Source organism: Rhopalosiphum padi, chromosome 3 (assembly GCF_020882245.1).
Source record: "Rhopalosiphum padi isolate XX-2018 chromosome 3, ASM2088224v1, whole genome shotgun sequence".
Taxonomy (NCBI): Eukaryota; Metazoa; Arthropoda; class Insecta; order Hemiptera; family Aphididae; genus Rhopalosiphum; species Rhopalosiphum padi.
Window position 1 is genome coordinate 65,857,981 of NC_083599.1, and position 72,089 is coordinate 65,930,069.

General features: G+C 29.6%; 4 protein-coding genes and 2 pseudogenes across 4 annotated transcripts in view; 2 read left to right on the forward strand and 4 right to left on the reverse strand.

The window, feature by feature from the left end:
- Positions 1 to 11,830: 11,830 nt before the first annotated feature.
- Positions 11,831 to 14,137, reverse strand: LOC132925386 (uncharacterized). The gene has a single exon (XM_060989787.1). The coding sequence runs from the start codon at positions 14,135 to 14,137 to the stop codon at positions 12,080 to 12,082; it is 2,058 nt and encodes a 685-aa protein (XP_060845770.1). The 3' UTR covers positions 11,831 to 12,079.
- A 342-nt stretch (positions 14,138 to 14,479) lies between these two features.
- Positions 14,480 to 14,986, forward strand: LOC132924324 (zinc finger BED domain-containing protein 5-like; annotated as a pseudogene).
- A 21,635-nt stretch (positions 14,987 to 36,621) lies between these two features.
- LOC132925387 (uncharacterized) lies at positions 36,622 to 40,369 on the forward strand. Its single transcript, XM_060989788.1, is given in 4 exon segments — positions 36,622 to 37,158; positions 39,801 to 39,868; positions 39,870 to 40,202; positions 40,348 to 40,369. Coding segments are annotated over 4 exon segments (960 nt in total).
- Positions 40,370 to 41,265: 896 nt separating this feature from the next.
- LOC132925388 (piggyBac transposable element-derived protein 4-like) lies at positions 41,266 to 42,459 on the reverse strand. Its single transcript, XM_060989789.1, has one exon. It carries the CDS (start codon positions 42,457 to 42,459, stop codon positions 41,266 to 41,268), a length of 1,194 nt encoding a protein of 397 aa, XP_060845772.1.
- A 6,290-nt stretch (positions 42,460 to 48,749) lies between these two features.
- LOC132925389 (uncharacterized) lies at positions 48,750 to 56,681 on the reverse strand (annotated as a pseudogene).
- A 14,365-nt stretch (positions 56,682 to 71,046) lies between these two features.
- Positions 71,047 to 72,089, reverse strand: part of LOC132925390 (general transcription factor II-I repeat domain-containing protein 2A-like) — a 1,284-nt gene continuing 241 nt past the window's right edge. Inside the window, exons 1-2 of the mRNA XM_060989790.1 lie at positions 71,620 to 72,089; positions 71,047 to 71,520 (exon numbers count right to left, since the gene is read on the reverse strand). The exon at positions 71,620 to 72,089 is cut by the window's right edge and continues 241 nt beyond it. Of these exons, the coding sequence (XP_060845773.1) occupies positions 71,047 to 71,520; positions 71,620 to 72,089 (944 nt within the window). The remainder of the gene's footprint in view (positions 71,521 to 71,619) is intronic.

Consider the following 72,089-nt stretch of genomic DNA (forward strand, 5'->3'; position numbering starts at 1 on the left):
ATAATGTTAACTGCTCTTTTGTAGCAATATCTGTTGTTTCGTCAGCTAAAACTGCAAACCCTTCAACTGCATTTACTTTCCCAACTATTTCTTTTAAAATCAATTGATCACAGATACAAACAATTTCATTTTGTATCTTTGGTGAAATGTATTTATAACCACTTCCTTCTTGAAGAATATTATTTAAGAAAGTATCACCATGGGATCTATATTTTAATATTGCCCGGAAGTTACCTTGGTTTTCAAATTCTACAATAATAAAAATCATGTAAAATTAATAAAAATTAATATTCATTAATAATGAAAAATATAAATAACTCAACCACTTAACATTATCATAATAGGTAATACATAGTAACAAGTCTCAATAGTTACCATTGATTTTTCCAGAATCTGGATGTCCTCGGAGGGCTATTTCTTGTCGTCCACATAACACTACACATTCAATTATTGGAATTAAACGACTTCTATTTAATTTAATTTGTTCCGTCCTATTTGTTTCTATTTTATCGACTATGGAAACTTATTTATGGTCAAGTATAGACAAAAAATGGTCAGCATCTAGTTTAGATGATAAATGATACTTTAATTGGGAATGATTTCGAAAATTCTAAAATTAAAAAGAATGTATAATTTTACTATTAAATACAGAAAATATAATAATTTTTTTTTTTTTTGTTAGACTTGACAAGTAGGATAACAAATAATTAATTTTTTAATTTTTTTAATAATATTAATTTAATTTAAAAAAATAAATTATTTGTAGTCCTAATCTCTAAGAGTCTAATAAAAAAAGCAACATTATGATATCTAATATCTATTAAAAACCTCTTTTGCTTTTTTCCAATTAGTAAAAGCATTTGAAACAAGTTGCCCCAGAGGCTGGCTACCAACTTCACCATATTTAACAAAAAGCAAACAGTACTTGCAAGAAACTCCTTGTTTTATCTCCGAGTAAGCAAGCCAATTGAATTCTGCAAACCATTTATGTTGATATTTCAAACCTCTTATTTTATATTTTTCTAACAATGGAAACTCATAATTTACATTTGGTATCCATAAATTTCTAAGCACCTATAATATATTAAGCATTTAGCATAAAGCAAATAATCAAATGATAGTAGTAAGTATAATATTTAATAAAGATATAGGACTGCATAAGCATAAAAAAATGATGATATATTATTTTGTTAATTGCTACTGAAATAAATAAGATAATAGATTTGATATGCAAAATAGTTTATTACAGTGCTATTACTATTTGACTTACAATTTTTTTTATCAGCGTCAGTAAGTGTACGATTAACAAAAAGCCCTATATCATTTGATCTACAATTAGTTTCCAATCCATTATCAATAATTTCAACCTGAGAAAAAATAACAAAAATCAAAATTTAAAGTACAGGTTCTAAAATATATTAACATTTATTATTTAAGCCTTATAATAAGTAAAAGTATAATATAATCAATTATTTAATATTCAATATTCCATTATATAAATGGAAGTAAGCTACTAAGGCAATTAATTATTGATTTTTTTAGTTTTTGTATGCATTTTTTAAACAAACCATGTTTGATTAATTTAAATAGATTGTAATAATAATAATACATGATTATCTTGTTATAAGCACTAGTTTAAAACAAAATATTTAAAACATCTCAACTACTAAGTTATACTAAGTTCTAGATATTATTTATTATTACTTCTTTTGATGTTGAACATGAAGGCTGTTCTCCTGACAATACATTAATCTGTGTTTCTGGTGTTTTTGCCGTAGTGCCATCTCTGGGACCTGGGTCATTTATCACATTTTGATTTAGATGAGCCTTTACAATTTACAAAATAAATAAAAATTTTAATAAAAAAAAATATAATATAATATACAACAGTTTCTGTGGTAATTTCAATTACATGTTCCTCAGATGGGTACTTAAAATTAAAATCAATTTCAGTAATATCATCTTTAACTTTATCAAACACATTGTAATCGTAACAGTATAATGTAGTATGTATTTGTATGTTCTGAGCACTTTTGGGCAGGGAGATTTTTAAAAATCAAGGGGGACTTTCTCGCTTAAACCATTGTATATCATACATACAACCCTGTATATCATACATATTGGTTACACTGTATTTTTTTTAAAAAAGTTATAAATTGTTTATTTAATCCACTTTAGTTCAGTTAGTAAATAAACCTTCGTTTGTGATCAAGTTCTGTTATTTTTTGTTACATTTTTTTTTTCTAGTAAGTGAATATTTTCAGTTTAAAAAATGAATTTTCAAAAATTTAGCAACAATTTTTGCTCACTGGTTACTTTAGTACGAAACAATGTATATCCTGCACATCCACAATATACTACATTTTCATCAAGATTGAAAACATTCAATTTATTTCCACTAACTTCATCTCAAGATAAATACTCATTAGCTGAATGCGGTTTTATATATTCAGGAAAAAAAGATATCGTTGAATGTTTTTGCTGTGGACTTATATTACATAATTGGGAAAAAGATGATAATCCATGGATCGAACACTCAAGATGGAATCCGAAATGTATATATGTTCTATTATCAAAAGGAAATTAGTTTATTGAAAATGTGATAAAAAAATACAGTAATATTAACAACATTTGCGAATGTAATTGTGAATCTAGGTCATATGATACTGTTTGCTGACAAATTGTATGATTCTAACTAAAAATTACTAGTTTAAGCTAAGCTTCCTACTGATCATATTCATACTTCAAAACAATAGCTGTTTACTACATTTTTTTTTTTTTTATAATATTTTAGAAAATTATTGTTGTTCAAAAAATGTTCACCATTGGTAGAACTCATCATCATATAATATGAATCCATCACTCGTTGTATCAAAATCAGTGTTCGATATCCGTCCTTTTAGCAAGAAAAGTGTGACGGTTGGACTTCTAGTTAATAAACAGATTTCAATTATTATATTATTAGAATGTAAATTAACTAAAAAAGTTGTAACGCTTGATCTAGAACAGTGGTGCAAATTAATGTGTGAAAACAATTTTAATACAATTATTAATAATTTACATACTCGATGTAAACGTGTTAGAATTTCAGACAACTTTTTCTACTCTGTTAACGTAAACCAATCAACTATTGTTTTATATTCTAATGATAATTACATAACATTATCTCATGTTGATCTTCATCGTTTAAAACAATTACAACATTGTATAGACTTGTATATAGTTGAAAAACAGAAAAAGTTGGAATCATACCAAAAAACATTCGATACAGCGTTAATCAAGGCTGACGTAAACGGGTTACCATTGTCTTGTCAACGAAACGAGTTTACAAACCAATATATTCAAAATTATGATTTCAGCTATAGCAATATACAAAGTGATGATATTTCATTCATGTACGAGCTATTACAATTTCATTTTAATTCATTATCAAACATGATTTTGCAAGATTTAATAATATTGTAATAAAATATATATATACATTTTCAGTTATCAGTTGCACTCCGTCCTAGTGATGGGAGTTTTCGTTCCATTTTGTGAATCGTTCCTATCGTTCCAGGTCCGGAAAAGGAACGAGTTCAAATGATTCGTTCCTTCGGTCCTTTCGTTCACAAAATATATTATAGTTCACAGTGTACGGGCCCGGTTATTACCGGGCGGCGGAACCGGTATTCCGTTAACTGAAATAATTATAACTCAATTGTAACATATTGACCGCCGTAAACACATTATCACAAATATTAATAATCGATATTTTGGATTGTATTCATGTTTCATAATTAGGATTAGGAATAGGTATTTATAAATTATAAAATAAAAAACCCAACAGTGTTTTTTGCAGTCTTTACATTTATATTTCAATAACAAAAAATTCAATAAATTACTATTTAAAATAATAATAGTACAAAAAATGATTAGGAAAATATGTATTATAGATTGCCATTTAAAAACATTAATGTTTCCATATTTTTTATGGAAAGTCTATTACGCCAGTCTGTTTGTGTGTATCCGGCTTTAGAAAACGTTCGTTCGCATGGAACTGGTGTTGATGGCACTCCCAATCTTTCTAACATCAAATGGTATATATTTGGATATATACGTTTCATTTCCTTCCACCATACAAGAGGATCTGATGTCCTTGGGATTAAAGGCTCATTAAGAAATTTATCTAATTCCACAATTGCATCGGAAGTGTCAGTTCTCACTGTTGTAACTTCTTTTACCTAAAAAAATATAATATGTAATAGGCTATTTATTATCATAAATTATCGTTATTTGATAAATTTTTTAAAAATGTAAATTAAAATTCATACCTGTGAATCAAATTCTTTCCATATCTCAAAGGTTTCTTTTTTTTCAGTTGACATAGTGATTTGTTCGTTATCTGTAACTATATTTTCTTCTTGATTAATAGATTGTCTTTTGCGTTTAATTATACATGAAATCTTGCCCACGACGTTTTGATAAGTACGGATATAATATGTTTCGCTACTAAATCCTTTTTTTTTTAAACGTGGATCAATTAAAGTTGCTTCAGCAAAAGTAGAATTGTCTTCCATACCGGAAAATCTGTTTTCGGCTTTTTTTTCCATCTTTAAAATCATAGAATAAATACCAAGTGGTAAGTTTTTCTCAGTTCTCATTGTTTTTATGTGAGATAACAATGCATTTGTGAGAACTATAACTTTGGAAATTGATACCCCTTTTTCCGAACTTAACTCAATTGTAACTTCTTTAAAAGGCTTAAAAAGTTTGCAATAATAATCCATTAAATTAAAATCTGACGCCGTCAACATTTCAGTATTACCAATCATAGCCAAAGTGGATACTAATGGATCTTTTGTCTCTAAACACCTATTAAACATATCATAAGTCGAGTTCCATCTCGTTATCACATCTTGTTTCAGTTTTAGTACTGGATAATTCATCTGAATTTGTGTGTTTTTTAATTTTGCTGCTGCTTGAGAACTACGCTTAAAATGCTCTACTATTTTTTTTAACTTTTTATGTATTTCTTTAATTTCTTCTAACCCACATTGGGCTATCAAATTTATGCTATGCGCTAAACAAGGAATGTGTTTCCAATTTTTATTTGAACTTATTGCAGCTGTAATATTACTAGCGTTATCGCTAATAGCTATTTTAACTTTATTTACAATACTCCACTCTTCAAAACAATTGTTTAAAAATGTCGATAAATTGATTGCTGTATGTGATAATTCAAAATAATAGCATCCTAGTAAATGAGATTTTAAAACGCATAGTTCAATATCAATAAAATGTACTGTAACAGCGACGTAACTTTCGTTATTAACAGATGTCCAACCGTCCGTACTCATTGCTATATATGATGCATTATCTAAACTCCTTTTAACCTTTTCCCTAGTGTTTTCTAATAATTGAGGTAAAATATTATAAGTAATTGTTTTTCTACTTGGCAAAGAATAGCTTGGATTTAATAATGATACAAATTTTTTAAACTCTTTATTTTCGACCAAACTAAACGGTTGGTATTCTTTAGCCATCATTATACCTAACTGCTCATCAATTTTTTTAGATTTCGAAATAGGCATCGGCCTTGATGTATACGCATCTATGGATACTTGTGTTTTTGTAACGTTAGCTGTTTTATTTTTAATTATAGGTGTATTAGTAGTTAAATTAGAATGGGAAGGTTCGGATACGGAAACATTATCAGGTTCATCGATGTTTTTTTCGAGAATTTCTATAGATCTTTTTTTCCTGGCTTCGTATTGAACTATGTGTTTTCGTTTTAAATGTCTCGTTAAATTAGCCGTAGAACCCCCTTTATAAGAAATAGTATTAGAACAAAAATTGCATTTTGCTTTTTCACCATCAACCACTTCAAAATTATTCCACGTTTCACACTTTTTTTTATCCATTATACCAAGAATAATATTACTAAATTACTTATTAATTTAATTTATAGAAAATATAAATGAAATGTAACTTACTATTTTGTCGTTTAATCAACTAACATTGACAAAATGTCTTATAAATGTAATATTAATAATTTTATGCACATAGACACCGCCATTGAAAAATAAGCTGTACAACTGTAGAAGTGTAGAGTGTAGGGCAGTGCTTCTCAATCTTTTTAGTGCTACTTCTGGAAAAGTTGTTTTGAATAAAATTGTTTGGAAGGTACCACATATCACTGTTGATGATGAAGAAAGGTTGAAATTATTAAAACTTATAGAAAAAGAAAAAAGTTTGTTTATCCCGTTCAGATCTTTTGAAACCTTTGAATATCCTGAACTCGGGACCACTAAAAAAGTTGTATGGAACCTGAAAACTGCTTCGAAATTAGAAAAACCTCGTTTCATTATAATTGGGTTACAAAAGGGACGTAAAAATTCAATAGAAAAAGATTGTAGTGTATTTGATCATTGTAATCTAACAAATGTAAAAGTTTTATTAAACTCAATAGCTTATCCGTATGATAACTTAAATTTAGATTTTTCTAAAAATAATTTTACCTTATTATATGATATGTATACATCATTTCAAGAATCATACTACGAAAAAAATATTCGGAACCCAATATTAAGTCCTTCTACTTTTCTAACAAACGCCCCAATTGTAGTTATCGATACTTCGAAACAGAATGATTCAGCAACAGCTTCATCAGTAGATGTTCAACTAGAAATTGAATCATCAGAACCTCTTACAGGTGTAACTGCTTATTGTTTATTAATTCATGATCGTATTGTAGAATATGTACCTTTCACTAGAGAAGTAAGAAAACTAGTATAAATAATTTAGAATTAAGGTTGTATAATATTTGATGAAACAACATATTAATAAATTATTTTTTTTTATTTTAATTAAACAGTGTTCTTATTCAATAAAAAAAAACAATTATTTTTTTAAAAAAAAGTGTGTAAAAATCAATTTTAGATGTGTTACAGGGGAAAAAAATGGCTTGAGCGGGAAAGTGCCACTTGATTTTTAAAAATCTCCCTGTCCAAAAGTGCTCAGAACATACATTATGGTTTTTGAACAAACAGTGTTTTTCGTGTTACAGGGAAAAAAAAATGGTTTAAGCGAGAAAGTCCCACTTGATTTTTAAAAATCTCCCTGCCCAAAAGTGCTCAGAACATACATTATAGTTTTTGAACAAACAGTGTTTTTCGTGTTACAGGGAAAAAAATGTCTTGAGGGGGAAAGTCCCACTTGATTTTTAAAAATCTCCCTGCCCAAAAGTGCTCAGAACATACAAATACATACTACTGTATAAGGAAAAAGAATGTTCAACTTTGCTTAATAGTTCATATAAATGAGTATTAGGGTAAACTAATTGTCCTCTAGACTTTAGCGTAATAAGTTCAGCAGCAGGATGATGAGCATCATTATTTTTAAAAAAGCTTATGCACTTTGGACATTTTTTAAAGCGTAAAAATTTTGTTGTGACGTACCCACACACATAATAAACTATACAATCTCTCATACTACACTCTTCATTTTAATTGCAATTTGGAAGGATGTCTGACGGCTCCCATAGCCAATCTTGAATTAGTTTATCCAATTTATTTTTTAGTTTATTAATTTTCTTTACTCTTTGATTGTGTTTGTCATGGAATATTTCACGCAAATCAGCTAAAGACAAAGAGGGAGCATCTGAGTTAGTAACAGAACAATTGCCATATTTTGGTGGTTTTAAGACTGAATATACACAGAGTATTTTATATAAGTGTAGAAACGTTGGTGTAGTTGGGTGATCGTTGGGACCTGAAGCTTGTCTGGTTATACCAAAACATTTCTGAAACAAGAACATTATACAACAATGTGTTTATTATATAAACTATAATTACTTATTGATAAAACATTTAAGTATTTTATAATGTTTTACTACATAGTATGAGGATTCATATTGGGATTTTATTTAGGTATACTTACTTCTAGAGGATCTTGACACATTTTCCCAGTAAGAACATAGTCATACTTCTCTAACAAATACTTTGACAAATCAATTGTAGAGTTTAATGTAACACTAAATCCTTCGGCAGTTTGGTTTGTCAAAAACTCTTCTTTGTTAATATTACTTGCTAGCATTTCATTTTCCCAACAATTTAAATAATTTAATCTATCTTGGAAACTCTGAGTAAATATATTTAAATCATTATATTAATAGGTTAATTTTTATAAAATTAAGAAATGAAAATATTAAGTATCACTTGAAATGCTTCATTGTCATCTGATTTAATCCCTTGCCAAGGCAGGTTTCTATTAAAATTACCAAAAAGATTATTCCAAAATTCAGTTAATTTGGCGGTTTCATCTGATCCCTTTAACATTAAACACTCTTTACTTGAATAGTACTTCATCGCTTTAGCCATACTCATGCTAAATACCTGAATAAATTATCATAAAATAAAAAAGTAATTAAAAAAATGTTTTTATTTACCTGTGTGCATAGCCGGACTCTCATCTTTGCCATTGATGTAAGTTCCAAATGTTGTGTTGTTATTCTTGAAACAATTCTTAGGTTAGCTGGGTGTTTGACATCTTCTAGATATACCTCTTTAAAGTATCCCCAAGCAATGTTATCAGAATCTGGATAAAGCTACAGTAAAGTTAATATAGTAAAATCAAAACTTTGAAATTTTAAAAATAGTGACAAGTTATAATCATTTATTGTAAATTAAAACAATTAAATACATAACTATAAAAATATCTTACTCTTAAATTTTTATTATTATAAAGGCGATTGCGGACACATTTAAACAGGTGAATAAAATCAGAAAATGCATAAACTTTTTTGTTTGGCATTGAAGGGTGTTCAAAATAGTTTTTCATTTCATGTTGAGAACCATTAATGCCAAGTTCAGACCACATCTTCCGGTTTAAGGTAGCTCCATCGCACACAATTCCTTCTACTGAAATACCAATGTTATGCGGAAGTGATATAACACTAGTTGTGCTATAATGATACCTATAAATAGAATGTTACAATTACATTTTATGATAAAGTTATAGTAAGGTTTGAGAAAATAATTAATAAATTAACCTTTACCTTCACTTTTAGATGCGAAACATCCAATTGTTTAGTATAAATTTGAGCCTAAAGACTGGAACATAAAAACCAATGCATGATCTGCATATTCTTTATGGTTACTTTCAGGTACATCCTCACCATAGTCCTCTAAACCAGAATATGTTAAATTTGATGTATTTACATGTAAACTTTTTCTGAGATCTACAGCATCAAAAAAAGTACACCATGTTTTTCTTGCTCTGTCATAAGTTCAACCTTTTTTGCTAATAATCTTAGAAAATCTTGGTCAAATCCACAAGTAGTTTTCACTAATGACAGATAATTTCTCACAGTTTTTGGATGTGGTAAAGGTAGGAGTGAACTATTGCGTAGATATTTATAAACCTCTGGAGACCTTATTTTAAATAGTAAGCACAGCATCATCCAATCCTCAGAATATCGACAGCTTTTTGCATTTTTTACTCTACTGGCGGCAAAGCACTACCTCAAAAGTATTTTTTGTGATTCATTCATATTTTTACACTGGTTTATTTTATTTTCAATACATTCATCACTCATTTTTGCCATATTAATTTTAATTTTACTTAATTTTAATTTCAAATCAGTAATTTTTGTTTTGGCTCTATTATATCTTTTTTGCAAGTTAAATTTGGTCCTTCGAAGTTTGTCGACAATAATTTTCTTTCTAGGTGAAAAATGATATAATTGATTTCCTGTTTCCTGTCTTTGTTTTTGTTTAATTAACACATTTATTAGTTTTCTACATCTTCCACAGTTTAAACAATTACTACTTATAATATGAAAACATTAAATATACTTAAATTGTCCAGTTGAAGATACACTACACAAATTTCTATTAAAGTTGGTAAATTCTAGTGCACTCGGTCCACCATGACACACTTTTAACTGTGCAAATTTGTTAATGTTATTAGCTAATTCATAAATATCATTACTTGGAGTAATACCTAACATAGTACTATTAATTTCTTGCCCGAAAATTCCAAAATAAATTGCTCCAAATTCACTTACTTTTACAGATTTTTCAACTATAGGAAAAGAAAGGCCAGAACAAAATGATACAAAACAAATACATTTTTCACCCAAAACATTTTTGCATGCTGGTGAAGTTTGGGGCCACTGTACTGATGATAAATTTTTAAAACTAGTCAGTTGGTTAAATAAATTATTTTTTATTGAGGAGTGTGAAGTAATGTGATTATCGGTGTTTATAATAATTTTTAGTTTAACAATTATTTTTTTTTGTTAAATTATTATTTTCCCTAGAAAATGGTAATTTCTTTTTTGTTTTTGTGTTTGATAAATAAGCAGGACCTGGGAAAATCGATGGAATGGCACTGTCTGTACCAACGAGTCTATTACCTAGATTGTCATCGGACACACGGTCCTCCGGAACCTTGTGAGGGATAGGTAACACTTTTTGTAGAAATGAATATAGCTAACGATATAAATAATACGATATATATATTTAACGTATAAATAATAATCGCACGCGACTACGAGCGTGTAGCGAAGTAAGGGGGGCGGGGAACACCGCTCTGAGGGAACACTCGTTGCTGGGCGGAACTGCCTGGGACTTGCTGAACTGCGGTCGATCTTGCTTGAAGGCGGAACTGCTACGTCTCGGAACTGAGGACTACAGGAACACGTGGCTGGGAGAGCACCGGAACGTCGCGCACGCGAATCAATGTCGAATCAACACGTTAAATGACGTTTTCGATCGAGAGCTCGATGCGATCGTATCGTGAAATCGAACAGATTTATAATATGCTGACAGAGCGATATCAGCAGAGCAAACTTGTGATGAGAGCACACCTTTCACAACAATATGGCCGTCAACACGGGAGCACGTGAATATACGCAACGGCGAACAGAATACAACACACGCAAAACGACGACTACGCATTCGATCGGGAGCGCGATGGTTTCATGCGGTTAAGCAAATCAGATTATAATATGCTAATAACAGCGACAAAAGAACAATCTTGTGGTGTGAGCACACTTTTCGCAACAAGATGGCCGCTAACGTGGGAGCACACGGGTTTGACGTAACGGCGAACGGAACAGAACGAACGTAAAAAGACGACAGCGACCGTTGGCGGCGGCGTATGCGTCGTTGCCCGAACCAGGGCGACGTACACGTCAGGGGTGCCAACTTCGCGGGTGACCGAGCGCGGTCACTTATCAGACCCCTGTCCAAGACCGGCGGTAATCAGTCTTGGACAAAAGGATCGAACATACTCCCCCTTGCAAGGACCCGTTTTCTTGCAAAGCGAGTTCGATTTTTCGGAGCTGAAAGGTGGGCTATTGAGCCGGTGTACGGAGCAGTAAGGGCGGAGCAGCTTGGGCAGGTGAACGGAGCAGTTGAGCAGGTGAACGGAGCAGTTGAGCGGAGCAGCTTGAGCAGGTGGACAGAGCAGTCGAGCAGGTGAACGGAGCAGTTGAGCGGAGCAGCTTGAGCAGGTGGACAGAGCAGTCGCGCTTATGAACGGAGCAGTTACCAACAGAGCGATGAACGGGATTTAACAAAGGGACAACATTGGTCGTTGACCATCACAATATTAATAGAACAATTAATATAACAATCAATAAATATTAAATATTAAATTAACATAAACTAATAGATATGTTTGAGCATGAGCATAGGAACGAACGTTAATTATCACAAGTTCAATAGGAACTATAACATTATTTTATTTTAAATATAAATACATATTATAATACAATATATAAAAACAACCATTGCTCATTAAACAATCTTAATACCTAAAAAACTAACATCTACCACTACGGATCAGTAGGCAAAGGCACCAGCTTAACTACTGGTCTAGTAAATACCCCTTGACTAGTGAGTACTTTAGCTACACGTACTATTTGGTCTGGTCCCGGGTACACTTCAACAATTCTACCTAAGGGCCAGGAGAGTGGCGGAGCGTCGCCAGTTTTCACTACAACCATAGTACCTACTTTCAGGTTGTCACCTGACTTGACCCACTTTTCACGAGCTTGAAGAGTGTTCAAGTATTCTTGCGACCAACGACGCTAGAACGAACGGAACGACTGCTGGATGAGCTTCCAGCGAGTCTGGACTGATCTTTGCGCATCAGGAACATCTGATTCTGGTATCGCAAGCAACGGTCTACCAATCAGGAAGTGGCCCGGAGTCAAACATTCCAGGTCATTCGGATCAGAAGAAACGGGAACGAGCGGACGAGAATTCAAGGCGGCTTCTACCCTACAAAGCACAGTAGAAAACTCTTCTAACGTCCAAATCTGAGACGTCATCGTACGTAAAAGCAACGACTTAGCCGACTTCACGGCGGCTTCCCAAATCCCACCAAAATGGGGAGCACCAGGGGGATTGAAATGCCACTCGCACGGCAAATGACCTGAGATCCTATCTCTTTGGTCTGGGTGGTTGATCAACCGACGCAACTGCTTAGCTGCACCAACAAAATTAGTGCCACAGTCTGAATAAATAGACGAAGGTAGGCCACGACGAGCAACGAACCTATCCAACGTCAACAAAAACGCATCTGTCGACAGAGCAGTAACCGACTCCAAATGTACCGCTTTGGTAGTCATGCAAACAAAAACAGCTATATATACTTTGCAGACACGAGCCTTACGGAGACTTAGCTCTTTCATCTGCAGAGGTCCCGCATAGTCAACGCCGACAACAGAGAACGGATGAGCTTCCTGAACTCGGAACCCTGGCAGATCTGCCATCTGAGGTTGAGGGTTGACTGTTGCTACTCGCACGCAGACAGTACATTTTCGGATCACGCGATGAACAATCAAACGAATGTTAACGATCCAGAATCGTCTCGATATTATTGCTGTAAGTAACCGAGGACTAGCATGACAGGCATAACGATGCCAGTGTCCAGCAATGAGCATTGCAAGATGCGATTCTTTGGGAATTAACATAGGATGAACTCTACGCTGAGACAAACTCGAATTGTTAAGCCGACCTCCTACACGGACTACTCCGACAGAGTCTATGAAAGGGGAAAGACGAGCCAGCGACCTATGTTTAATCTCTTCACCCTTGGTTAAGCACTCAACCAATTCACGCAAGAAGCACACCTGTGCACATTTGACAACAGCAATCAAGGCAGCATCTAACTCCGACTGCTGCAGAAAACCAGATTGGACCTCCTTCCCTTGACACCTGAACACGAAACGACGTAGTCGAGCTACTACTCGGATCATGTTGTCAAACGAAGAAAATCGAGCAAACCATTCCGACGGAGATTGAACTTGTGTCAGCAAACACACCGGCTTGACTTCCGGTAGCTGATCTAATGCTAGACTCACGACTCCCTTAGGCCAACTTTCTACTGATGTTGCCAAATACGCAGGTCCTTTCCAGTAAATAGCTGACTTTACAATATCTGAAGGACGGAGACCCCTAGAACAACAATCAGCTGGATTTTCGTCTGAGCTGACATGAGACCACTGACAATCGGGAACGGTTGACTTGATCTGGTGAACTCTGTTTGACACGAATGTCATGAACGAAGAATGAGGGTTACTCAACCATGCGAGCACAATGGTTGAATCCGACCACGCAAACACTTCATTAATCACCAACTGGTTCTCTAAAATCCGTTTCAATCTGCACAGCCACAGCGCCAACAGCACTGCTCCACAAAGTTCTAATCTCGGGATCGTCACGGCCTTCATTGGGGCTAACTTGGTCTTGGACCCAATAAGATACACGTGCGTACCTCCTGACGGATCAGTCACACGAAGGTAAACAACAGCAGCATATCCTTTTTCTGAAGCGTCACAGAAACCACACAACTCATAACTGCATCCGGCTGAGCAACCGATGTAGCGAGGGATCTTGATCCCCGTGAGCCATCCCAGCGAGTGATAAAAATCAGTCCACTCTTCAGCTAAATCTGACGGAAGCTGATCATCCCATCCGATATGTGCGAGCCACACACGCTGCATAATCGCCTTAGCATAAAAGATCGACGGGGCGAGCAAGCCTAGTGGATCGAAGATCCTAGCGATCATGGATAGTACACCGCGCTTTGTCAAAATCATCTTAAAGTTGTTTGGTACTGAATGAGAAGTAGTCCTTTCCATGATTCCACCGCATACCTAGCACCTGTGATGCGTCGTCCTGGTCGAAAGTCAAGGGAGCTCTTGAACAATCTTCGCTGGTAGATGAGACAGTAAATCGGGATTATTGCTGGCCCACTTCTTTACCACAACGTTACATTGGGTGAAATCATGAATGATGTAACACGGCTTTGTCAATTTTCATACTTGGCTGATATTTTTAGCAAAATGAACGAGCTCAGCCTTTCCTTACAAGGAAGGACTATGACAATTTTTGATGCCAGCCACAAAGTAAGTGCATTTAAAAGAAAAATTGATTATTGGGCAGAGTGTACTACTGAAGGAAAATTTGAGTGTTTTCCAATAATGTAAGCCTTTTTGGAAGAAAATGATGAGCAGGCTTCTACTAATATTGTCAACGAGATTATTGAGCATCTCAAACAGCTAAAAAATTCTTTTGAGCAATATTTCCCTGCAGATTGGGAAGTATTGTTGAAAGACCATGAATGGGTACTGAATCCATTCTCAGTTTGTATGAAACCTTCAAGCTTATCTTCAAGTGATTACGAAAGGTTGATCGATTTAACTTCTGACTTAACATTAAAATCTTCCTTCAACAGCAATTCGTATGCCGAAATTTGGTTAAGTTTGAAAGACAAAAGTTATGAAGGTCTAAGCGAGAAAGCGAAAACACTATTTTTACCCTTTGCCACTACTTACTTATGCGAATCAGGATTTTCGTCATACGCTGCAACTAAAACCAAATACCGCAACCGCCTCAACGTTGAACCTGACCTCCGACTCCAATTATCAAAATTAAAACCTGACATTGCAAAACTGTGCCAAAATAAGCAACCACATACATCACATTAATTAAAATTAAATTGTAAATATTTTTCATTTGTAATATTTTTATGTAATAATTATAATCATAATAACAATAATTTTTATTTATTTCTTTTTAAAAATATGTATTTAAAATGATGATTTAATTGATGATTTGCTTAGATTGTATTATGTTTAATAAAATTAATAAAATTGGTTCTCAATGAGTACTTTTTTTGTTCTATCTTTCATGTTATATACAGCAGGGCACCGTGGCTAGCTTGGTGCCCTTAAAAGGGCACCGCGGAAAAAAAAGTTTAGGAACCGCTGATATAGTATATGCTATATAGTTAGTTTTAATTCATATTAACTTTGTAATTTAACTAGTTGAATTTAATGTGTAAAATAATCTAATCTAACTCGTTAAAAATAATAAGTAACTAGTTAATTTTGTATTTTTTTTAAATTTATTTGAATGTTTCAATTTCTTATTTTGTTGTATTCTAATGACCGATATTCCAAGAAATTAAGGGTATTACCTACCTATTTGTTACATTTGATATAATTATCAGTTGACAGTTCAATTTATTTTTTCATTCATCACCAATAATTCAAGTTAGTTACCTACCCACCTACTAAGTAATTAATTTATATTATACATTACATTTGATAAAGTGGTTATTTTAATTTATATTTTAAACTAAAAAAAAAAAAAACTAACTTCTATCTGACTAAGTTAGAAATTTAGTACCTAAATTTCAGAAACTAACTTATATTCTAACTTGGTTACTTTTTATATTAAATTAACTTAACTTTAACTAGTTGAAAAAAGTGACTAACTTGCCCAGCTTTGCAAATTGTAAAACTAAAAAACTAAAGTAATATGTTATAGTTACTATAATACTATAATATAGTATATGATATTAAGTGTTTTTAAATTAATTGTTCTACAATTTATTAATTTTCACTTATTTTAGGTGAAAAGTATTGTATTTGAATACATCATTCAAGAAATGAGACCCCTCATTTGCTGTGAAAAGACTGCTTTTCGAAGACTAGTCATGGAATTATCTGGAATAACTGATTCATCATTACTTCCAAATCGAAGACAGTTGGCTAATGATTTGAAAATAAGGTATTCAATATATATAAATATGATGACCGATTTAATACAAAAACAGAGTTATATTTGTATAACAGCAGACATCTGGAGTACAAATAATAAAAGTTATATGAGCGTGACTTGTCACTATATTGATGAAATCACATATAAACGTCATTCATATGTTCTTGGTTGCCGAAGGATAATAGGGACTCATAATTTTCTAGCCATCGGCAAGGTCATAACAGAAGTAATGGATACATACTGTATAATCAACTCAAAAGTCACTCATATAATTACAGACAACGCAAGTAACTTTGGTAAATGTTTTCGCACCTTCTCAAGTTTGATTACTTCTTCAGATCATTCAACAACAAATTATGACATTGGAAATTCAAATTCTGATGAATTTGGTAGTGATACTATAGTTGATAATTCAGACTCTGAATCTGCAAACGGAGACGAGAATATCGAAAGAATTGATGTTGGTTCAATTTTTTATAATCAAGAAGTCCAAGAGCAAGAACATGATAATAGTTATTGTTTACCCAAACATATTACTTGTGTAGCTCATTCGTTGAACTTAATTGCTACTACTGATATTTCTAAAATTTCAGATGAAACCTATATCAGATTATCTACAAAAACTTTTAACAAACTACAAGCATTCTGGAACTTATTAAGTAGAAGTACCATGGCATCTGATAAAGTAGTAGAACATTGCAATTGTAAATTTCCTATTCCTGTTGTGACAAGGTGGAACTCAAAATACAATGCTATTAAAAAAAATTTGGAATATAAGAAAAAAATAGTTACATTATTTGATATTTTAAAGTTGAATACACTTAAAGGTAATGAATGGGTATTTTTAGAGGAGTATTGCTTATTGTTAGAGCCATTAGCAAATTCTCTTGACAAGCTACGAGGCGAAAAACATAATTATTTAGGGTATGTTGCGCCCACATTAATAGTACTAAGAAAACTATTGATTCAATCAACAAATTTAAAGCACTGTCGACCATTATGTTTATCATTAATAAATTCCTTAGAAAAAAGATTTAATTATGTATTTGATCTTAGTGATTCAAAAAGTAAGCCATATATTATTGCATCTATAAGTCACCCCAAGTTTAAGCTATCTTGGGTTCCAGTTAGGTACCTATACAAAGTTGTGTAAAAACATTTTTTTAAGTGAATGCGAGACAATGCGATAGTGATGGATTCTTCAATAGTTTATCTGAACGTTCAACAATAAACATTTGTAAAAAGACACAGTCTCAAGACTATGATTCAACTGATGATAATACAAGAGTATCAAATGCTGCTAGTGTTCAAGCATTTACATTTTTGAATTCAAAGACAAAAGAGCTGGTGTTGCTTGATAAATTTAACACTGTCAAACATGCTCTTATGTTGCAGATCTCAAAAATGAAATTTTTTTTTTACATTTATTATGTTTTTATTTTGTTACAAATTATAATACGCCAAGATGGCCTAATTTCTTTTCCTGACTTATGAGTCAGATAGGTAGGTACCTATAATTTTATATTTATTTGAGTTATTAATAAACAAGTATTGTAAACTGGAACATTTCAAATGTTATTTACTTTACACATATCAATATTAATTAATATGCTAATTAATGACTACCAAATGTTCGTTCACTAGTTTCAATAATGTGCCTTTAGTTTTGATATTAGAGTGAATTGACCTATTATAAAATTTAAAGGTAAGATTATTATCTAGGGCCTCACAAAGGCATTTATCGATATTATTATTTTTAAGTAAATTATGACCTATTTGACACTGTACATTTAAAAATGATCATAATTTACTTAAAAATATTAATAAAGAAAAGGCTTCGTGGGGCCCTAGATAATAATCTCACATTTAAATTTTATAATAGAGGTAAATTTACTCTAATATTAAGATTAATAGCACACTATTGAAACTGGAAAACGAACATTTTCTATGTCGTATAGCGACATAAGTAAGCACTCGTAAGCGTGGTGTAAAATGGATTAGTATATTTTTCTAGAAATTTACGAAAAGTTGGTTGCGATAACTTATTCAGTGGTATATTCGAACTTAAAAAATCTTTACAAAGTTCACTATTAAAACTTGAGTTTGATGAAGTTGTGATCAAAGTTTGAAGACATGAAGTTTCTTTATCGTTTTTTTTTTTTGGACACCTACAATATGCTTCTTACTTGCTACGTATTGTTGTATCGTAAATTTTTTTCCGCCGAAACTCTAATTTCACAAACTTTGCAGTATAATATTGTACCATCCGTACTAAAAATATCAGCGCCAAATTCATTGACGCACTTTCGTAATGTTGACGAGAAAAGTGATTTTGATTTCGGCATTTTACTGTTGGCACACTTCACTGTACACTCGCGAACGCCGAACAGGGGGTATTACTAAAACCACAGAATAAAACCCGGTACGGGACAGGACCGATTCCATTCCAACTGTGATAACAAAAACAGTGTTACCTGGACATGCCCGACGAAAAAAAATACTTTCTACAATAATATTATATTTTAAACTATTTTATATTTTGATATATTTAAATATATAACTATTGTCTATTATATTAATTAATTATTTTTTCAAATATAAAATATATATAGCATTAACCAAAAATATAATATTACCAAAGAATAAGAATTATTGTGAAAACAGTATATACTCGTATTACTTAATTTAATAACATAACATATATCACGGGCTACGGCAGCATAGTTGCCCAGCTTAAGTGACGATCTGCAGTGAACTCCCAAACATATAGGCGTGCGGAAAGGGCGTGCTGAGCGTGCTCAGTCACGCCCTGTGATTGTTCATAGGCCGAAGTGCCTGATGCCTGAATCTACCTAAATAATTAAATTCATTAAATTTTAGATAATTTTTTTAAAGCGAATTTAAAAAAAAAATTGAATAATTCATTATCATTAATTTAAGATTTAAGCAGGATACATTTGTCTTGGTTGATGCTATGGCAGACATGTTTAATATGAATATAACTCATAATACTACAAAAATGTTAACATTTTCCAAGGTTTTAGAGGAAGATTTATTTACTGAACTGAAACTTAAAAAATTATCAAAATGTATGCAAACTAAATGGTGATACTATAATGAATTTGTTTATGAAAGAATTCATTGGTTGAAAAAAACTGGAAATTCCACAATATATACTTGCGTTTTTAAAACTTTAAAATTTTTATAACCATACTTGTAACTAGTGTAACTAGCTGTACGTGTGAACGCGTTTTTTCAAAATTAAACATAGTAAAAAACAAATTTAAAAATTATGCAATACAATGGGTCATGAACGTTTGAAGTCAATATTAATACTTTTCACAGAACAAGAAATGGTATCGAATGTATATTTAAATGCAGTAATATATGAATTCAATAATATGAGTAATAGACGAATGTCTCTTTGAGTACATAAACATATTTATGATTTCTAGCTAAGTAATTCATAATTATTAAAGTTGTTAGATAATTATATTTATTTTAATTTACTAGTATCTGTTTAATGTAAAGTATTTAAAATAATATACTTACAATTATTTTAAACTATGTAAGAAAAGGTAATAAAATGTTGATCAGACATCAGAAAGTCGATGATAAATATGGGCACTACCTACTTTTAGAGTCTGCGCACGCCTATGCTTCCAAATGATTTAAAACTTATAAAACATAAATAACAAATTAAAGTAGGCTATACTCTATCTTTTGGGGCGTGTATAATTTGAGCCAAAAACAACCGGAAGAAAAAAACATTTATGTAATTTGTGCCACTTTTTAAAGTTGTTTAGTTTGCGCCACATAAAACTAAATAAAATGACATTAGATAATCTGCACCATTTTGTACCTTCAAGAATTGTAATTTGCACCACTTTTAAATAACTAAAAAATTTTTTTTTACAAAATAACATATTATTGTATTTTTAATTATTGATCAATCAAGTTCATCATTTCAATTCAAATAAAAGTAATTAAAAAAAAGTATTAAATAATTATAATTCCAATGTATAAAATTCAGCTATATTATAGTAAGTTATAAATAAATGTATATAAGTATACTTAAATTCTAACAATTTAAGTTAAAAGTGTGGCGCAGATTACATATTGTATTTCGTTTTCTGTCGTGGCACAAATAACTGAAATTAATTTTTAGATGTGACCAGTGGCGTCAGCGGCATGCGCAGGGGGGTGTTAGAGAGATATTATGACACCCCCCTTAAAAATAAGTACCTATCTGTTCAAATAATGAAACGATGACAAAAAAAATCCATGTCAATTCATGCATATAATTATGATTTATGACACCCCCCTTAAAAAAATCCTGCATACGACACTGAGTGGCGTAGCCTAAATTTTTTTAGGGGGGAGGTTTGTTATAAAATAAAATAAATCTATAATATAATAATTGAATGATAATGATTAATATCACCAGTGCAGTAAAAAACGTGAGTACGGCATAACAGAATACATTTTACCACGACCAAATGAATAATGTATTCCTATATTATAAACATTATATTTTTGATAAAAATGCCGTCGAAGGGGGGATGGGGTCAACACCTAAAATCCCGCCTGGTTACGCCACTTGATGTGGCGCAAAATACATGTACTATTATTATATTTCGGCGCATATTACATACGCATTTAAATCTACCTATTGGTAGCGCAAATTACAGGTACCTAATAAAATTGGCGCAAAATACCTACCATCCTCCATCTTTCAATATGAGAATTAATAAAACATATTCATTATTGACTATTCGGTATAAGATTCCAATGTCACAATATCTCTTGCACGGTTATGGGTCAATTTTTTGACGGGATGAGCTGTCGTAATCTTCCAAATTATTTAAAAGTTATAAAAAATATAACAAAAATTAAAGAAAGGCATACCATACCCTATCTTTTAATACAGAATAGGAATAAAATAATCATTGTTACAGAAACGGGACAGGATTCCAATGTCATAGGTGCTGTAATATAGTCCAAATTGTAGACGGGACGGGCTGTAGGTAAGTCAAAAATTATTTGAAACTTATAAACGTTTACCAAAATTTAAAATATATTAAATTCTATCGACTGTTATAAAAATTAGCGAAAAATATTCACTATTGCAGAAACTGGACGGGATTCCGGGTGATGGAATATAGTCCAAATAGTAGACGGGACGAATTGCAGTTAAGTCCCCACTGATTTAAAACTTATAAACCGTATACCAAAAGTTAAAGTAGATTATAACCTACCTTTTGGTAAAAAAAAATAGCATAAAATATTCATTATTAGAGAAACGGGACAGGATTCCAACGTCACAGGTGATGGAATACAGTCCAAATAGTAGACAGGACGGGCTGTAATTAAGTCCCCAATGATTTAAAACTTATAAACCGTATACCAAAAATTAAAGTAGATTATACCCTACTTTTTGGTAAAAAAAATAGCATAACATATTCATTATTAGAGAAATGGGACAGGATACCAACTTCACAGGTGATGGAATATAGTCCAAATAGTAGACGGGACGGGCTGTAGTTAAGTCAAAAATTATTTGAAACTTATCATCGCAGCATGTTGAGGAAGTAACTAGAGCGGTAACACCACCTTGTGTATCCTGTTGTATTTAAAATAAAAGGTCCGTAAAAAAAACCAATGCATGTGGCAATAACGCATCGTCTAGCCCGAGCATTAAAAAAGTTAGTATAATTTTCAACTGCACCTATCGTTATTTCTTATCGTGTGCCGGATGCTTTGTTACTTGCTTGCTGTATTTTTTGGGATTTTCCTCTTCTTATGCGTAGTGGCATTGTCTAGATAATATGCCATTGACGATTTTTGTAAACAACAATAATATTATGGGCTAGACTTAACCGAATGATAACAATATTATTAAAATAAATTGAATTAAAGTGATTCTGTTGTTATTTGCAGTCCAGACGTCCAGTACCATGCTACCGTGAATGTTAATCATGTGCTTAATTGATTATATTATATTTTATAATAGCTTATATATTAATGTTTTTTAATTTAATTTGTATACGTGGTGTTTAGATCGGTAAGTTTAGAAATATATTTAATTACAATAGTGTGTACCTATTATGTAAAATAGTTTATTAAATTATACAGCCATATTGGTGATATTTTTAATAGTCCACACTTATTTTATAATTGTTGATTTAATTTTTATATGACTTAAATGAGTTATTATGCTTTATTTTTACCAAGACATTTGATTCGATTATATTTTTATCTAAATGATTAGTTAAATCATTTTTTAGTTTTTTCATTATCAGTCTATACGAGTATAGCAAGTTACCTTACAATGGATAATATCATAGACCTATTAACTCATGGACGGCGCATAGAGAGAGATACACAATTCAACATCGAGTGAGAGAGAAAGACCGATACTCGGGAATCAATGGAAGAAAAACTCAAAATGTTTCGTTCTTTTATGAAATATGAAATATTTATTATTGTGGCGATACGGCCGGTATCACCACTCGCTTTCGCGAGAGCAGTTTTGCCAACTCTAGTTTGTCACTATATTATATTTTGTATTTGTATATTTATTTTATGTTATGTTGTCATCGCCCGAACTGTCGCGACTGTGCCCCCCTCCGCGCACGACTACTTCTCATCGCTGGCACGTCGCCCGTGAGGCGATTTCGTACGAGCCTCTTCGCTCGCGCCGTTCTTACGAACAAGTCGTTACCGTTGTTTTCCTCGCCTACCGCGATTTTAGTAACGTCACGCAAAACACCTCGCGACTTTTTTGTACTCGCGTTACCCGAACTTCGTCCGTCGACGAATCACTTTTTTGTGATTTATATATAATTTTTTTGTTCCAATAAATTTTACATCGTTTTCGGCGTATTTACGCGCACGACCTCAAAACCTCCGTGTTAATTTATTTTTTTACCTTACCCTTGTACGGGCTGTAAAATAGTGTTGAGTTCGACGTATTCGTCCCGTACAACTACGAACGACTGTTGGCAATAGCGGAGGAAACTTACCCGTACCTTGTCCTTTATTACCACATTATCTAAGATAATAGGTATATAATTTATTTTGATTTTTATAATAATATTTACAACAGATAATAGATAATTCATCAATCTCAATTTTCATTTATATTTTATATTCAATTATAATTTTAATTTTACCTTGTATTATACAATATATGAAAATAATTTTTATTATATAATTAAGAATAAAATTAGTATACATAAAATTATGATTTTCAGATGAAATTATAAAAATTATTATTTTTATACTATAAGGCATAAGCGCTTATTCTCATTGGTGTTTAAAAGTAATTAATTTTGTAAGTTCTGATCGCACTCTAATTTTCGGTTGACTTAATTCCTTATTATAATGATGCAAGCGGATTGTTATGTAAGTTTTTATTATATATTTGATGAGTTGTAATAAATGGTTATTGATAGGCGACTGAGAATAGATATGATTATTCAAACTTGGAAAATATTCATAAATGTTAGTTATTTAAGACATACATTTTAATATTAAAAAATCTACAGGGTTTTTTCTGCTTGTAACTGCACATTGGATTGAAGTTTTAAATGTTTTTTCGGAAATTTTACATAATTTAACTACATATTCTACCGGCTTAGTTAGACCACCTCGGTTTTTTAAATCAATTAATAAATATTTTGTATCAGTAGTAGTTTTCAGTGCTTGAATACAAACTTCACATTTTAAAAATTGAATAGCTTTCTTTGTAACAAATCCAGCAATGTATTCAACTGTGTGTATATTATAATTTGGTAAATTTTGTCCTGTTTCATTGTCATCAATAATAATATTTGGTTCTTCTTCTACACATAGCATATCCAAAAAATTTTGAGTTGGTTTCTTTTTATTACTTGAAACATGAAGAATATTTGTTGAGTCCTGGGGTGTGCAATTTGCATTGTTTGATATTGATGTGTCAGTGTGTATCAATAGCTTTTTATATGTTGCCTCAAATTGGGGTGCAAACGGATTATTATTAAATCCTCCTCTAGATCTTATCACTGAAAAAAGCATTTCGAGGTGATCTTGAGATACTTTGTAAGTTAAAATAAAATCCATAGTTCCAGTTTTAACTGTATCGTTAAACAAATTGTAAACACTGTTTAAACAAGTAATGAGTCCATTAAATCCAGTCTTACGTTTTGAATTTGTTATTGACTTAAAATCTTGATCTTTTAATGATTTTAAGTATTCAATAGAGCTTTTTACAAATTCTATGATTTTACTCTCATCACTTATATACAATGGTTTTTTGTATTGCAGTTTACCAAGAAAATTTCAAGTATTTAAGAAATCGAAGATATCATTTATTCTTTTGCAGTATTCTATAGTTGGGTTGCAATTATTGAATTCAGGAATTTTATTTATTTGGCAATATGTAAGGGCATCAGCTACACTAGCACTTAATGTTTGAGCAGCAAGACGTACTTTCATCTTCTCTTTGAAGAAATTGATATGTCTTCGACGAATTTTAGTTGCTAAATGCAAGCCTTCATTCTCTTGTAGTTCAACTAATTTATAAAAATAACTCCAATAAATTTTATCATTGTTTTGATCATATATATATTTCAAGTCACCTAAAGTGTTTCTAACTAACTTCAGCATGTGTGCTGCATCTAAAAATATGCGAATTGGTTTATTTGTGTTAGGATGGTTAAAAGTAGGATTATTTGGAATATCAGCACCTAATTATTTTTCCATAGCAATATTAGGCGCAGCTCCATCAAAGGTCAATGTTTTTATTATGGCTCCAGTGTCTGATAATATCTCCAAACAAGTGTTGACTAATTTTGCCCTTTCAGGAGCATTTAAACCATCTATTAAGAAATAACCAACTGGAATTTTCCAGTGGGAATTCAACGCTACTATCAAAAAAACTATTGCTTCTTTTGCTATTAAAACGCTACCTGCATTTTCAGTGGTTTTCAGTCCAAAATTAATATAACCTTGGAGGCGTTTACCATTAAAATGAAGATCATCTCTTATTGGCATTTCATCAACTATAATTCCACATACAAGTTTTTTGTTTTTTTTGAGCCATTTCAGTAACTTTAGATCTCACAACTTTAAAACTTTCTTCAGTAAAACCTGGTGCGCCTTCAACTGTCGAATACCATTTCTTTATGGTGCTAGGGTGAGGCAAAGACTTATTAAACGCATCTCTTACATAATTATACGCAGAAGGCGAGTAAAAATGTAAAGTCAGAGCAAAAGTTCTTAATTCTGGACTAATTATTTTTTCTGAATAATTAAATTGTCTCATAATTATTTCAGATTGAACGGTTGATAAACTATCCTAAATAAAATTCATAAAAATAAAAAAGATTCAAGACGAGTATTAATAATTTGACACAAAGTAAAATATATTCACAAACATGACAGACACAGTACAAATTCTTCACTAGCAAATAAATCCAAATATATATTCTATATTATATACCATATGACGATATGGCATAAATCAATAGATACATAAAACAATTATAAAAATAGAAGAATTTTTATAATTGTTTTACTTCTCCCAAATTCAGGCACACATTACACAATACACTTACCACAAGCAACTAAATACAACTTTGGATACAAAAAACAATTATATAATTATAAAATAAAAGATTAAATAATAAAATAAATAAATACTTAAATAATATTTAAATAATTGTTAGGTATGAGTTGTTTCTTTCAAAATGTATTTAAAAAAGTTAAAATTATTTTATATAATTTGTTTTATGTTCAACATGTATTGCCAAAACATAAATGTATGGATGCAGGTAGACAAAACAAACCTTTTAAATAGAAAAACAATTATTTGAAATCAGTTTTTTTTCATTTTGTAAGTGATCAACCAAGCTATTAACTGTTTTTAATTTGTTTTTGAGATTATGAATTTCATTTTCAAGTAGTTTAATTTTTTTTTTTTGGTTATCACATAGTGCTTTACATGCATTCCAGAACTTGAGCCTGCTATTTGGGCTTTCTATATCTGAAAATTCACTAAAGTCACCCATGTAAACTTTACGTTTTCTGAAATGATAGGTACAATAATATACTTTGTAGAACATTATAATTAAACATACTTAAATGTAAATTAATACTTTTTTTGAGGCATAAGTTTTGTTATGGAATCAGAATCAGAAACATTGTCTATGGAACAATCATTGTCGTTATTGATGGAAAAATCATTGCCACAAATTAATAAATCATTTGGAGTGATTGAAAGTATAGGGATACTTTTTATTTTCATAAAACTAGAATCTAAATAAAATAATAAACTGCATTTTAAATATTTTAGTCGCAAAAATAAAATAGGTATGACTATATGATAATTAATTAGTTAGTTACCTATGAACTTTTGCTTACCAGAAACCACAGAATTTTGGTGAGAAATATGAGTTGGCAAACAATAATCATGATCCATGTTAACAATACTTGGTGAAACAGAGAACTCTGGCATAATCGATTTAATTTGATCATCACCTACATTTTATTTTTACAAATAACAATTTTTTTATTTTATAAAATGATCACTTGGCATATATTAAAACAATAAAAATTTACATACATAAATTTTTAAATATGCTGGGTATAGCAGATTTTTTTAAAATTAAACAATCATATGCACCACCAATATAATAATCTTCTTCTGTAAAGTGTTTAAAGCAAATAACTGTATTTTTGGTAATTTTAAAATCTTTTTGATGCTTTTTTATAATGTTAAGCCATTCTTTTTCTCGATCTTTGGGAATGCTATTAAATATTAATAATTAAATATCAATGAATGGATGTGTTTCAATACAAATTAAAAACATTTATATTTCACACCTGTGCATTTTTATTCCTTTTCCTTTTGAACATCCTCGAATAGAACAAAACTTCATTATTTTACACTTACAAGTGTAAATATATATAAAAAATATTATATAAAAGGGATCTTAATTATATTAAAAATTTAAAAGCTATTATATTATAATATATTAATATAGGTAAGTAGAAAATATATTATTAGAAGCATGGCTAAATATATATATTATATTATTAATATAGTACTATATTTAAAAAGTACTATTATTTATAGTACATGGAGTAATAAAGAGTTTTATTGTTTTTTTCCCATGATATTCACGACCAGATATCTGTCTCTCTCACTCAATAACTTATTTGTTTAAACGGACGGGAGGTGAGGAAAGCGCCGTCCATGAGTTAATAGGTCTATGGATAATATAATATTTGTTTGAATATAATATGTACATGTCATTAAGTAACTATTAATTGTAAGCTCAGCAGTTTTAGGCGGTTATTTCAAAAAAAAATTTAACATATATTTAGGTATGAATTACTCTTTTAGATAAAAATATAAACAAAATATCTATCCTAAAAATGAAGTTAAAATGACCTTTTTTTCTAACAACTATACGTTAACGTATTATCTTTACTTTGCAAAAATACTTTTTAATAGATTTAATAGAGTTCCTAAATTGAACTTTTGATTTGATTAGATAAGGTTTTTTAATTTTGTGTTCTGCATGTGCGTATTTTTACTAGTTTCTGAGCGATGATGAATGTATTGATTTTACAATAATGTGTGTGCACATTTTTATCTAACCCACTGTATAATGTACAATCGTAAAATAAATATAATAAATTATTTTTCTTTAAGATTATAAATAAATGCAATAGAAATAAAAACAAACAAATAATAAAAATCTTAACAAGATAATCAAATTAATTATTTTTATTATTATTCAGTTAAATTAATTAATACTAGTTAATTAATATAAAAATATAAAAAAGAGTAGGCAAGTGGGTGTTGCTCCGTTGTACAGTTAATATAATATCATTGTATACGAAAAATGATTCTGAGAGAAAACTGTCAGTTGTTGATGAAATTATTGTGAATAAAGTAATTTATATACCTATAACCTATTTACATGGAACCTTGTTTGAAATTAATAATGCTTATAGCTATTAAAGTATACTATAGTTCTGTTATAAATAAGCTAATCATCTAAGATAGATAAATAGATAGATTTTTGAATAAAATAATATCAAAGAGTAATTCTAATTCATTAGTAAAAGGTGACAGAATAAGTCCATATTTTTTACCTGAGATTACTAAAAACGTACTGAGGCTTTGTTAAGAATTTTCTCTATAGTCATATATCATGTGCCCAGTTTTCAAATCACTATGCGAATGTGCAACATTTGTAGCCGTCGAAGGAAACTTTGCTTTACTAAAAAAGAATATATTAAAGCAAAATATGACAACTACGACTGTTGATCGCTTTCTAGTCACTCATTTCAATAGTATTGAAAGTTCAATGAAAATTGGACATAGTATAGTAAGTTACAAGAAGACAATTTTAGTGTAATAAATTATATGAACAAAATCATGGCTGATGGCTGGGCATTAATAAGTTAGAAAGTTAAAGTTAAGTTAAAAAGTTAATTTAGTTAATTTTCAACTTACCTAGTTACTTTTGGATTTTCATTAATTTAAATATTAACTATTATTAAATTTCTTTTTTTTAAATTTGCCAAACATAGAATTTTGATTTGTTAATTTCAAACAATTTGTTATTATTTGTATTATTATTTACTGAATATCGGAGTTTGTTCGGGAACCATCGGACAAAGTAAGTACCTAGCTGAATTTTATTTTTAAAAATTCGCCAAAAATAGAATTTTGATTTGCTAATTTCAAAAATAGATTTGCTATTATTTGCTAATTATTTGCTAGCTATCGGTGTTTATTCAGGAACGATCCATCAAAGTCGAAAATTTTTTTTCAGTTACTTGAAGGAAAACTTATGAAGAGCCTTGTTTTGGTTTTTTAACCTTAGGTATAATTCACAAAAATTTCAAAATATTCAATTTCAAAATTCCTTACAAATTTTCGCGATTTTGATATATTTTGTAAACATTTGAACTTTAAATGCTTATAAACAAAAATTGTGACTAAAGATTTTTGATTTTTTTTTTTTACTACAATAAGTTTAACTTATAATAAAACCTTGTAATAAATATTGAAGATTTTTTGGATAGCCAATTTTCTTTTTATAGTAATTTAAAAAAAAAAAACCTTAGAAAAATTTTCAATTGTCTATAAATAGCTTAAAAAAAGTCAATATATTTTGAAAATTTAATCGTATATAGATATAACGCTAATATAAACAATTGCTGAAAATTTCAAGTATATACAATGATTCGTTTTTGGGTTACAGTAAAATCAAAAATACGGTTTTGTCAAAAACTGATTATGCGTAAAAATTCGTCACTTTTTTAGGGTTTTTCCTAAGGCTTTTGAAAACTACTGAACATTTTTATTTTCGACCCCTTAGAGTATACCAACTAGATTAATTTTCCTTTTCAAAGAGGTGCATATTGGGTATTTTTTAACGGTGAAGTGGCCTCCGTCGAAATGGCGATGGCGATATGTTTTTACGGCGAAGTGGCGACGGCGATGTGTCCTAGATCGCTTTTTTAACTACTAAATAATTTGAAATTTTTAGAGATTTTAATGTATTTTGTCAAATTTTGAACTTTAAATGCTTATAAAAAATCGCGTCTATGCACCTTAAATATTTTCAACTTCTTTAATAACAGCTTATATTATTATTTTTTTTTTTTTATTATATTTTTAAATTTTAGATATTATAAATATAAAACTTCTATAAACTTTTAAATCAAAATAATTTTTAATCGATCGAAAATTGTTCCTCTATAAATGTTAATATAAACATTTAATGAAAATGTCATGTATCTATGGCCATTTTTTTTTAGAGTTATACTTAGAAACAAAATTGATTTTATCGAAAACCAATTTTATCACAAAACCGTTTTTGGGTGAAAATTCCCGTTTTATTTTAATTTTATTAGATTTTGAGCGGAACGATGAATGTATTAATTTTATAATAATGTATGTTTTTATTTAATTTTTTAATTTTTTGTTTTTAATTTTTAATTTTTGTGTTTGTCGTCACTGTTTGGGGAAGTAAAATTACTTCGATTTTCTTCAACAGTATCTCGATCAATGGGGAAGTGAATCTAGTTACCTAGTGTATACGGGAAGTCAAAATTTAAAATTTCCAATGTTGAATTTTCAAAAGCGCAGAGAAAAACAAAACCGTACATGTTTACGCAAAATCGGTATTCGACAAAATCGATTTTGGTGTTTGGTATAACTTTAAAACGAATGATCGTAGATACATGAAATTTTCATTGGTTGTTTATATTATCATTCTCTATACACTTTCAAAATATTTTTGATTTTTTTTAAACTTATTATGGACATTTTCATTATCCAATTATTTTGGTTTTTTTTTTCCATAAATGTCAATAAAATGTTATTTATTGTGTAAAAAAGCTTGAGCATTTTATACGAAGCTCACAATACATTGTTACAATAGTAGTGGAAAAATATTAAAAATACATAGTCAAGATTTATTTTTAAAGTTTGTATTTTGACAAAATACCTACGTAAAAATTATAAATGTGCAAATTATTTTGTGTTAGAAATATAAAAATTTTCCTTTTTAAATCTAAAATTTGAAAATTTAATACAAAGCTCCTAATATATTTAAAACCATGGCAGTTGAAATATATTACAAATACATAAAATGTTCAACTTTTATAGCTAAAGATTGAAAATTCAAAACAAGCTTTCACGTAATTAGGTTATTATGTAGCTAAAAAAATATTAACACAGTTTTTATAGTTATTTTAAGCTCAAATTTGGTTGAAATTACATATTAAATAATAAAGAATAATAATTTAAACTACTTTTTTGTTATTTCAAAATATCATTAAAATAAATGGGTATTCGTGGATATAAACTTTTAGTGTAGGTAAGTATATTATCATATATATTATACACGCACTTTAAATTGCTTTTTTTCGATAAAAATGAATTTAACCTACTGTAGTAATAATTTCTATTAGTAAAATAAATTATATATAATATAATCTATAAAATTTAATAATATTATAGTCTACATCCAGAAAATTAAATTTTTTTACGAAACGGATCAATATGTCTCCAAAAGGATACAATTACCCTTAGCTAATCAAAATATTTGTTATGGTTGAATGTTTTAATATTTTTAAATTTTTTATTTACTTTGGTTAAAAGAAATAAGAAATTGAACATGGAAGAACATCAGAGTGTAATAAGAGTGTTAGATATTTTCGACTTAAATAGCTTTAATGATGATCCGGAGATGTTTATTGAAATTACTAAAACAGAATCGGAAAAAACTTTTCTTCATTATGACAATGATAGAGTAGAACCAGCAATCGTTCATTCACGTTCACCGACTTATCACCATTGGAGTATTTATTACAATATTATGCTTAATAATTCTAAAAAATGAACCATTTTCTTCGGGGCCACCTGTTAATCCAAAAACTGGTGATATATATTTTTATAAAAATGAAAAAAAACCCGAAGATTGGAAGGCTGATCAATACGCTTGGGAATGGATTTCGGGCGATTATTTACCAAAAAAAAAATGCAGTTGTATACACTATTTCGAGTAAGTGTTTACATGGGTCGGAATTTAAACGATGAGCGTGGTTTATATTGGGCGAAAACAGAACGAAAATTAACGATTCGGTTATTATACATTACATTGGTTCTTTAGAAAATGTTAGACCGTTACCACACGGAAACCGAATATCTCATTTACATATTACCCATGTTCCAACGGCCAAGTCTCAATTAAAAGCACAGCGTGAAATGATATCGTATTCGTCCAACGATTCATACAAAAAATTTGTTTGTTCTGATGTTAATTTTTGTCTTGAAAAAGTTTTACACCCTAGGGACCAAAAACAAGTACAGAATACAAAACGTAACGAACTACAAAAAAGGTTGTTGTCCAAAGATGATATAATTGGGGTGTGTACGTTAGCGTCTGAAGTAGATGGGTTCATCGATGACATAAAGCTTTTTCCCGATTTTCATGTAATAATGTCTTCAAATAGGTGCATTGAACAATTTAAAGCCGCCATTGGTTATCTTGGATGTTATTTAACATATGATACTACTTTTGGCCAAGGTGATTTTTATTTATCTGTTTTATCTTTCGTCGACCCAATTTTTGAAAATGTGAGTGGTGGAAATCCAGTGTTACCTATTATGTACATGATACACCATGAAAAAAAAAAGAAGTACATTCTTCATTTTTTACTGTGGCCAAAAAAATATGTCCGGAAATTCAAAAAGTGCCTATTGTTACCGATAGAGAGAAGGCCATAATTTATGCTATTAAAACTGAACTGTTGACAAACAAATATTTCTTTTGCTGAAACCATATTTTGCGAGACATTGAGTTTTGGTTAAAAAAATATCATGTTAAAAAGGGTAATATCGATATTTATAAGAGCCACGTTAAAGAATTGTTGGATGCCAGCAGTTAGGAGGATTTCATTGGTATTAAAAATCAAATTACACAGCATTAGAGCTCTGAATTTTTGTCTTATTTCAATAAGGATTTAAATGAATCGATCGAAGCTACTGTAAAATGGAAGTTACTAGAATCTGGAGTGTACAAAGAAGGAACTGGAATCACAATTAATGCCACAGAAAGCTTAAATGCGGTACTGGGGCGAATCACACAGAATACCGAAATGCCAACTCAGACGTTTGTTATGTGCTTATATCATTTAGATGTATTTTTCTCGGCAGAATTATTAAGAGGATATTGTGGGCTTGGAAATTATAAGCTGAAATATTTGAAATTAAAACGAGATCCGTGTAATGTTGATTTTTTAAGAGTAAATTTCACCCCGGAACACTTACCGTTCGCTTTACAAAACGCAGATATACCAAAAATGTCAGAAATAAAGCGAGATGAAAACACCGAATTCACACATTTAGCTATTGCAAAAATTCTTATTGCTCAAAACAAAATTCAATTCGTTCCACAATTTGGAAATTTTGTGGTGGGGAGTATAGGTGACAATGACAACCATTTAGTAACTATGTATCCTAAAGAAACGTGTACGTGCAAATTACAAATAAACTGTCATCATATAACTGCGGTTCGTGTGTCATTGAAGAAAGAAGAAAGAAAATAAAATGTCACAAAATTGGTTAAAATTTTGAAAAGAAAAAAAGGACGTTCGGGTCGTAAAAATCCTACTCACATTACAAAAGTTCTTTCGTCAGAAGATTCATTGGCGTATCATAAAAACGAAGAATCTGAGTCCTACATAGTGCCAATGAAAAATCACGAGGGTCAAATTAAAAATATTTTCCACAGTGTTACATCTTACCAACAAAACAATAGTCGTATAATAAAAAATAACGAAAACTTAAAATTATTTGAAAATGAATCGTGTTATACATCGACACCCGTAAAAATCAAAAAAACGGATAATAAACTTGACATACATAATAATATAGACGTTTCTGACAATTTTTCACTAGAACTTAAAATTTTTGGTATACTCATCGATAAGAAATCGCTTAGCTGTTTAGACTTGTCTTCACCCAAAGATGGTACTAAATCATGGCTGTCTGATTCAATTGTTGACGCGTATCTAAGAATTATGTGGTATGAATCTGAGTGTCAGGACACATCTGGTGTCATAGCCTTCACCGGTGAATGTTTCGTGTTAAGCGTTCCCGAATTGTATAAGACGAACTTCAATACTCAAGCGTTATACTTTGTGCTTCAAGATATCCCCAATAGAGATCTGGTACTTTTTCCGTGCTGTCTAGAATTTCATTTTACACTAATTATATGTATTCGAAAACTAAAGTATGTTTTGTACTTGGACAGCCAATTTCACGAGTATAAAACTAAAACAGTTCCTATTGCGATAAAAAACTTTTATTGTTTGCTATCTGCTTCTAGTAAAGTGATGGGACAACCATTTGATATAACAGAATGGAAAACATTTTTTCCGTCAGATTTGTCACAGCAAAATAATAATATAGATTGTGGCGTGTATATACTAAAATACACAAGTGCTATATTTAAACGCTTTACAGGCATTATTAATATGGATATAAAAACATCAAGGGAGCTCATCAAAACGAAATTAATGGAGTATGACAGTAAAACGTTTAGTAGCGATGAACATTTGAATTCTTATGTGTCTTACTTAAACATTGATAAAAAATATGTTAAACAACAAATACTTAATTTACAAATGGATAATTTCGAATATTTACCTATTTCAACATTGATACCGCTGAAAAATAATATGACAACGGTACATTTCTTGACAGAAATAATATCGTTGATATTTCAGGACTCTTTAACGTTAGGGTCTGATATTTACGATACATTCGAGTACAATTGTAGGAGAGACGAAGAGTTTGTTGTTCATGGTGTACCGATTTCTTGGAATAAAGTGATACAGTCAAAAGGTGATGGATTAGAAATTGATCCACAGAATTTTGTTTTATATCTATGAATGTTACATTTCAATGAGCGCGAAACTAAAGAAATTTGAAATTGATGTATTCACTAGCGATCTCTTAGATGTAATTAATATAACGGTATTTAAGACACTAGTAGAATACTGTATAAGATGGAAGTTTACTGTAAGAGACATGATCATAGTTCCCTATGAATGCGACAATGTTTTTAGAATGATAATAGTTTTGCGAAATCATAAAACTATCATCGGTTTAAGCACAGATGGTGCAGTAGGATATGAAATCAATAAAGATTGCGTTATTAAATTTCTTAAAGCTTATTCTACAGCCTGTTTTATGGATGGGATTCCTTTCAATGCAAAATAATGGACATTTTATATTCCGACAGACGTATATAGTGCATTTGACTGGGACAATTCATTAATATGCACTTTGATGAACGCAAAAATCATATTCAAGCAAGACCATACAATTATTGAAAATTATTTAAAAAAATTACCATTCATCAAACACAAGTTAAGAGAAGAGATAATAGATCATATGCGAAAATATAACAAATGACCTCTGCATAACCCGAAAAAAACAAATAACATAGTTATTAATGATTACGCTGAAAACAATCTAATGGAGACAATAACATTTACAGACATCGAAAACATTGAGATTGTTAGCAGATACATTAAAAACCTATTGGAAAAATTTGGCTAATGGACAATGTGCGTATGAAAATAATTGCAATTCCGATTTTACGGAAAAATTAATTCATTGTGTGGACTGTTGGAAATGGTTTCACAAATCATGTGACAATGAAGATTTAAGTGCTGTAAAAATTAAAGGCCATTATATATGTAAAAATTGTAGCATAAAATAATTAAAAATTTGATTTATTTTTGTTATGAATATTATACATTATACTATTAATTAATCGGTATGCTATTTATTACTTTAAATATCTATCTTTGTTTTTCATTTCATATTTTAAAATATTATATTTATTACAACAAACAAATGGTATTTGGTGTTACTTACTCGTAATACTAATTGTCTGCTATTAATTTTTATATGGAAATTAATTTATGTTTATTATATATGATTTATTGTATCTTGTTCGTGGACGTACTATATTATTATATAATACCTATTAATGATTTTATTGTTACATTTCAGATTTTTTTTTTTTGTTATGAATAATTTATTTATTATTATTTATTATCTTAATTTTTATTTGAAATTTAAAAATCTCACATCTGTATTGATTATTATGATTTTATTACAATAAATTATGTTTATAATTATTTACCTAATGTAATGTTAGTATTACATAAGTATACTTTTGAAATGTTGGTATGTTAAGACTTCAAAACATACTATAATAATTAATAAATTATTAGTTTTTTTTTTAATTTAATCATAAAAATTGACTATTATGTTTTTTATTACAATAATTTCCGTCGTTAATTCATTAGGTATCTAAACAATACATTGAAGTGCCTAGACTGTTGACGCCGAATAGTATCGGCAGATTTTATGTTGTATTATATATATGCGCGTTCCGGTTGCAATAGCCACCGCCGGCCGACACACTCTCACACTAGGGTTGCCAGACGTCCCGTATAATACGGGAATGTCCCTTTTTTTAACCAAGTGTCCCGTTGTCCCAACAACTCTTGTCGGGACACTGAAATGTCCCGTTTTGTAAAAATGTACCCACAATATTAATTATATTGCGTAATAATTTCAGTTGATTGTATTACAATTTACAACTATTACTTGTTATTCGTAATCACCACTTGTCAGCCGTCCTACCGATACCGGTTTAGTTTCTATTCATAGATTGTTATAATTTTATATGTTTACCAGTTTATAAATATAGATTAATCAACAGAAAAAGATATTATTGTTATCTGGTCATTTATAATTTTTAGTCTATCGAGTATAGACCACGGTAATATACATTAGTCTATAATCGTTTTTATAACATAATAGGTATCAGCTTGTTAAAATATTTTAAACATTCTAAATTACGATAATTGATTGTGTTGTATTGTTGTTTTGACTTTCGTATCAAATAACAATAATTTATTGAAATAAGTTTGTAACGTGTGACAACTTTTAATTTTTAAAATGCCTAAAAGAAAGTGTACATTTAATGAAAAGTTACAAAGTGAGTACACGTTCTTAAAAAAATGTCAAAAACCGGGACAAGAATACAAAATTGAATGTACTGTATGTGGAGCAGCATTCAGCATTGAACATGGTGGTAAGTCGGATATTACACAACATTTAAAATCCGAACGTCATAATATAGCTGCTAGAGCGTCTAAATCTCAAAAAGTGTCAAATTTTTTTTCTCCAAAAACACAATTTGCAGATAAAGAACAAAAATCAGCTGCAGATGAAGGAATTTTTGCTTATCATACTTGTAAACACAATCAAAGTCTCAATTCTATGGAATGTACTTCTCAGTTAGTTCGTAAATTATATGATAAAAAATTCACTTGTGGTAGGACTAAAACAAAATGTATTATCACTAATGTATTTTTACCTTATGCTGTTAATATTTTGAAAAAAGATTTATTGAAGTGCAATTTTGTATCAATTATGACTGATGCATCTAACCATAATTCTCAAAAAATAATACCTATTCTTGTTCGCTATTTTCTACCTGACAAAGGAGTTAAAAATAATATTTTGGAATTCAATGAGCTTCCGGGAGAAACTGCATCACTACTAACACAATATATATCATCAATACTCCATAAATGGGGAATCGAAAGTAAAGTTATTGCTTTTTCTGCAGATAATACTAATTGTAACTTTGGTGGTGTAGCTCGAAATGGAAAAAATAACGTATTTTACAAACTAAAAGAGATTTTAAATAAAGATTTAATCGGAGTTGGCTGTGCTGCACATATACTTAACAATGCAGTGCAAACAGCCGCAGACACATTACCAATTGATGTACAGGTTATTATTGGAAAAATTTTTCAACATTTTTATATTTACACAGTTCGAGTCCATGCCCTTAAAGAATTTTGCGAATTTGTAAATATTGAATACAAAACCGTGTTAGGACATTCTAAAACTCGCTGGTTGTCTTTATTTCCTGCTCTAACTCGACTCATAGATATGTTTGATGGTTTAAAATCATATTTTCTTTCAATTGACAAATGTCCAATTTTAATAAAAGATTTTTTTAATAATCCATTGTCATATTTAATTCTAATTTTTTTACAAATTCAATGTGAGTTATTTTTTACATGTATAAAAAGTGTAGAGGCCAAAGACATTTCAATAATTGAAGTTAAATATTATGTTGAGTCTATTACTAAAAAAATTGAATCTCGTAAAAATGAAAATTTTTTTACATCTAAAGAACAAGAAGTATTAAATTCATTAAGAGATGAAGCAGTATTATCTGAAAACACATATATCAAATACCGTAATACATTTTATGACACCTGCTTAGAATATATAAAAGAATGGTCGAATCCCACTCTAAGTAAATTTGATGGTATAACGTGGATTACGCTTAAAAACATTGATGATGATTTTAACTGGGTTAATATTCAAGCTACTATTGAATTAATAAAAAATATAATTCCAAATAAAAATTTAATTAATGAGGCTCACTTATTTGATGAATTTACTATGATTAAAGAATCTGTAAAACACAATGAACATATTCAATCTTTAAAAACCTTATCAGAAAAGTGGACATATATTTTTAAATCAATGAATAATAATAGTATAGATGGTTTTTTTCCAAATTTTAAAATAATAGTCGAGTTTATAATATGCATACCAGGTTCAAATGCAAATGTTGAACGAATTTTCTCAAATATGAATAACTTATGGACGGATGAAAAAAATAGAATGGAAATAAAAACAGTAAAAGCAATGTTGATAGTGAAGACATTTTTAAGGAAACCTGTACAGAGTTCCATGACTTTTTAATTGGAAATCAATCGTTATTAAAAGAAATTCATTCTTCAAATAAATATAATAATATATTATGATTATTAACAACCAGTTAGTTTTTTTTTAAGTTTAAATTAGGTAGTTTAAGTATAGTGTATTCATATTTTATAAAGTTGAATGTGATAATTTTTAAGATTTTGTTCCTATTGGCTAGGTAATGCCAAAAAAAAAAAAAATCTAAAACTGTCCCGTCCCGGGTTTTAGTAATACCTCCGAACAGGTACTAAACGATAAATACTGAAATACCTACTAATAACTTAATCTGGTCTTTATCGTGACTGATATACGATATACCACAATAACTTATCTAGTTGTCTAGCAATTGCCTTATTTTATCGAATCGTTATCTTTACCCTTAGTTAGCTTGTGACTTGTGTAAAATATTATTTAATAAAATATAAATTTGACATAATATACAGCCTGTGTAAAATAAAAAAAAATGTTTTCAAACAAGTCAATTCATGGCATTTGATTAAAAATACTAGAAAATGAAAAAGCAAAATATGACCTTAAAAATTAAAAACGTCAAAAAATGCAAAAATATGCAAAATAAAAGTTTCATAGATGGATTCGTAGTTACATAATTCAAATTATGTACCTTCAAAGCTATGTCTTACAATCACCAAAAAAAATGCACTTTCCTATAAATTCACAGCCCTACTGATGAATATAACCTTCCAAAAATTAATAATTCAGTAAAAGGATGGCATAATGGCTTTTCGTCCATATTAAATGCTATTCACCCTAACATTTCGAAATTTATAGCCCTACAAAAAGAAGAAAAACTGAACCGTCTGAAAATGGTCCAATTTTGCACTGGAGCAGAAACCCCTAGAAAACGAAAGAAATATAATGACACCAATGAGAGAATAAATACAATATGTAAAACATTTAATAATAGAACATTTGATGATTATGTATCTGGGATAGCTCATAACTTATAATTATTTTCACATATTATTTTTTAAAACTTATAATTGTTGTCATTTATATTATTTTTACACTTATTATTTTTTTTTTTTTATAATTATTGTCACATATATTAAATTCAAAATTATGACCAAATATTTTTTTTACATAAAATACATATTATTTTGAAAATGACTAATTTACCAAACGACCGATTTTAAACGACCAATTTCATACGACCAATTGACTGTAACCCTGTTTTCTTATCTTACGTAAAAAAATGGAGTTGTCATTTTGAACCATTCAAAATTTTTCGATGGACTCAACTATTAGATATTCCTTCTTGGGTAGACGTTCAAGAAAGTATTCAATATTTATTTAAAAATAAAAAACTCAACCTGGATTCGAACATAGATGAGGATAAATTATTTGATGAATATTATCATGTAGCTCATGTGATACAAGTTAAAATTATAGAATGGAAACATTGTTCAAAAAGTCACAGAAAAATGGTGTGATGTATTTAAAATACTAGAAAAAAATCAAATTTCTTTCAACAACTTCTCAGTAATTATTGAATACTTGTTGGCTATTCCTGGAAAAAATGCATCTGTAGAAAGAATATTTTCATTAACAAATGTATTGTGGACAGATGAAAAAAATCGTTTTAATGTCGAAACTATTAGATCAATAATTATTGCAAAACAGCACTTTAAAAACATAACTTGTTCACAATTTTATGAATTTCTTTTGAAGCACCCAAAATTGTTAAATTCAATAAGTTCTTCAGAAAAAATACGAAAAAATAGTAGAAAGTGTGGAAGAAGGAATACTTTAATTTTAATATTTAAAAGTACATTTTTTAATTGTTTAAAGAATTATAATAGTTATGAAATTTAACATTATGTTGTTTAATAAAAAATAAAAATAAAATATTCCTAAATATTTAAACTCTTATAGCTATATTCATAGATCACACTAAGTGGAAATTTAGTGTGAACTTAGTTAAAACCATAATTTTGATATTCATTAACATACCTAAGTAAATCTTAAGTAAATTGTTAGTAAAATCCTAAAGTTAGTAAATAAATAGTAAATTAGTATTCATAAATAGGAATTAACTGTTAACCCTACGTTAGGCGCGTCGACATTTGTTATGTGGTTGGGCGCGTGGGGGACAGTTGTCAACCATAAATAAATTATTGATTAAAATTAGAAATATTAATAATTTATTACTTTTTTTATTATTAAACGTCAAAATTTACATTATTTATTTATAATTATTTTGTTACTTATGATTAGAAAGATATAAATAGCTTATACATTTTTTTTTTATAGTACACAATTTTTACATATGTCTTTTAAATGGTCACCGCACATCCACTTCTTACACTTACAACACCACCTTCTGGTAGTTTTATCACGTGCTCGTCCACAATCATAACATCGACCTCTGGATCCATCTGGTCTTTCTGTCTCTATAGCTACCGTATTCTTTTCTCCTAACAGAATTTTTGCACGTCTTCGAAGTTCAATTGGAAGTGTTTCTATTGTAGATCTAGATTGAATTTGTGGTTTTATTAGTTCCCACGACAAGTCTTGTAAAAAGTCGATCCTTTTTATTTTTATATTTTCCGTGTGATTAGCTTTATAAATACATAGTGCATTTATTGCAGCCACGTTCAAAAGATTATAAAATATAACCATTGGCCAGCGTTTTGTGTTACGTGCTACATTATAATTTTGACAATATTGATCAACAAAATCAACACCAGTTTTAGTCCTATTATAGAATGTAATTATATCTGGTTTTTTTTGTCACCTGTTTCTTCGTCTATTGCATCATCATGATGCATAGACGAGATTGCTAAAACCGTTTTATTTTTTTTTTGGACAATATGAAACCAATGTACATTCTTTTTGGAATCCAAATACTGAAGACGTTTCAACTCGTTGTTTGTTTGGTAAAAATTCTTTTGGAATTTCTCGTTTATTTTTACGAACTGTGCCTACATATGTAAGTTTTTTTTCTTTCAAACTGATAATCAAAGGCATACTGGTAAACCAGTTGTCACCCGTAATATTTCTATTTGTTCCAAAAATAGGTTCAACTAATCGCAAAACTACATCTTGAGAAGCATTACTAATTTTGTATGGTCCGTCGAGTTGTACACCAAGATAGGTCTCTAAATTTAAAGTATAGACAGTTCTAGGATCAACTAGAGCAAATGTTTTTATGCCATATTTGGCTGGTTTACTCGGAATATATTGCCTAAATGGACATTTTCCTCGAAAAGCTAATAGCTGCTCATCTATGGTCACATATTCACTGGGGCAGTAATATTTTTGAAAATTATCAACCATCAATGTAAAAATATCTCTAATAGGAGCTAATTTGTCAAACTGTTTACGAACCGCTCGATCATGAATATCATCAAACCGTAAACATCTTACAAGAAAACGAAATCTTTTTTCACTCATAGTCAAATAACATGACTCCATTCCATTTCCTTTTGAATTGTCCCAAAGTTGATGTATATTTTTACGGGAGCACCTAAAGGATCCTATTTGGTATAATAGTCCAATAAAGGCTCTAATTTCTGTTACGCATGTAAGCCTCGCGTCTCTACTTCGCTGAAATTTGTCGCGGATTGATTCAATATAAATATTTGTACAATGTGTTATAATTCTAGTAATATTATCGTCAATAAATAAATTTAAAATTTCAATTTGAGACTTTTTTCCACGTGCTTCTCTTCTAGGGCCAGGAAGATGGGTTATTATATTATGTGCACGTGTACGAACATTTATAGGAGGTTTTATTTTACACCACTTTGTTTTACCATCTTTTCCTATGTAAAAATTATCGGCATTTTCACGGACCTCGCCTATCTCGGAATCAGTTGCCTCTTCTTCAGAATTGGTATCGTGATCACTTCTAAGTACAATATCCTCATCTGAATCACTATCCTCTCCAAAAGATTCTTCGTCACTACTAAAATCATCGAACCAATTTTGAATTATATTTTCGTCTAACGTCCTCTCAAGTCTCAGTCTTTTATTATTTGACATATTAAACTAAATAAATAAAAATGTGAACAAAATATTACCCAACTATTGATTTTATATTGTTATTTATTATATATTTTTACCTGAGAGATTCCGAATATTTTATAGCAAAGAAAGTCGCGTGGTGGACACTGTCACCCAATACGATAAATAAATTTATATAACAGTTCCGAATAACAGCACTTCGGTAAATAAGTCAAAATACGTTTCACGTATGTCTAAATGAGAGGTACTAAAGATAACAAAGTCGTAAATTAAATTCGATAAGAATAATCTAATTTTAAAATATACTGGGTGACATTTGTCAACCGCGCGCCTAACGTAGGGTTAAGTTAGAAAATTCTTAGGGAATAATTAGTAAAAGGTTAGCAAGCTCTGGTGTTCACTTAAGCCACCTTATCTTTTGAATTTTGCATTAATTTAGCAAAAATTTGATTGATACCTCTAAGAAAAGTATTATATTTTTATGTTGAATTATATTAATTACATTTATTTAAATTAACTTTGAAAGTAAAATGGATGATTTTGTGGATTTTGATGACAATTATGGGTTTATAAACGAACCAGTTCAAATTAGAGCTAGGAAAGTATATAAAAGAAATAAGTCAGACCCTTTGGACGTTTATTCGAATTATGAGTTTTTTAGAAGATTTCGGTTCACTAAAGAAATTTTTTCAAATATTTTAATGCCTATGATATTTCCTGAAGATGATCAAAATGTTAACTTAGATATGAGAGGATTACCCATAACTAATTCATGGAAACTTCTTACGGCATTAAGATTTTATGGAACAGGATGCTACCAAGTAATTTTATTAAATACAATTTAAACATTTATATTGAAGTAATGCAATCGCATTATTATTTAACTTAGTTGGTCAGTAGTGATATGTTTGAATTAAGCCAACCGACAGTCAGTCGTATAGTTAAAGATATTTCCTTGAGAATAGCTAAGAATCTAAGAACATGGGTTAAATTTCCTCAAGCCGACCAAATAGAAATAATTAAAAGGAAATTTTATGAAGTTGCTCGATTTCCCGGTGTTACCATGGCTATGCACCATGGCCGGTGTACCCATATACCAATTAGTAGTCCAGGTGGTGAAAATTCTGAAGTATTCCGTAACAGAAAAGGATGGATGTCCTTTAATGTTCAGTTAATAGTGGGGCCTGATATGGAAATTTATGATGTAGTTGCCAGATGGCCCGGGTCTGTGCACGATTCAAGAATTTTTCAGAATTGTAGAGCTCTAGAGTTGATAGAAAACAGGTAAATTTATATGATAAATTGTAAATTATTTTATTAAATTTGGAAGTTTTTATAATCAAATATTTTATACTTAAAAATAACAATTTTAGAACTGTCCAAGGCAGTGGTGACTCGAAGGAGGTAAATTTGAATCACGTGATTCACAGAAATGTTATGGGTGGGTGGGTGTCCTATGGTTGGAAAAGGTAACTTGAAGTATTTTTAAAGGTTTGTAGTTTGCAATTAAATTAGATGTTCAATGTTCAATTGTATATTATTATTGTATGTGTACTCAGTGTAGTCGTACAGTAACAAAAACCCAGGAATTGAATATAAACAATATTATATTTATTAATTTAAAGAAATTATCGATGAAAGACGTTAGTTAAAATAGTAGGTTATTATTATATAAAATAGTTGTTACTAGGATGTTATCTAATATGGGTAATAATTTTATTGTTTATAATATTTATGTCATACGTATATTATACGGGTATTGGGGAACGTATGGTTATTTATAAATAGTCTGAATATTTTTATAAATAAAATGATATCTGCTTGGTATTTTGATAGTCCACTTCGTGTTCATTGGCGGATCAGAAAATATGAGTGAATGTGTTTGATTCTTATTTAGTTATTTGTTCAATGTCTACCGGTAGGCACTAGGCTAGGCAGCGTGATTTATGAATCGTAATCCGCAGAACTGTACTTGTTAATTCTTTTAAGACTTTAAGTTCATCATTTTACCCACGTTACCTATATTATACTTTTACATTTTAAAATAATATACGCTATGGATGAAACAAAATGTGCGTGTGGTAAGATTAAGACGTTAATGAACTTGACAAACAGGAACAGGCATTTAAAGGCTTGTAAATTGAAAAACCTTAAAAAAACGCAAGATATCAAATCTTTTTTTTCACCACATTTAAGTAAGTACCTATTGGTAAGTATTACATGTTAAAAATTACAGAAATATTATGAAACCTAATTTACAGGGATTTGCAACATATATTATTTTTTATTGTCTTTATGATTTATTAGTAGGGTAGAGGACTTTTAGCATTTGAATATTTGTTTAACACAGTAGCACAGTCACAAAAATAGCAGAGTACGAAAAAATACCTCTCATGTTTTCACAAAGCTAGTTTTTATTTTGTATATAAATGCATATTTTACTTTTTTTTATTATAAGGCATATTTTACACTTTAATAGTAATTAGTTTTATATTAAATTACTGTTGTTTTATTTAAGGAGGATCTACATGCCCAGAGAATAATGAATCTGTTGATGCATCAAATGTAGAATGTATCTCAATAAATGATTCTACTCAGTGTGCTGGTAAGTAATATTTAAATTGTCAATTAATTTGTATTCCTTTATTTTATATTTTTTATGCTTTGTAGTTTTGTGCTAAATTACTATTGTTTTATTTAAGGAGGATCTACATATATAGAAGTCAACAAATATGCAAATGATCCAGCTTTGATTCCTCAATATGTGTCAAGTTCATTATTAAGTTATCTTGTTGACTTAGGACCTTGTCAGCCATTACCCAATGAATTAATTGGTAATACATTTCCTGTTAAGACAGACTCTATGGGTAGAAGCCGTTCTTTCCACGAATCATATTATTATATTAAAGAAACTGTAAATCAATTACCAACAAAAAGATTATGGCTTTCCTACTCTCCTTCTTCTGACCGAATATATTGTTATTCTTGTAAGTTATTTGGATTTACTAAAGCCAAAAAATCAGTCATGGCCAATGGATCAAATGATTGGACAAACCTCAATAGAAATATAAAGAATCATGATTGCAGCACTGAACATTTGGAATCTGAAATTAGTCGGGGATTGTACCAAAAAAATTATAGAATTGATTTGCATATAATGGAAAATGCAAATAGAAATGTTGCTGAGAATCGAGAAGTTCTTCGTGTCATCATTGAAATTATAATATTTACTTCACGTCAGAATATAGCCCTTAGAGGACATGATGAAAAGTTAACTTCAAACAATAGAGGTAATTTTTTAGAATTACTGAGCTTCTTAATCATCATAATGCTGTTTTAAAAATACACTTAGATAAATTAAAAAAAAAATAAATAAATAGACTTACTTTTTTATCACAATTAAGTCAAAATAAAATTCTTAAAATTTTGGGAGAATTAGTAAGATGCTCAATTTTAACTAGAACTAAAAAAGCTGGATTGTTATCAGTCATTATTGATACAACCAATGATGTCGCAAATATTGAACAGTTTTCATTTATTATAAGATTTGTTAATATACATGGTGCTATTGAAGAAAGGCTTGTCGCATTAGAGGCTGCAGCTGATGGGACTGGAAAAGGATTGTATGAAAAGTTTTGTGAAATAACAGAGAAACATAACATTGATTGGAAGAAAAACTTATGTGCGCAGGCTTACGATGGTGCTGCTGCAATGCAAGTAACTTATTCAGGGTTACGTACATTTATTCAATGCGAAAACTCAAAGGCAATTTATGTATGGTGCTTTGCACACTTATTAAATCTAGTTGTGGTTGATAGCTGTGACTCTTGTAGTGACACAAAAATTTTTTTTGGTCACTTGCAATCAGTGATTGAATTCATGAGGGCTAGAAAAAGAACTGCTGTGTTTATTGAATGTCAACATGATTTATATCCAGATGAACGGATTTGTCGTATTAAAAGTTTTTCAAATACGAGATGGACATCTCATGATCGTGTAATTAATGTTGTATACAAACGATTTAAAGCATTATTAAAATCACTAAATATTATGGAATCATTCAATGATAGAGTAACGTCTTCAAATGCTAGTATATTTAAAAATATTTGTTCAACATTTAGTTTTGTTGTAACATTAATTTTTATGAAAAAAGTTTTTTTCGTTCACCACACCACTATCCAACTATTTACAGTCAAAATCACTGGACTTTATTGAGGCATTAAGACTTGTATATAACGCAAAAGAAAATTTACTATTAATGCGCTCTGACATCAAATATAAACAAATTATAAATGAAGCCAAACAATTTTTTGAAGAACATGATCTGCCTGAAAAGGACTTTAAAACTATTAGATCGAAAAAACGGAAGAGGCAAATTGATGAAGATGAAAATACAAAAGAAGTAAATTTAAATTCACCATTTGAAAAATATAGAATAAACACATATTTTATGTCTTTGGATAAAATAACAACATCATTTATATCACGATTCAGTGGGGCTCAAAATATTTTAAAAGACTTAGCTTTACTGTCACCTGAGCGTCTTATTGAATTTGGAAAATATCCTGAGCAAGAGTTACCAAACAATTGCTTTAATTATGTTGCAGAATGGATAGATGGTATATCATTAGAAAATTTAAAAAATGAATACAAAGTGTTTAGTACTAGTGTAGTATCTTTGCATGATGGAAATAAATTTCCGGCCAATCTCACAACACATGCATTATTGATGAAACAACATCAGAATTAAACCCAGAAACCTTACAAACCAGTGAATCGGAAATTGACCATGATGAAAGCGAATCAATATGTTTCAATAATACTTTTACTGTATCCAGTATTTTACATGTTTTAACAAGTTTTGATTTAGTATCTGCATTCCCAAACTTATATCTGGCTTACAAGGCATTAGGAACAGTACCAGCATCTTCAGCATCAGCCGAACGAAGCTTTTCTAAGGTATATTAATTTTAAAATATTTATATTAATGTTTATTGCAAATTGTAATAACTGTAAACTATGAGTAAAGATTATTTATGATTGATGACACACTATTTGATTTACATCTAGGTAAAATTAGTAAAGACGAGACTACGCTCAACAATGGGTGAAGAACGACTTGAAAGTCTCATTCTTTTAAGTTGTGAAAAGGATATAGATATAAATATTGAAGAAGCTATAAACAGATTTGGTTGTTCTTCGGATTTACTAAAATCACACCTTATGTTTAAATAAATAGTAATTTCATAATTTAGTTGAGTTATTTACTTTATTTTATTATTCCAAATGCCATTATTTAGATAAAAAAAAAAAAATTATATTAAAATTTAGTGATGTAAGTATGACCAAAAATGAATTGTCTTAAAATTTTCAAAAACTAGGTACAGTGCATATAAAATGTATTAATTGAATTTTTGTTATAGAAAAAATTTTCAAAATGCGAGTCAAGAAAAAAAAAGTTCAAGCCGCCACTGGTCCAAGGTATATGTGTAGCTGATGGCGGTTATTCACAGACACAGTTTATATATACCCCACATTCTAATCCTATTACAAATGCACAAAAGAGATACAATTATGCTCACATTAGAACAAGGAATGTGGTTGAATGTGTCAATGGTTTATTAAAAAGTCGATTTCGTTGCCTCAGTCGTAAATTAGGAACTGCGACTACAACATCGAGTAATATCATAGTTGCATGTGTAATATTACACAATATTTGTATTAAATATAAAATAGACCTGGATTTTGATGAAGATGAATCACAGTTTCAACCAGAAACAGTCGATGCAGAAGTATTTGTTGATGGTGGAAATGGATTCAATATAAGAAACTCTTTTATAAATAGACACTTTAACTAAACTTATAGATTAGTAGATATTTTAATAAAATAAACATTAACATAAATTAATAAATAACATTTTTATAAAAAAGTAACACTATACATTTTTAATTACAATATAATAATCAGTATTTTTATCACATAAAATTAATATAAGAAAATTAAAATAAGGTTTAACATTAATAGTATAAGTTAGTAGGTTACCATACCTATACATATATTTGCATTTTTTTTATTGCATTTTATATTATATTATATTAATATTGTTATATTTTTTTCAAATACATATCACATTTGTTATTTATTAATTTTCACTTGCATATTAAAAAAAAATAAGTTATTTAGGAACATTTAGTTATTTTAGTCTATAGGTATAAAAGGTATTTTAAATATACTTAAAATTATTTATTTTTATTTATTTTAATATTTACATAATAATAAAAAAGTTAATAACATATTTACAATAGACTTACTGATTAATTTTATTTTTATATTTTTGCTTTGCTAATAAAAGCTTTAGGTTGGCCTCTTCTAAGTTAATAGCATGAATAATAGCATCTTGTTCTATTAATAATTCTTGTCTTTTGATCCTAACTTTTGACTCTTCACTAAGCGCTTCAAGTCTAGCTTTGTCAAAAGTAGGATCATTATTTAAAGAAGCGGTTCCTGAAAAGAAATATAAATATAAAATATGTTCATTTTTAGATAGCTTACACATTGTCTACTTGTTTTTTTAAACACTTTTTTGGGATTATTTGTAATGCGTTCATCTTCGTCGTTTATATCTAAAAATAAAGAATTGAGTACTTACAGTAAGTTTTTTTAAGTGCATAGTGAATATTTAAATGAATTCAAACCTTCTTCATGTTCACGAGTTAAATTAATATGCTCTTTAGCAGCTATTTCAACATTTTGATCATCTGTCAACACAGAATAATCATAATCTGAAAACAATCATTGGTATATCAGCATAAAATGACTATTTTACATAAAAACAAATTTAAACAAGAGTATTATTATTATAATAATAATAATAATGTTTATTGCAACAGTGAAAATTGTATACATTTTATAAATACTTAATTTATATACATTGCGCTTCCCCCTATAAGCCTAGCTTGTGCTGGGGGAGCGGTCTTTATCTTAATATTACATAATGAAAATTATTTAAAAATATTACATTAGGTAGAATTGATTATAAAATAAACTGTAACTAAATATAATTAGAATAAAATAAAAATATAAAACAAAGATAATTATGATGTTTACAAGACGGTATGGATAAAACACTATAAATTTAAATTCAGATGTAAAACATGCCATTTGAATGACCTTAGACTAGAAAAATCGTTTACATTAATATTTAATTTTTGACATAGTTTTAGACCCTTGTATAAACACTTTTTTGACCAAATACTTTATTATAAATGGGTAGACTTATATTAATATTATTACTGTATCTTGTATCATGATCATGATCTAGGAAGGGAATTAAATGTTCATGTTTATAAAGTCCAATAAGAGTAGATAAATTAAAAATAAACTTAAAATTATTAACTTTTAATTCATTATATATAAATTTAGTATTGCATTCAGTATCTATTTGCATAGATAAATTTAATAAATATTTAATAATGCAATTTATAGTAGTTATTAATCTGGATAAATGATTATTAAATGTTCCTCCCCATATTGAGATACCATACGAATAAATTGACTGTACCAAGGATAAATAAATTATTCTTTTATATGAATTATTAAAAATATATCTTACATCTTTAAATATGAAAAAGAATTTATGTATAATATTGTTCACATAATTAATATGATTATTCCATTTTAGTCTGTAATCAATAGAGCTAGGATTTTGGTGACTTTTGCATTTTTTTTCTTTAAGTGCTATACAATTCTAACCAAAAACTAAATTTTTTTCGTGATTTAACAATGAAGAATATGTAATTTTTATTTTGCATTTTTTTGCATTTTTTGCATTTTTTGTGTTAATTGCATTTTATTGCATTTAGAGGTCATTTTTACGTAATATTACAAATATTACGTTCATTTTGTGTATTTTAACTAATTTTTGTTTATTTTAAGCTTTTTTAATACGTGTTGTAAAGGTTATCCCAATTAGTACCTATAGGCAATTACCTACCTAAGAGTAAGTAAGATAAACATATCGAACGAACCCAAAACTATATAGGTATACAATAGTAGCTTTAGTAGTCGTATTCGTACCTATATGGTTCTACACCGATCTGTAAACTATTGTATACTGAACAAATAATATTACGACTAATATTAAAAATTAATATTAAACCTTCAAGGGTTCAAAGTTTTAAAAAAAAATATCTGCTATTCTGGACGGTGAAAATACAAGTAGAGATGGTATTCCGGAAGACCTAACTTTAAATGATATGGTTCATTTCAAATATGTCCCTGTTACTTCTGTGGACGTTGAACGAAGTTTTTCTTCATATAAAAACATTTTATCTGACCGCCGTCGCAGCTTCCTGTTTGAAAATCTTAAGAATCATCTAATTGTGCAATGCAATAATATGTGTACAGGTAAAAAAATATGACATATTTTTCATTAATTTATTTTAATATATGATTTTATTGATTTTTCAGAATAATTATACCAGGAAGCGGTTGAATTCACAAGTCAAATTTATACCTATTTTATTCATAAATCATAATTATTAATTAATATTTTAAAAATAAATTTTTTCACTCATCTAAGTACATTTTTTGGTCATTTTTTAAGTTCATTTTTTAGAGTTTTTAGGTCATTTTTGCATTTTTGTGTATTTTTTAGGTCATTAAAATCCTAGCTCTAGTAATCAATAATTAAGCCAAGATATTTTAATTCTTTTACTTGTTCAAGTATAATGCATTTTGGTGTACATTTATTAATCAAAATTGAATTACATTCTAAAGAATGAACCTTTATTATATTTGTATATATAGTGTTATAATCTTATGTTGTTCAAGATATAATATAATTATTATCTATCGCGTTATTCCGAGACCAAGTTCGACGACCTTTGTACAGATTAAGCTCGGCAAGTTCAACAGTCGTCCCCTCCTCTCTTGCCTGTTGTATTGTTCTTCCGCGACCGTCGTACGAGACGTCGCCTTTGTCGCGTGTGCGTCGTTTTTCATTGTGGGCCATTTTGTGCCATTTTTGTGTCATTCGGCATCGTTGACGTAGTTTTATTAAAAAACATTTGCGGACCGTTTCTTTAATTATACCTTTTTTTTTATATCCTGTCGTGCGGGATATCGCCACTGTTGTGCGTGGTGCGTGGGCGCATTTATTCGTGTTTTGGCCGTGTGAGCCGTTGATGCTTGATACCGCGTATTAATGCTTATTTATTAATTGCAAGATCCCTGCATCGTCTAAGGTATTATTATTGTGTCGTTGTGCGGGACGTCATCTTTACTTTTCGTCTCGTCCCTTGCTCCATTACGAGTACGTGAAATACGTAATAAAAATATCCCGCAAATTAGTGTGTCAATGACCTGGCGCCTGTCACCTAAAATAGAGTGATATCGGATCCAGTAATTAAGCGCAGCAAGTCTGGTGGTCACACTGCGAGGGAATCAGCCGTCGGCGGAGATTAGCAGCTACTTACTGGTATCGTTATTTTTGTGGTTATAACGGACGAGGTACGGGTAAGTTTCCTCCGTTATTACCAACAGTTGCTAATGTCGACGTATATTCGGATACGTCGAGACGCGAAGTTATTACCGCCCGTTCAAGGGTTAGGTAAAAGAGAAAAAATTAACAAAGTTGTTTATCTTTACTCGGGCGCGAAACGCCGAAAGAAATCACAGTTTTTATTGACAAACAAAATTATAAATATGGTTTAAAAACAAAAAGATGTCGTCGGCAGACGTAGTTCGGATGAACATGAAAGTCACGTGAAGGGGCGCGTATCGTACAAGAGTTCGCGAACGAGCAAGGAAATCGAAACGACTTGTTCATAGGAACGGCGCGAGCGAAGAGGCTCGTACGAAATCGCCTCACGGGCGACGTGCCGGCGATGAGAAGTAGTCGTGCGCGGAGGGGGGCACAGTCGCGACAGTTCGGGCGATGACAACATAACATAAAATAAATATACAAATACAAAATATAATATAGAGACAAACTAGGGTTGGCAAAACTGCTCTCGCGAAAGCGAGTGGTGATACCGGCCGTATCGCCACATTTTGTTTACATACTATCCGTGATAACAGTGATATCGATCATTATTATTATTTATTATTGATTGTCAGTTATATTATTTTTCTATTTATTTTATTTGGGCGCCCGTATTTTTATTATTCATAATATTGTGTCTGTGTATTTTATATGACGAGTGTTACAATATATATTTATAGCACGACGGTGCACATAAATTAATAGTTTATTCGTTATAATATTGGTCACCCACTCCATGTACGATAGCTTCCTATATAGTCTGGGTTTTTATTAGCTTACCATCCTTGGCTAACCGCCTTAAGTAGGAGCCTGGTGGTACATGTGTATTGAAAAAAATATATTTAGACTTCGATAAATTTAATTTTAGTTTGTTTTTGCAAAACCAAGTATTAATATTATCTAGGGTTTTATTTGCTTCAGAATACAAGGTATCTATAGTTCGTTCCGATATTAAAATTGATGTATCATCAGCAAAACTTAATATTTCTGTATTAAAATTTGTTTCTATACTTAATAGATCATTTATAAAAATTATGAATAATAAGGGGCCTAGTACTGTGCCTTGTGATATTTTCAAAGTGTCACTATAATGATCATTAAGTTTAACTTTTTGGGTTCTATTGCTTAGAAAGGATTTTAATAAGTTATTTGGCAGTCCACGAATACCTGCGTTTTCTAATTTTAATAGTAATAAATTATGATCAACACAATCAAACGCTTTATGTACATCAAGGAAAATACCCATAACTTTATAATTTTTATTAATATTTTTTCTTATAAAATTATCAACATTGAAAAGAGCATCCGTAGTGGATAACCCTGGTCTAAAACCTAATTGTTGCTTAGAAAAAAATTTATTTTTATTTAAAAAAATCAAACATTCTGCTTTTGTTGCATTTTTCAAAAATTTTAGAAAGAGTTATAGATAATGATATCGGCCGATAATTTCCACATAATAATTTATCACCCCCTTTGAATAATGGAATTACAATACATTTTTTAAAATTATGAGGATATACATCAGTTTGTAGAGATTTATTATAAATAATTGATAAAGGTAAGGATATAGAATTAGAAATGTTTTTAAGTATGTAATTTGATAATTCATTTTCGTAAAAAAATGTATTATTTTTTATTTTATTTATGTGATTTATAATTGCTTCATTACTGATTGGTTTAAAAAATGAACATTCATTAATGATTTGATTATCATTAACAAATAACGTATCATGGTTTACGTTTTCTATTTCTAAATTATTTCCAACATTTACATAAAATTCATTTAACTCGTTACAGATTTCTTTTTTTGATTCGGTAATTAAACCGTCTTTCTTTATTATCTTATTTATATTACATACTTTAGTTTTATTTGATTTTCCAATTACCTCATTTATAATGTTCCATACTTGTTTATTATCTGACTGAGCGATTAATAATTTATTTTGATAATAAAGTTGTTTTGATTTCCTAATTAAATCATACAATAAGTTTCTATACATATTATACAATTTTTTAAAACTTATATCAAAGGGTCTTGATTTTAATTTGGCAAATAATTTTTCCCTGTTTCGGATTGAAGTTATTATTCCGTTAGTAATCCAATCTTTTAGTTTTATAATTTTTTTAGGTTTGTAGCTATTTACAGAGAAGGTAGAGTGATAAATGAATTCTGTTATTTTGTTATTTAAAATTTCAACCATATTGTCTACATTTTCGTTATCTAAACAGGAATACCAATTTTCTGTGCTGATTAATAAGTTTAAGTGAGTAAAATTTACCTTATTTTTATTTAAATTTTGACAAGTATTTATATCAGTATTAACTTTATCAGATAAAATCAATATTGTAGCATAATGATCAGTTATGTCACATTTTAATATATATGAATTTATTTCATTAGTATCGACATTTTTAATAAATATGTGATCAATGCAAGATTTAGAGGATTCAGTGACTAGTAAAATTATTAATACATGTTATAAATCCATTTGCTGCCAAAATGTTTTGATACTCATTATTAATATTTGAATTACCCAATATATCAATATTAATATCACCGCAAATAATACTTGGACATTTATTGTTATTATGAGATAAGAACGAGTTTAAACTTTTAATAAATATTTCTAGATTATCGTTCGGTGATCTATATATACAAGTTAATGATACAATTTTTTCATTTAATTTAATTTTAAGAAATATTGAGTTACAATTTAATAGTACTTGATTTTCCATTTGAAGTATACTTAGGAATTCTTTAATAAAAACTGTAACTCCGTCACTGTTATTTAGTGTTCCTAAAGAATTAAAAGATTTATAACCATTTAAAGTATATTCAAGGTCATTTAAAGCCATGTTTCACATAGAATAATAATATCAAAAAGATTTTTAATTGAGCTAAGTAACATTGCAAGTTGATCAAAATGAGCGTTAATACTTATAATATTAATTTGAAAAATTGAAAATTCATTATTATTTAAGGGGATATCAGCTATGGAATCTACATAACTAGAGTTAATATTATTTACATTTAATATTGCATCTATATTTAATATATTTTTATTGATTTAAGAGTTTAAAAATTAATTTTATAAATATATTTATATTTATTTTCTACGTAGGAAATAAAAATATACTAACTATAGTTTTTCAATGTCTTGAGGAGATTTAATTTTTATTATTTTGGAGTCTTCATTTTTCCTCACAAGAATATCCGCATTCGATAGCCAAACAAATTTATATAATTTTTCTTTCGCAGCGGATCTTGTTTGTGCAAAAAGTGCTCTTTTAGATTTTGTAATACGCTCATTAATGAATATTTTTTCTTTCGGCCAACTATTAATTAATATATCTGCTGTCAGTTTCAATGATTTTCCATTACGAATTAGATTTTTGCGCATATCAAGTGTTGCTAATTTTGCGGTAATAATATTATGCTTTGATGTAAAGGAGTTAATTCTATAGGCTTCAATTACTTTTAATTCTGTGTTAGTTTTATTCCCGATTTCTTCTATTATAGAAATACAATCTTCGTTAGTGGTTTTAGGTATACCCGTTACGTCCACTGATATTCCTATCAGAATTTTATAGATTGTGTTGTTATATTTCATCGATTTTACTTTTCAGTACGGAAACTTCATCTGTTAGTCGTTTGTTTTCTGCTATTATTTTTTCATTTACTTGTTTAATAATTTTCAATTCTCACGATGTTATCAATTTTATTATTAAAAGTATCAAACTGTGAACTCATAAAGGATACTGACTTAATAAGTTCCTCGATTTTTTTTTCCATTGAGTTTCCTGTTATAGCTGTAATTTCATTTGTATGAAATTTTGGAGATTTGGGTGTATGTGCTTTACAATCAGTACACAAATATCTCGATTTTGTATTATTAGTCATTTTTTTAAAACTTTGTTCGGTATAGCCTGTACAATAGAAATGTAATATATTTTTACACATAGAACATTCGAGTATATCTTCTTTGTGTGAAGATGTCTCAAGACATTTAACGCACTTAAACACCATTTTAATAGGTAAAAAATATTAAGGTATTAAAATAAATTTAATCAAGAAAATTAAAACTGGTAACGTAACGTAAAACAGTGAAACACAACCTACTCAGACGAAGTTCAGATAAGATTATATTAATGTATTTCTATAGATTACTTTGTAAAATAATATCCAAATTCTCTGGTGTTGGTGATGCCATATCTCTTCTTAATGCATCTGAATCATGAACACCATGAATTTCAACATCAGTTATTTTTGTCAAAAACTGATCAATAACTTCACTTGCTATATTGGAACATGCTACTTCTTCTGGCCCACCGCCAGTTTTTTTCTACTTCGCTTTTCTGCACAGAGCTCTGCTTTTTTTGCATTTTTTCTATTTTCCCTACATTTTCTAAGGTTAGTAGTAGTACGTTATTACAATCATAAAATATCATACGTTAAACAAAAATTTCACTTATTACACTATGTGTTGCACTAATTAAATAGCTTACAGTAATGTTTAACGAAGCAGCATTGAATTCATTTGTGACTATTCTCCAGTATTTAGTTTATTGTGCTACTTGTACAGCTCCCTTGTGCTTATTTTCTAATACATTTCTGTATTTATATAGTAGGCTATCAAGCAAATTTAATTCATCAGCTTGAAAAACCGGGTTTCTTTTAATTACTTTTTCAGACATTTTTCAAACTTTTAAATAAAAATGAAACTCAAAAATAAGATAACAAAATAATATTATTTCTTGATAAATAATTTAAGCGGGAAAAGATAAATTTCAGTGATAACACAATGATAACAAGAAAAATGTATTTAATCTCCCTGATAATAGCAATTAGAAAATTCTTAGGTATAATATTTGCTTAGTATATACTTTACTGAGTGAATTATAAGAATTTTCTATGAATACGATGTCGTTTAAAAATCTAATATTTCACTTAGTAAAGTATATACTAAGTTGTAGTTAAATGCAATCTATGAATATAGCTATTATTATTTAGGTTATTTACTCAAAAATGGTAAAGTAATAAGATAATTAGCCATATTCATAGATCGTACTAAGTCAACACTTAGTGAAAACTTAGTTTAAATAATTATTTTAATATTCAAAAAATAATTTTAGTAAATACTAAGTATATTCTTAGTAAAATCTAAAAGTTAGTAAATCAGTATTCATAAATAGGATACACATGAAGTTAGACGGGAGATATTTAGTGAAATCTTAGTGCTCTTTAGTGCTCACTTAAACAAAAGTTATTTATTATAAATAATAATTATAATTGAGTTAAAATGGATGATTATATGGATATAGACTATATGGATGACAATTTTAAATTTTTAAAGGGACTAGGCAGAGCACGAAAAACATATAAAAGAAATAATTATATAAATATTGACCCTATTAATTTTTATTCGGACAGTGAGTTTTGTAGGAGGTTCAGATTAACCAAAAAAATATTTTTAAATATTTTAATGCCTATGGTATTTACTGAACAAGGACGTCAAATGCATACAGACCTGAGGGGATTACCTGTGAATAAAATGTGGAAAGTTTTAATAGCATTAAGGTTTTATGCGACTGGATGCTACCAAGTAATTTTGTTTTAATATTAATTTTATATGTTTTTTTAGCATAGATTTTCATTAGATTTTTTGTTTTCAATTTAGTTGGTTAATGGGGATATGTTTGAGTTAAGTTAGTCAACTATTAGGCGAATTATAAAAGATGTGTCTTTGAGAATCGCGAAAAATTTAAGGACGTGGGTTAAATTTCCTTTAACTAATCAAGTAAAAATTATTCAACAAAAATTTTACCAAATATCTAAATTTCCGGGAGATACAATGGCTATAGATTGCACACATATACCCATTAGTAGTCCAGGAGGTGAACAAGAAGAATATTTTCTGGAACAAAAAAGGATGGATGTCATTCAACGTTCAACTAATAGTAGGACCTGATATGGAAATTTTTGATGTTGTGGCCAGATGGCCTGGATCTGTGCATGATTCAAGAATTTTTCAAAATAGTAGAGCATTAGAATTAATGGAAAACGGGTAAAATGGGATCTAGGACATTTTGGCGTGGCCGTTTTGGCGTGGCCGTTTTGACGTGGCCGTTATGGCGTAGCCGTTTTGGCATGAAGCCATTTTGGCATTAGGCCGTTTCGGCGTAAATGTTTCAGATTATTATATTAATTAATTTAATAATTAACTACTAATTTACTAATATTTCTATTTTACTATTATAAGTATATATATTTTTATTTTTTAATAATATTTATTGTATTGTTGGAATTTAATAATTTAATGATAAGTTTGTATTACTATGCTGTACTTGAGCCCTATGGACGTTTATAAAAATAATAATTAACCAGTTGACCAGACGACATTGTACCTATACTATCGATTGACTTGATTATCTACGTTTTTAGTGATACCTACGTATGTTTAATAATAGTATACCTTCATCGATTCTTTTCTGCCTTGGGATAAGTTTATCATTTTTTCCATCTTACATTATGGTCATTTATAACGTGCTTAAAAAAGATTCAAGCTGGAAGGGATACATATTTATTACAATTGGAATCAGGAAGATCTCCCCCTAAAAAACTTAAAAAATATATTGACATAGATAAACGATTATTAAAAATAATTCAAGAATCAGATACACGAGACATGTTAACATATTTAAGAGGTGTAGCACATAATATTTCTTTACAATAGTAAGTTTTTTAACTATGAATTTTTAATTATATTTTTTTTATAGACTGAATTTTTTTAATTGTTTAAATAATAATAAATAATTTTAATAATGTTTTTTAGTAATTTTTTTAACTATAAATTTTTAATTATATTTTTTTAATCAACTGAATTATTTTAAATTGTATAAATCAGTCTCGCGGTGGAAGCCAAACGATACGCACGTAGTTCGCGCTCCCGTCCGTCTCTTTAATAGTGCACGCATTAGCGTAATGTAAAAAGTCGTGATTAATCTTTAATCATTATCAACAGTGTTAAACTTACCGCCATTTTATTAAAAAAGTATAAATTTCTATACAGCTATTATGCATTTATGCTAAACTGCTCACAAACTTTTGCTTAAGTAGTAAGTACGTACGTAAAACGTGCTATTATTTATTTCATAGTTACCGCGATTGTAATTACATAACTGTTTCGTACGGTTATCTTATCTACTGACCGCCGTCAGGCGGTCTCATTAAAAATAATTACCCACCGCTTTGAATTATGTCGTCAACGAAAATCAAACATAATACCATTAGTGCAAATACTAATCAACAGACTAATACTAAAACAAATACGTACAAACAAACCGCAAACGTAAATGATAATACTCAATCCCATCCGACTCACGGCAACTCAGCTGTGGACGTAAATACAAGTGACGGCTTCTCTCTGGTTAAAGGTAAAAGAATTCTCTCTACCTCCTCGCAAGCGTCATCTTCAAGCGTTACTACTAATACACCTCAGTTACATAATAACAAAAAAACAAAGCTGTTCAAAACTACTAATCGTTATCAAATTCTCTCTCAAGATATTGACCCTGGTCCCGACCCGCCATTGTCTCCAAATTTGGATAATGACGGCCACAATGATTTGTATTTAAACCTCCACCTCCAATTTTCGTAAGAGGTGTAAACAAGTACTCAAATTTAACGACAGCACTCATTGAACAAATTGGCGTTGACAATTTCTTCTGCAAAGCGTCCGCCGATCGTCTGAAAATTCAAACAGCAAACCCACAATCCTATAGATCCTTGATTCATTTCCTAAAAGAGGAAGGTGCAGAATATCATACATATCAACTTAAAGAGGATAAACCTCTCCGTGTTGTCATACGTAACCTGCATCACACCACGGAACCAGACACAATCAAAGAGGAACTTGAAGTTCGTATGTTTGAAGTTAGACGTGTTACAAATGTTCTTCACAGAGTGACCAAAGCTCCACTCCCTCTCTTTTTCGTAGACTTAGAGCCGCAAATCAAGTCTAATGATATTTTTCAACTTACCTCACTTTTACACACAAAAATTAGAGTTGAGGAGCCCTACAAGTCCAAAATCCTAAGCCAATGCGTAAACTGTCAAGAGTATGGTCATACGAAAACCTACTGCGGCTACCCGCCAAGATGTGTTCGTTGTGGTGCTGGTCATAAGACTCCAGACTGTCCAAATCAACGTTCGGACCCTCCAAAATGCGCACTCTGCTCGGGCAACCACCCTGCAAGTTACAAAGGATGTTCCATCTACAAGGACCTTCAGCGTGTCAAAAAACCATTTACAAAAAGTAACTTTGTATCAACTAACACTAAAACAAACTTTTCAAATGTTAAAGATAGTCGTCCCCCCAATGACACTCACCTAAACCAGTCTAATACCCACTTCCCCACCTATGCTCAGGCCACTTCTGGAAGACCTGTTAATAACGCTGCTTCTGAAACAACTCCAGATTTAAATAATACTATCACTAGATTTCTTGAGGAATTTAAATCTCTTTTAAATCCTCTTATGTCACTACTTACCACAGTAATAGACAAACTACTTACCAAATTATAATGTCTTGCAACACAATTACAAATAAATCTCTATTAATACTTCAATTTAATGCAAACGGTTTAAAAAACCATGCCTTAGAACTCCAAACTGTACTTTATAACAAACGTGTTGACATTGCCCTGATTACTGAGACACATTTAACTAAATATTCAACCATTCACATCCCTGGATATAAACTATTAAAAACCAACCACCCTGATGGTACAGCCCATGGTGGTGTTGCCATACTAATTAAATCTACAATCCTCTTTGAACTCCTTCCTAACTATTGTCTCGATCACCTTCAATCATGTGCAATAATTGTAAAATTAAATAATATTCCCATTACTATTGCTGCGATTTACTCCCCTCCCAAACACAAGATCACAGTACAGAACTATACTAATTATTTTAACACAGTTGGTAACAATTTTATAATTGGCGGTGACTTTAATGCAAAGCACCACTCTTGGGGTTGTCGTGCAAACAACCCGCGTGGTTCAGTCCTTCACAACTTTGTGTCTCAAAACAATTTTAAAGTTCTTGCTCCCCCAGGTCCGACTTATTGGCCGACCTCAGTCCGAAAAAATCCAGATATTTTAGATATTTTTATTGCAAAAATCCCAAGCAACATTCACTGTAATACTATTAACATCCTAGACTTAAATTCTGACCATTCTTCAGTAATTTTAACTCTTAATGCCTCCCCTCCTCTACGTCCTATATCACCAAAGTTATTTAATCGGACCACAAATAAACTCCAATTTAACGAATTAGTAGACCAACGTATACAACTTAATGTCAAACTAAAATCTAAAGATGACCTGGATTCAGCTGTTAACAATTTTACAAATATTATCCAATCGTCGGCTTGGTCATCATCAAAACAAACCACTCCCCCTTCGAACTTGTCACCTATGCCTGCCCACATTCGCGAAGTTATAGTTCAAAAACGCAGGGCTAGAGCGCATTATCAGCGCTCCCGACTTCCCTCACATAAACAAATGTACAACAAACTGTCTAATTCTCTTAAAAAATTACTAGCCAAATACAAATCAAATTCATACACAAGTTACTTAACAAATCTCTCTCCTACAGACGGTAGTCTATGGAGAGCAACAAAAAATGTGTGCAAAACTAAAACCCCAAATATTCCAATCAAAAAACCCGATGGTAGCTTAGCAGTCACAGATTCTGATAAAACTGAAGCATTCAAACAACATCTTTCTGATATTTTTGTCCCTCATTCTGATATATTCTGTCCCCATAATATAAACTCTGTAGAAGAGTTTCTTAATATTCCGCTCCCAGCCTGTCTCCCCGTCAAACACTACCCCAAATGAAGTGAAATATACTATTGACAAATACCCCCTTAAAAAATCTCCTGGGTTTGATCTTATCACAGCCGAAGTTGCCAGATGCCTCCCCAAAAAAGCAATTATTCACCTCACACATATTTTCAACTCTGTCCTTAGACTTTCCTACTTTCCAATACTTTGGAAATACTCAATTATTATTCTTGTCCCCAAGCCAAATAAACCTCCTGACTCTATCTCCTCCTTTCGACCAATAAGTCTGTTGCCTTTTTTCGCAAAAATCCTGGAAAGACTCTTACTGAAACGTATTCTACCAAGCTTAACGACAAATTCCGTTCTCCCCGACTACCAATTTGGGTTCCGCAGTGCTCACTCAACAATACATCAAGCTCATAGAGTTATTGACTCAATTTCCTTTGCACTTGAAAAAAAATCATATTGCACATGTGCTTTTTTAGATATCTCACAGGCTTTCGTTAGGGTTTGGCATGACGGGCTCTTATTCAAACTTAAAAAATTTCTGCATCCGGTTTATTTTTTAATTATCAAATCTTATCTCTCCGATAGATACTTCAGCACCCGTATAGGTGATACTCTCTCTAGTATAGCCAGAATCTCAGCTGGTGTTCCTCAAGGCGGTATTCTTTCCCCTGTACTCTACAATATATACGCCTCAGATCAACCAATCACCCCACACACTCAAGTCGCTGACTACGCTGACGACAAGGTAATTATTTCCATAAGTCCAGAACCCATCACAGCTTCTAGTCACCTGCAAAATCACCTAACCCTAACGGAAGACTGGTACACTAAATGGAGGTTAAAAATCAACCAATCAAAGTCTGTACACACTACATTTACCCTCAGACTTTCACCTTGCCCTGCTGTCTCCATCTATGGAACCCAAATTCCTAATTCGCAAACAGTGAAATATCTTGGTCTAACCCTAGATCGTAAGCTAACTTGGGCACAGCATACCAAATTGAAGCGTCTTAATCTAAACTCTCGTTTTCGTTTACTCAAATCGTTCATTAATAATAACACACACACTAACCTTAACACAAAACTACTTATCTACAAATCCTTAATCAAGCCAGTTTGGACTTATGGTATTCAGCTATGGGGTAATGCTAAAAAATCGAACCTGAACAAAATACAAACCTTTCAAAACTTAGCCCTCAGAAAACTTCTTAACGCTCTACCCTACGTCTCGAATAGCACTATCCATTCTGACTTAAAAATGAAAACAGTCCATGAAGAAGCAAAAATACACTATAAACGCTTTCATAGCCGTCTGTCCTCTAACCCTAATCCGTTAATACGTGATATCGCAGTCCCGACCATTCCTGGCAATCCGCCCAGACGCCTCAAACGTAGCTGGTGTCGTGACCTCCTTGTTCCGCCCTTGTAATAAAATTCAATTTAAAAAAAAAAAAATTTAATAAACAAACAAATAGAAATCTCTAAGTAGAAAAAAAAATAATAATAACAATAAATCATTAGTGAGTGTCATTACTGGATGGCTTCTCATATCTTGTCTGCCATGTAAATATATATGTTTTATGTTAGTTTTCTAGTTTTAGATATTAATGTTTAATATGTTTATGTTTTTCTACCCTCTGCCTATATACTTATTGTGCCTAATGGGTATAGATTGTATATTTTAAATAAAGAAAAAAAAAAAAAAAAAAAAAAATTGTATAAATAATAATAAAAAATTTTGATAAAATAAAAAGCAGTATTTTACGCCAAAACGGCCTAACGCCAAAATGGCTTCATGCCAAAACGGCTACGCCATAACGGCCACGCCAAAATGTCCCATTTCGGGTAAAATGATATACTATATATGTATAGTGGTTTTAAACCTTTTTAACAATGCGACACACTTCATTTCCTACAAAATTTTTGCGGCACACCAATCCATAAAATATGCGCCTATATATACATATAAATACATATTTATAAAACTATTAATAGATTTTTCGCAGAACAACACTATAGGCTATAACGTTATGATAAAAATAAAATATTATAATATATTATTATATTATAAAATATTATTATTATTATATTAATAAAAAATATAATATATAACTACAATTTTAATTTTTGATATAACTTTTGTAGGATGTATTGCTGATGGTGGTTATGCAAACATAGTTTGTATACACCCCACATCCAAACCCAATTACTAATGCACAAAAAAAATATAACTATTCTCATATTAGAACCAGGAATGTGGTCGAGAGAGTGTATTGAAGAGTCGATTCCGTTGTCTTTGTCGCAAATTGGGAACTGCAACTAAAACATCGAGTAACATAATAATAGCTTGTGTTATATTACATAATATGTGTATCAAATATAAAATAAACATGCATTTGGATCAAGAAGAACCACAGTTTCAAAATGAGATTGTTGATGCTGAAGTAATGAATGATAGTAGAAATAATGGTTTCAATATAAGAAACTCATTTATAACTAGACATTTTATGTAATAATTTATTAAAGAAATACAAAATAAAGAATATCATACGTTTTATGCTTACAAATGAGATCATACTTTTTTTGATCATGATACAACAAAATTAAAAATCATTTTAAAAATCTTTGGTATACAGGGTGTTCCAAATTTCATGTGACAGCCAAATTCAGCATGATATACTTAAATAAGAGAAAAATGACCTATGTGAAAACCTTTTTGAATCATATAATCTAAAGTAATTTGATATTAATTATTTTTTTTATTAATTAAAAAGGGGACATTTTAGGGGTAACTTTTAAAATTCAAATGGGAACATATATTTTTGAAATATGATTCATATATGATTTATTTTTTAATGAATGTTGACATATCATTCATAATTATGCATAAATAATTAAAGAAGTTATTAACATTTGAATTTTGTATTTTAATTTATAAAATGCCATCAATGAATAATAATAATAGACATTTGTGCTTCTGTTATACACCGATGCATTCTTATACAACCTTAATAATCTTTATGCTGTCTTACTATCAATTTATTATAGTCATAAAACGTATGTTTTGTATCTTAATTTAAGCTTAATATATTACGTAGGAAAAATCGTTTCATTGTATTGAAAATAAAAATAAAAAAACACATTAGATAACAATATAATATACCTACATGATATTACAATACGTAATATATTATATATTGTTCTATTTATAATCTTAACATAATATTTATTATTTATAATATAAAATTATAAACAAAAATCATACAGTAAATAAATAGGCAATAGCTATTTATATCAAATTGTTGTATAAATTATATTATACAGCATACAATAATTTAAAATATATACAAATAGGTACCTGTATTTTTCGACTAATTTAGGTACCTAAATATATTTTTTTATTTAAATAATAGGTAATAACTAGGGCCCGGTAGTTCATGCATTTACATGTTTTTACTGAGTGCATCAAAACGTTGCTTGATGAGATAAAAATTTGAATCGCAATCTATCGAGTTCAAAAATGAAATTTTAATGTACATATTTTCGCATATTTTGAGGTTTTTTAAAAATATATGCATATACTTTGAAAAAAAATTGCATTTTACTGCATTTTACTGTTATTATTATTATTATTATTGTTTTTTTATTAATATTTCATGATAATGTCGGACTTTGATTATATTTCCAAATGTATTTGTTGAAAAATATGTCCTTTTAACGTTGCCAATATAAAATAAAAACCTGATTAAAATTAGCGTCGTTGCTTGGTCGGACTGATAATTGTCATTCATTTGTAATTGAAACCCTAACTAAATATTCAAAATCCCTAGTTGTAAATTTTAATTCTTGAAGTACATATAACATATTAAATCATATTAAAATTGTGGATATTTTTTCCCCATCTTTTAATTATTATTTTTACCAAAAAACAAAAAAAAACTTAATGTAAAAAAAAACAAAATACACATTTAGATCATATTTTAGTGATTTTAAGCGTATATTTTGATAGTTTTTAATGCATGAACTTTCAGGCCCTATTAATACTATTATCATACTTTTATTTTGTTTGAATAAACTTAATATTAGATATACCATTTCTAAACACTGCAAAATGACAACATTGATTTCGAAAACTTGTATGATTAAATTTCGCGTTCAACATAAAGCTAAATGATGCATAAAAATAAAACAGTTTTTGAAAGAACATCACCTTTTCACAACATAAAGATATGATTTATCCAATATTAAATAATAATAACTAGGGCTTGGATGTTGTTACAATGATTAAAAGTTATTAAAGACTTAAGGTTATAGCTAGACTTGGGAATTTAAAAGTTTTAAAATCAGACAAATGCAAATAAAAATATGAGCAAGTACAAACATACACTAGAACAAGGCAATTTTTACTGAATTTATTTGAAAATGTGTCTATTATCTGTATTATCAATTTTTCCTTTTTTTGAATAATTGTACCTACCTATCAATATCATTGAATAAAATAACTGATAGGTTAATATGAAGTATATTCATCTGTGGCATGGAGAGTAAAGCCAATGACAAAATTCAAACAATATTTACATAACATTTTTTTCCTCTAATAATATAATATTTAGAAAATATTAAGGGGATCGGTGATGGTGTATATTTAAGGAGTTAGATATAGGCAATATTTAAATTGCGTGCGTGAATCATTTGTGACTGTGTGCGTAGTAAATGATTATTAGTATGTGTACGGGTCTCTGCCCTACACCAGGTACTACCCACTCTACATCTTATCTGCTAATTGTCAAATAACTATAACAACACTGTATAGTAATACACGGCAATAATAATTACGTAAATACCTGCATACGCTGTCTTCTACATTCTATATTATTATTGTTCGATGTCCACTCTACACACGTCTTTTTAGCTTTACTGCAAAAATCTTCACAATTTAATTTTTAATAATTTAAAAATGTATTTGTTTTAAAAACAAGAGTTATATTTATTTTAGGTAGATATAAAGGATTATATATTATAATAATACACGTTGTATGTATTAATTTAGAGAATACATTAAAAAATATATATACAAATATTATGGTTCCGGTAAATCAGATCATATAGGTAATCCTCGATCAAATCTCGAGTCTATAATTTCTGGGACTAAAGATTCCATATAAAATGTTGTGCACTGTGGTTCAATATTATTTTTCCAAAATTCCTCGTTTCTTAATATTTTATCAACTACAAAACCTATAAAAAAATTTAAAATATTAGATTATATTGATTTGAAATAAAAATGAAGTAAAAAGTATAAGTTACCTTTGGGCGTCCACACTACAAAATAGCACCATTTTCGTTTTGTAATATTAAGTTGTCCTTGTACTTGGAAATAGTAACAATTATTTTTTTTTAATATTAGTTTTTCATTATTATAAATCATATATTTTAATTTTTTGTTATTTACAGCTTTTTCCGGTGAATACTCCTTTATACTTTGAGGACACTTAATTTCGACTATTGCATCTTTGCCTATTAGTCCATCAGGGCTTGCGGCTAAATAATTAAGTTTTATGTGTATAAATAACCCTGCTGGTTCAATTTTAACATCAAATTTTTTTTCAAAATCTCTTCTGGCCATTGGTTCATTTTCAATGCCGTACCTATAGTATGAATAAAATAACATTTAACTATTTAGATTTTAGTGTACTTATGCAGTATGCTTGATTACTATAATACAAACCGAGTTGCAGAGTTTCCTTGGAAAATATCATAGAGTATGTTTTTGACGGTGTTTGCCCGAGAAGTGCTTGCTCTAAGCTTACACACTTTGCCAAAATTGGAAGCTGTGAGACGTGGTTTTCTATACTTTTGCCATTCATAAGTATTTGATGTTTACTGTCCCAACACCACCTCCATACAGCTTGACAAACGTGAAAAATACATAGCAAATTTTTACTTTCAGGCCATGTTTTTTCTAATGCATTAATTTCGGCAGTAGCACAATCAGTCATAAATAGCTGAGGGTAACCATTTCCACCAAAAGAATCATCCAGTAAACTTTTCACTAAACCAAAACCTGTACTATATGAAATGTAACTTTGACCTATATTTAAAATAAATTGTTTTGTTTAATTTTTTTTTTTTTAATTTAATAAATTATAGATATATTATTTAATTTCAAAAACTGCTATAAAATACCTTTGGTTATAATAATGGCTAAAGGAACTGCACCTGCTGCACATGGTGCCATCATAAATGTAATACAGTGATTTTCTTTATCACAAGCACTTGTACTGTCCACAAATACTATTTGTCCTGAGGTCTTTAATTTATGCGCTCTTTTCATAAGTGGAGTAATAATAACAACAGAAAATGGGTCTTTTACAAATTTAATAGAAATACTTTGCTTTTCATAAATAATTTGCTTTTCTACAAGTTTCTAAAATTATTGTGTTATAATATATTATCTATTATTAAGAAAGTATTTACTAAATAATTAAATAATTAAATAATATCATAAAAATATCAATTATATTTAAATTATTAATGAAAATAATATTACATATGTGAATGTTGTTACTAACAATGTAAATAGGTATTTAAACAAATATTATTATTATTATTTTATAAATGTTAGGTACTGTGTTAAAACCAAAATTAAACATATTTATTATACAGATACTTGCACAAGTAATGATTAACAACATTATTTTGCTGTAATTGAGTAAATTAAAATTGTATTCAAATTATTACAATTCAAAATAATCACTATAGTATGTTTAGTAGGTATATAAAAAAATATTTATTATTTTGGTAAATAAAATAAAAATTAACACTTAAAATGACAATAATTTAACATTAGTACCCCGTAGTACCTAGGTATTATATTCCTATTTTGGACTTTGAAGTTCAAACAAATATAAAAGCCTAAAGTCAAATTAATTGTAATAATAATATAAAATTATAACATTAGTATCAATGAATTATAAAAAATTAGAAAAGATAAAAGACCACAACTACTCAAAATCCTTTTAAATATGCAATAATTTATAATTGAATTCAAATTCAACACATCCATGATGGTTGATTAACTATTTTGACCTACATGACTCCTGCTTACCTATTTTAAGTTTAAAAACTTCTAACACTTTATTTCTGTTAAATTCTTCAAAGTTGTTAAACTTCAAACTATTTTGACAGTTCTGGGCTTCTGGCAGGTAGAAAAACGTATTACTTTACGTCTTACATATCCAGATATGTATGTTATTATAAAATCATTTGGATTATTAGGAGTTCTTTCAATTATTTCTTTAAGATCGTCGCAATGTATCCCTTGGTCCAATATACGATCCATGCTATTCTCCCAAGAAATTTTACTTTTTTTTTTGAAACATTTTCAGTAACATCCTCTAAGGTCATCAGGGTTTCCAACATTTCACCTCTAGAAACATTGCTACCTTTTGGTGGCTTAACTAATGAATATGTGGAAATTAGTCGAAACATTTGTATATAAAGAACTGAGTCTGGGTGGCCATTTGACCCACAAGCAGACCTCATCATTCCAAAAAAATCTCTAAAAATACATATAAAATATAATTTAACTCATTTTTAGACAATTGTTAATTTTTATTTTACTCCAAGGGCATCTTGATTTAATCTAAATGTCATCACATATTTATAACCACAATTAATTTGCAAAAAACTTGATATTTCTAAACATGCAGTAAGCGATATCTTAAAACCAGAACATGTATTAACAACATAAAGTGTTTGCCATCTGCTATAGATTCCCACTGTTTTATATAAGATAGAAATTCACTAATTGCCTAAAATTTAAAAGTTGTGGTTTAGAAAATGAATACAAATACTATAAATCTATACATAAAGTTATAAAATATATTTTAATTACTGTCCAGTATATTGAATTTGTTTGTAATGCATTTAATGGAGTTCTGGAATTTATTGCAATAATTAATTTTTGTATTCTAGTTATAAATTTAATAGTTGATTCACAATCTGCCAAGTCTTTATGGAACCCTTTCAATAATTGCATAGCTGATGCAATAGGCTCACCGAAAAACTGTATAATATATTAAAATTAACTTAAGTTAATACATTAAATAATCACAATATATATTAAGAATTACTTGAAATGCCATAGCTACATTCATTTTTTGATAATGTTTTGGTCTGATGTGATTACTTGTTAATTTATACGCAATTTTCAAATTATATGATTCTTCATGTTCTAAATCCAATAGTGCTTCCCAATGTTTTAATTTTAAAATACCATCTGGTGTCTGTACAAGTATTAAAATATTAATCATATTTACACCAAATTTAAACATTATTTTATAACAAACCCATGTTTCTTCATGCTTTACAATGAAATATCGTAAATTTTTTATTAAATGGGGGAAATCCGATAGAAACCATAATTGTCTTTTAATATCACTTGGATGGGTCACCCACACTTTTTCTTCTGTTACACCAAACTGTGTCCACATATTTCTATTCCAAGAGGCCCCATCCGTTATAACAGCATCAACAAAAAACCCAGATTTTTTCAAAAGTATTATACATTCTATAATCAAATGGTGCAAAACAGTTCCAGTAGCACATCCTTTTGACAAAAAGCATGCTACTGCCTGAACCCATCTTCCCTGGAATGGCTGAAACATAATGACAAGACCATGGTCTCCCTTTTTTGACTGCTGGTGAAGAGAAGTGTGTTCACCTAAGTCGGTAAAACCAACCATTTTTAATTTTTTTGTGTCAAATTTCACAGCTTCGCCAACTTTCATTTCATCAATCAATATAACGCCTAAGAAGAATTATTCTCAGTTGTATTTCTAATAATGTTTTAAACAAACTTACCCCTCCTTTGTTCCATGGACATTTCTGATGATTTTTTTTTAAGTAATTCAAAAATACCTTTGTGAAACCCATAACCACTATCCATTTTATTAATGTATCTGTTTAGAGCAGGGGTCGGCAACCTTTTATACCACGCGGGCCATATTTTTTTTCAATTGTTCATCAAGGGCCACATTAAAAAAAAAATTACATTTTATAATATATTACTAATTATAATTGTATTTCTATTATATTTGATTATTTTACATAGAAATATGAGAGTAAAAAAAACACAAATGTTACTGGAAAAAATTAAGAAAAAATTGAATTGAATAGTAAATTGTAAAATTGTAAATTAATGCGATTTCTGTGCCTGCAGTTTATTAGTTAAATTTTCGATATCAGCTTGCAGACTTGTTGTTGAAACTCGTAATACAGCTCGTAAATGTTCATCACTAAGGCGCGAAGAGTGCTTACTTTTTCTGTACTTCACAATGGAAAATGTCTGCTCACATATATATGTATTTGTAAACGCCGCTATAAGTTTTTGTGCAAATTGTCTGATTCCAGGGAAGGTAGATATTGGAAGACAACTATAAAATTGAGGCAAACTAGTTGCTTCCCGAAAAGAATTTTTTAGAACCTCGTCATTTTGAAGTTCAATGACTTCCATTTGTAAATTATTCTTGACATTATTTATGTCCACTTGAAAAGGATTCTGGAATAATTTAATTTCTTTATCGAATTTATAAAAATCATCAAATCTTGTTGAAAATTTGTTTTGCAATTGTTCAATGATATTGAGAAATTTAGGTTTAATTAAATCCCACTGCAATGGTTTTACAAAAGATTCAATCGCAGATTTATAACACGAAAAATGATATAATATTTGTTGATCGAAATTATTGTACAATAGTTTTAATTTTACTTGAAATGATTTAATATCAGTGTACATATCTGAGAGTAATTTTCCTTTGCCTTGTAATTTTATATTCAATTCATTCAAAAATGTTGTTATATCTGTTAAAAATGCTAATTCGAGAATCCATGATTCATCTGATAGTTCAGAAACGATTTTATTTTTTTCATTCATAAACATTTCTATTTCCAATCGTAGATCAAAAAATCGTTTAAGTGCCGCACCTCTACTCAACCATCTGACTTCTGTAAAATATATAACGTCGCCATACTCCGATTCAATTTCATCCAGAAAATTTTTAAATTGACGATGACCCAAACCATTTTTTCGAATAAAATTTATTGAGGAAATAACAACACTCATAACTTCTTGACACGCAAGAACTTTACAACACAATGCTTGTTGGTGAATTATACAGTGGAAATTCATAGGGATTTCACAATCGTTTTGTAACATTTTTTTCTTTATTCTTCCTACCA

Coding starts and splice junctions, on each gene's coding strand:
- LOC132925386 (XM_060989787.1), bottom strand. CDS start 14,137: ATGGAAAGGACTACTTCTCATTCAGTACCAAACAACTTTAAGATGATT.
- LOC132925388 (XM_060989789.1), bottom strand. CDS start 42,459: ATGTCAAATAATAAAAGACTGAGACTTGAGAGGACGTTAGACGAAAAT.